At 39.7% G+C, this 72,089-nt stretch overlaps 2 protein-coding genes across 2 annotated transcripts; one reads left to right on the top strand and one right to left on the bottom strand.

The window, feature by feature from the left end:
• Positions 1–21,790: 21,790 nt before the first annotated feature.
• Positions 21,791–31,546, top strand: LOC107810185 (protein pleiotropic regulatory locus 1). The gene is made up of 17 exons (XM_016634932.2): positions 21,791–22,112; positions 22,249–22,273; positions 22,439–22,553; positions 23,205–23,277; positions 23,430–23,492; positions 25,002–25,086; positions 25,814–25,906; positions 27,604–27,667; positions 27,783–27,868; positions 27,954–28,055; positions 28,193–28,276; positions 30,247–30,307; positions 30,406–30,472; positions 30,568–30,645; positions 30,767–30,831; positions 30,978–31,055; positions 31,140–31,546. Exons 1-17 carry the CDS (start codon positions 21,973–21,975, stop codon positions 31,310–31,312), a joined length of 1,452 nt encoding a protein of 483 aa, XP_016490418.1. The 5' UTR covers positions 21,791–21,972; the 3' UTR covers positions 31,313–31,546.
• A 4,210-nt stretch (positions 31,547–35,756) lies between these two features.
• Positions 35,757–36,101, bottom strand: LOC107810179 (uncharacterized). The gene has a single exon (XM_016634923.1). It carries the CDS (start codon positions 36,099–36,101, stop codon positions 35,757–35,759), a length of 345 nt encoding a protein of 114 aa, XP_016490409.1.
• Between the last annotated feature and the right edge of the window lie 35,988 nt (positions 36,102–72,089).

Genomic DNA, 72,089 nt, shown 5'->3' with positions numbered 1-72,089 from the left:
AGGTTCCAGTTGTTGATGCACCAGCTCAGGCACCACCTGTGCCTATTGTGATTCCAGGCCTTCAGGAGGCCCTAGCTTAGATTCTAACAGCGTGTACTGGCCTTGCTTAGGCGGTCTCTATTTCGGCGGCCGCAACCACTTCTCAGGCCAGGGCCGTTGCTCGTACACCCGAGCAGGTTATTCAGGGATTTCAGACACCGGAGGCACCACCAGCCCAGCCGGTTGCTGTTGCTCAGGATTATGTGGTTCCTGCTATACCTAAGGATGATCAGCGTAGGTTGGAGAGGTTTGGGAGACTTCAGCCACCACCTTTCAGTGGCACAGAGAGAGAGAGAGGATGCTCGTGACTTTTTGGACAGGTGTCAAAGGATACTCCGTACTGCTGGTATTCTGGAGACTTCTGGGGTCTCATTTACTACCTTTCAGTTTTTTGGGGCTGCACTAAGATGGTGGGAGACTTACGAGAGGCGTAGGACTCTTGGCACAACACCCCTTACTTGGCAGCAGTTCTCCGTGGTCTTTTTGGAGAAGTTCGTGCCTCGATCCCGTAGAGAGGAGCTGCGCAGACAGTTTGAGCGGCTTTGCCAGGGTGATATGTCTGTGACACAGTATGAGATGCGATTCTCTGAGTTGGCCCATCATGCTATCTGGTTGGTTCCCACAGACAGAGAGAGGATCATAAGGTTTATTGATGGCCTCACTTATCAGCTATAGTTGCTCATGACCAGGGAGCGGTTTTCGGGTGCTACCTTTGATGAGGTTGTTGACATTGCTCGACAGATTGAGATGGTTCGCGGTCAGGAAAGGGTTGACAGGGAGGCCAAGAGGCCTCATGGTCAGGGTGTATTCAGTGGTGCTCCTTTTGGGGGTCAGTTCCAGCACGGTATATGTCGTCATTTCAGGCAAGCTCAGTCAGCTCGGCCATTTCATCGGGGTGCATCATCTGGCCATGGTTCTTATAGTTCTCATCAGGGCCACTCATCACTTAGTGCCCTTCCAGTTCAGAGTTCATCCCGTGCTCCACCTGTTCAGTGCTCTTCCATGCCAGGTTCTTCTACCAGTCATCCTGGTGCTAGGGATTCCCTTCAGTTTCCGCCGCCAGCACCAGGGAGTTGTTTTGAGTGTTGGGAGCTTGGGCATATGTGGATGCAGTGTCCTCGTCGTCATGGAGGTCTATCTCAGCAGAGGAGTCAGCCTCCGACTACAGCACCAGTTACCTCACCACCCGCCCAGTCAGCTCGGGGTGGAGGTCAGTCAGCTAGGGGTCGCCCTAGAGGGGGAGGCAGATCAGGGGCTTGTCAGGTCGGTCCGTTTCTATGCTTTCCCTGCCAGACCAGACGTTGTTGCTTCAGATGCTGTGATTCCAGATATTGTCTCAGTTTGTCACCGAGATGTCTTAGTATTGTTTAACCCTGGTTCCACGTATTCATATATTTCCTCGTATTTCGCCCATTTTCTGGATATGCCCCGTGAGTAATTAGTTTCATCTGTACATGTATCTATTCATGTGGGCGACACTATTATTGTGGACTGCGTATATCGGTCATGTATGGTGACTATTGGGGGTCTGGAGACCCGAGTGGATCTATTGTTGCTCAGTATGGTTGACTTTGATGTGATATTGGATATGGATTGGTTATCTCCATGTCATGTTGTTCTAGATTGTCACACTAAGACGGTGAAGTTGACTATGCCGGGAATTCCGAGGGTTGAGTGGAGCGGTTCTGTAGATTATGTACCAAGTAGGGTAATTTCATATTTGAAGGCACATCGCATGGTTGAGAAGGGTTGCCTATCTTATTTGGCTTGTGTGAGGGATATTAGTGCAGAGACTCCTGCCATTGATTCTGTTCCGGTGGTACGTGATTTTTCGGATGTGTTTCCTGCAGACCTGTCGGACATGCCGCCTGACAAGGATATTGACTTTGGCATTGATTTGGTGTCGGGCACTCAACCTATTTCTATTCCACCGTATCGTATGGCACCGGCGGAGTTGAAGGAATTGAAAGAATAACTTCAGGAACTCCTTGATAAGGGTTTTATTCGGCCTAGTGTGTCACCTTGGGGTGCACCGGTTCTATTTGTGAAAAAGAAGGATGGTTCCATGAGAATGTGTATTGATTACAGGCAGTTAAACACGGTCACAGTCAAGAATAAGTATCCTTTACCTCATATTGATGATTTATTCGACCAGCTTCAGGGAGCGAGGGTGTTCTCTAAGATTGATTTGAGGTCCGATTATTATCACCTGAAGATTCGGGATTCAGATATTCTTAAGATAGCTTTCAGGATCCGATATGGCCATTATGAGTTCTTGGTGATGTCTTTTGTGTTGACCAATGCCCAAGCAACGTTCATGCATTTGATGAATAGTGTATTCCATCCCTATTTGGACTCATTCATCGTTGTATTCATTGATAACATCCTAGTGTACTCTCGTAGCCAGGAGGAGCACGCTCAGCATTTGAGGATTGTATTACAGCGATTGAGGGAGGAGAAGCTTTATACAAAGTTCTCCAAGTGTGAGTTTTGGCCTCAGTTCAGTAGCATTCTTGGGACATGTGGTGTCCAGCGAGGGTATTCAGGTGGATCCGAAGAAGATAGAGGCGGTGCACAGTTGGCCTAGACCGTCCTCAGCCACGGAGATTAGGAGCTTTCTTGGTTTGGCGGGTTTCTACCGTCGCTTTGTGGAGGGATTTTCATCTATTGCATCACCCTTGACCAAATTGACCCAAAAGGGTGCTCCATTCAGATGGTCGGATGAGTGTGAGGAGAGCTTTCAGAAGCTCAAGACTGCTTTGACCACATCTCCAGTGTTAGTTCTACTATCAGCTTCAGGTTCTTACACCATGTATTGTGATGCCTCGAGGATAGGCATTGGTTGTGTTTTGATGCAGGAGGGTAGGGTGATTGCCTATGCCTCGCGCCAATTGAAGACCATTGAGAAGAACTATCATGTCCACGATCTTGAGTTAGCAGCCATTGTTCACTCCTTGAAGATTTGGCGTCATTATTTGTATGGGGTTCATTGTGAGATCTATACAGATCATCGGAGTCTGCAGTATATATTAAAGCAGAAGGATCTTAATTTGCATCAGCGGAGATGGTTGGAGCTTCTTAAGGACTATGATATCACTATTTTGTACCATCCGGGGAAGGCCAATGTGGTGGTCGATGCTTTGAGTCACCGGGCAAAGAGTTTGGGGAGTTTAACATATCTTCCAGCAGCAAAGAGACCTTTTGGCATTAGATGTTCAGACCTTAGCAGGCCAGCTTGTCAGAATGGATATTTCGGAGCGTAGTCGGGTATTGGCTTGTGTGGTCTCCAAGTCTTCTCTTTATGACTGTATCAGGGAGCGTTAGTATGATGACCCCCACTTGCTAGTTCTTCAGGACAGGGTTTGGAGAGGTGATGCCAGGGATGTGACTATTGGTGATGACGGCGTGCTGAGAATGCAGGGCCGGATATGTGTGCCTAATGTAGATGGGCTTCGAGAGTTGATTCTTGAGGAGCCCCACAACTCGCGGTATTCCATTCATCCGGGTGCCGTGAAGATGTACCAGGATTTGAGGCAGCACTATTAGTGGAGGCGGATGAAGAAGGATATAGTTGGGTTTGTGGCTCGGTGTCTCAACTGTCAGCAGGTTAAGTATGAGCATCAGAGACCGGGTGGCTTGCTTCAGAGGTTAGATATCCCAGAGTGGAAGTGGGAGCGGATCACCATGGACTTTGTAGTTGGGCTCCCACGGACTTCAAGGAAGTTTGACGCTATTTGGGTTATTGTGGATCGGCTGACCAAGTCCGCGCACTTCATTCCAGTTGGTACTACTTACTCTTCAGAGCGGTTGGCCGAGATTTACATTCGAGAGATCGTTCGCATGCATGGAGTTTAGTTTCCATCATTTCAGATGGGGGTACTCAGTTCATATCGCAGTTTTGGAGGGCCGTGCAGCAAGAGTTGGGTACTCAGGTTGAGTTGAGCACAAATTTTCACCCTCAGACGAACTGGCAGTCCGAGCGCAATATTCAGATATTGGAGGACATGTTGCGTGCTTGTGTCATTGACTTTGGGGGTTCATGGGACCAGTTTCTGCCACTCGCGGAGTTTGCATATAACAACAGTTATCAGTCGAGTATTCAGATGGCTCCGTACGAGGCTTTATATGGGAGGAGGTATAGATCTCCGGTTGGATAGTTTGAGCTGGGTGAGGCTAGGCTCTTAGGTACAGACTTGGTCCAGGACGCATTAGATAATGTGAAATTGATTCAGGAGCGGCTTCGCATGGCGCAGTCTAGGCAGAAGAGCTACGCGGATAGGAAGTTTCGCGATGTGTCTTTTATGGTTGGGGAGAAGGTTTTGCTGAAGTTATCACCCATGAAGGGTGTTATGAGGTTTTGGGAAGAGGGGCAAGTTGAGCCCCCAGTTCATTGTGCCTTTTGAGGTGCTTCAGAGAATAAGGAGGTGTCTTATAAACTTGCCTTGCCACCCAGCTTGTCGAGTGTGCATCCAGTATTTCATGTTTCCATGATCCGGAAGTATATTGGAGATCCGTCCCATGTTTGGGATTTCAACACGGTTCAGTTGGAGGGTGATATGACGTATGATGTGGAGCCGGTGGTTATTTTGGATCGGCAGGTTCGAAGGTTGAGGTCAAAGGATATAGATTCAGTGAAGGTGGAATGGAGAGGTCAGCCTATGAAGGAGGCCACCTGGTAGACCGAGCGGGAGATGCAGAGCAGATATCCATGCCTATTCGAGACTTCAGGTATGTTTCTAGACCCGTTCGAGGACGAACAAATATTTAAGAGGGGGAGGATGTAACAATCCGGCCAGTCATTTCGAGAGTTATAGCCTCATTTTTCCCTATTTCTACTTCTTTTTGTGTTATTCAGCTATATTATGTTATGTCGGGTTAGTTGGTTCGGGACCGGAGTAGTTTCAGAGTGAATTGAGACACTTAGTCTCTTAAGTAGAAACTTAAGTTGGAAAAGTCAACCAGATGTTGACCTATTGTAAACAATCTCGGATTTGAATTCTGATGGTTCTATTAGCTCCATTAGGTGATTTTGGACTTAGGAGTGCGTCTGAAATGTGATTTGGAAGTCCGTGGTAGAATTAGGCTTGAATTGGCAAAATTGGAAATTTGGCGATTTCGGCCGGCAGTGAAAAATTTGATATCGGGGTCGGAATGGAATTCCGGAAGTTGGAGTAGGTTCGTAGTGTCATTTGTGATGTGTGTGCAAAATTTGAGGTCATTCGGACATGGTTTGGTTGGTTTCGGTATCGGTTGCCGAATTTAGAAATTTAGAAGTTCTTAGGCTTGAATCCGAGGGTAACTTGATGATTAGATGTTGTTTTGAGTGATTCAAAGGTTCGACTAAGTTTGTATGTTGATATATGACTTGTTGGTATTTTTGGTTGAGGTCTCGAGGGCCTCCGGGTTATTCCGGGTGGTTAACGGATTTGTCAAAGTTGGAATTTGCAGCTGGAGCTGCTGCTACTGCTATATTCGCACTTGCGGAAGAAAGTCTCGTAGGTGCGAGGCCGTTGGTGCCTGCGGGGAGTGCGTAGGTGCGGGCAACACTGGGCCAAGGCTGGGAACGCAGGTGCGAAGAATTGGCCGCATCTGCGAGCCCGCAGGTGCGAGGCCTTGAGCGCAGATGCGGAGATGAGAATTTTGGGCTGGTTTCGCAGATGCGCACCAGGGACCGCAGATGCGAGACCGCAGGTGCGGTCGTGCGGGTGCAAGAAAATGGCCGCAGGTGCGAAAAACCTGGGCAGAAGCCATAAATAGAACCCTTCGCGATTTTGGTGCATTCTTCACCATTTCTATTCGGTTTTTGGAGCTTTTGGGAGAGATTTGAAGAGGGAATCAAGGGGGTTTCGTTGAGGTAAGTTACTTGAACCCTAATACTTGTATATATGGTGATTTTTCGTTGTTTAATCATGGTAATTAGTAAAAATGAGGGGTTAGGGCTTGAATTTTTTGAAAGTAATTTAAGGATTTGAAGGACCAAACGATATCAGATTTTGATGAATTTGGTATGGTTAGAATTGTGAGTGAATGAGCTTTCTACTTTTGTAAATTTTGTCGGATTTTGGTCTAATTTTAAAGCTTTTCTTGTGGAATTCATTCCATTAGTATATATTGATGGTATTATACTAATTGTGAATAGATTTGGTGTATTTGGAGGCCGAGTCCAAAGGCAAGAGCATTACGGGGTAGAGATTTGACCGGTTTGAGGTAAGTAACGATTGTAAATCTAGTCCTAAGGGCATGAAACCCCGAATTTTGTATCATTCTACTACTTTTGGTGACACACATACTAGATGACGGGCGTGTGGATGTGCATTGTTGGGGATTTGTGACTTGGTCCGTCCCGTAGCAACTGTAAAGTTGCATACTTTGTTGAAACCATATAATGTTATATGCTTTATTGCTCGTCACTACTGCTCAATCTTTATTTATTGTTGTTACTTACTGAGTTGGCGTACTCACGTTACTAAGTGGGATCCATGTCTCAAATCTCGGAAAAACTTACGAAATTTGAACATTTATTCCGTGACGAGTCCAACCATACAAAAATTATCCAATTCTGATATCAAATGGACCTTCAAATCTAAATTTCTCGTTTTTGGAAGATTTTAGAAAAATCTAAATTTTCTTCCATAAATTCACGGATTCATGATATAAATGAGTATGAAATCATGAAATATAATCAATATAGGATAAGGAACACTTACCCCAATGTTTTTCCGTGAAAAGCGCCCAAAAATCGCCTCTTGAGGTTTTAAGTTTTGAAGATTTGGCAAATGAATCAAAAATCTCATACAAAAGTCATTTTGATCAGTTGCGGATGTCACAATTGCGAGTTTATTTTCGCAATTGCGAATCTCGCAAATGCGAAGGGTTCAGAGTAAATGCCAAAACCTTCACATTTCCGCTGGCTTCGCAAATGCGAAAATTATGTCACATTTGTGACAATTGGCCCTTCGCAATTGCGAAGATAAACTCGCAATTGTGAGAACTACTGGCCTAGGCTTTCTTCGCAGTTGCGATAAAAATCTCGCAATTGCCATACCTGCTTGGTTCGCATTTGCGATGCCCGATCTCGCAATTACGAGATCAGAGGTCTGCAACAGGTTCAGTTATACCAGCAAAATTTTCTAAGTTCAAAATATTCCGTGGCCTATCCGAAACTCACCCGAGCCCCTCGCGACCTAATCCAAATATCCCAACAAGTCCCGTAACATAATACGGACTTACTCGGGGTCTCAAATCACATCAAATAACATCAAAATTGCAATTCATACCTCGATTCGGACATTGAGTTTTAAACTTTTCAATTTACAAATTTTTTGCCAAAATATATTAAATGAATCCGGAATTACTTCAAATTTGGTACACAAGTCATAAAATGACATAACAGAGCTATTCAAATTTTCAGAATCGGATTCCGGATCCGATATCAAAAAGTCAACCTTGTGGTCAAACTTGGAATTTTTAGCCTTTAAATTGCTGGTTCCGTTAAATGGTCATAACTTGAGCTAGGGGACCTCCAAATTAAATTCTAGGCATACGCCCAAGTCCCAAATCACGATACAGAACTGTTGGAACTGTCAAAACATTAATCCAGGTCCATTTGCTAAAAATATTAACTAAAGTCAACTCAGTTGAGTTTTAAAGCTCTATTTCACATTTTAATCCGTTTTTCACATGAAAACTTTTCGGAAAATTTTACGGACTGCGCGTAAGTCGAGGAATGATAAATGGTGTTTTTCGAGGTCTTACAATATAGAATTACTTATTAAATTTAAAGATGACATTTTGGGTCATCACATTCTCCACCTCTAAAACAAATATTCGTCCTCGAACGGAATTAGAAAAAAAATACCTGAGCTGGAGAAAAGGTGTGGATATTTACTCCGCATGTCCGACTCGTACTCCTAGGTAGATGCCTCTACCGGTTGACCTCTCCAATGCACCCAAACTGAAGGATAACTCTTAGACCTCAACTGTCGTACCTGCCGGGCTAGAATAGCCACCAGCTCCTCCTCGTAAGTCAAATCTTTGTCCAATTGGACTGAGTTGAATTCTAACATATGGGACGGATCACCATGATATTTCTGGAGTGTAGACACATGGAACACCGGATAAACCGCTGATAAACTAGGTGGTAATGCAAGCTTATAGGCTACTTCACCCACCCTTTCAAGAATTTCAAAGGGTCCGATATACCTAGGGCTCAACTTGCCCTTCTTTCCGAACCTCATTACATCTTTCATAGGTGAAACCCAGAGCAATATTCTTTCTCCAACCATGAATGCAATATCACGAACTTTACGGTCGGCATAACTGTTTTGCCTAGACTGAGCTGTGCGGAGTCGATCCTGAATAATCTTGACCTTATCCAAGGAATCCTGTACCAAATCGGTACCCAACAACCGAGCCTCTCCCGGTTCAAACCAACCAACTGGCGATCGGCATCGCCTTCCGTATAATGCCTCATATGGAGCCATCTGAATGCTCGACTGGTAGCTATTATTATAAGCAAACTCCGCAAGTGGCAAGAAATGATCCCAAGAACCTCCAAAGTCTATAACACAAGCGCGGAGCATATCTTCCAATATCTGAATAGTGCGCTCTGACTGTCCGTCTGTCTGTGGATGAAATGTTGTACTCAACTCCACCCGCGTGCCTAACTATGCTGTACAACCCTCTAGAAATGTGAGGTAAATTGCGTACCTCGATCTGAAATAATAGACATGGTCACACTGTGAAGGCGGACAATCTCACGAATGTAAATTTCAGTTAACCTCTTTGAAGAATAGGTAACTGCCACTGGAATGAAATGTGCTGACTTGGTCAACCTGTCCACAATGACTCAAACTGCGTCAAATTTTCTCTGAGTCCGTGGAAGCCCAACAACAAAATCCATAGTGATACGCTCCCACTTTTACTCAGGAATTTCTAACTTCTGAAACAAACTACCAGGTCTCTAATGGTCGTACTTAACTTGCTGACAATTTAGACACCGAGCTACATATGCAACTATATCCTTTTTCATTCTCCTCCACCAATAATGTTGCCGTAAATCTTGATACATTTTGGCGGTACCTGGAAGAATAGAATACCTGGAACTGTGTGCTTCTTTAAGAATTAATTCACTAAGCCCATCCACATTAGGCACACAAATACGACCCTGCATTCGCAGAACCCCATCTTCCCCTATAGAAACCTGTTTGGCATCACCATGTCACACCGTGTCCTTAAGGACAAGTAAATGAGGATCATCATACTGGCTCTCTCTGATGCGCTCATATAAAGAAGACCGAGCGACTGTGTAAGCTAGAACCCGACTGGGTTCTAAAACATCTAACCTCACGAAATGATTAGCCAAAGTCTGAACATCTGTAGCTAATGGCCTCTCACCAACCGGAATATACGCAAGACTGCCCGTACTCACAGCCTTTCTACTCAAAGTAGCGGCCACCACATTGGCCTTTTCGGGGTGATACAAAATGATCTGCAGCTAATGGCCTCTCACCAACCGGAATATACGCAAGACTGCACGTACTCACAGCCTTTCTACTCAAAGCAGCGACCACCACATTGGCCTTTCCGGGGTGATACAAAATGATGATATCATAGTCTTTCAACAACTCAAACCATCTTCTCTGCCTCAAATTAAGATCTTTTTGTTTGAACAGATACTGAAGGCTACGATGATCAGTAAATATCTCACACGAGACACCGTAGGGGTAATGCCTCCAAATCTTCAGCGTATGAATAATGGCTGCCAATTCTAAGTCATGAACAGGATAATTCTTCTCGTGAATTTTCAACTGCCGCGATGCATATGCAATTACCTTACCATCTTGCATTAATACTACACCAAGCCCAATGTGAGATGCGTCACAATACACCGTATACGATCCTGAACCTGTGGGTAATACCAACACTGGTGCCGTAGTCAAAACGGTCTTGAGCTTCTGAAAGCTCAACTTACACTCGTCTGACCATCTGAATGGGACACCTTTCTTAGTCAATCTGGTCAATGGGCTTGCTATAGATGAAAACCCTTCCACGAACCGACGATAATAACCTGCTAAACCCAGGAAACTCCGGATCTCTGTAACTGAAGTAGATCTAGGCCAATTCTGAATAGCCTCAATCTTCTTAGGATCCACCTTTATACCTTCTGCCGATATAACATGCCCCAAAAAGGCAACTGAGTCTAAAAAAACTCACATTTTGAAAAATTGGCATATAACTCATTATTCTTCAAGGTGTGAAGCACACTTCGAAGACGCTGCTCATGTTCCTCTCAACTGCTGGAGTAAATCAAGATATCATCAATGAATACAACCACAAAAGAATCCAAATAAGGCTTGAACACCCGATTCATCAAATCCATAAATGCTGCTGGGACATTTGTCAACCCAAATGACATCACTAGGAATTTGTAATGCCCATACCGAGTTCGAAAAGCTATTTTAGGGACATCAGATGCCCTAATCTTCAACTGATGGTAACCAGACCTCAAATCGATCTTCGAAAATAACTTGGCACCCTGAAGATGATCAAATAAGTCATCAATTCTTGGCAGCAGATATTTGTTTTTGATAGTGGCTTTGTTCAACTGCCGATAATCTATACACATCCGTATAGAGCCATCTTTCTACTTTACAAATAATACTAGTGCACCCCAGGGCGGAACACCGGGTCTAATGAATCCCTGATCAAGCAAGTCTTGTAACTGCTCTTTCAACTCTTTTCTCCGGCGGGGACATACGGTATGGTGGAATAGAAATGGGCTGAGTGCCCGGAGCCAAATCAATACATAAGTCAATATCTCTGTCGGGTGGCATCCCCGGCAAATCTGCAGAAAATACTTCTAGAAATTCACGAACAACTGGTACTGAGTCAATAGAAGGAGCATATGCACTGGGATCGCGAATATAAGCCAAATAGGCTAGACACCCTTTCTCTACCATACGCCGAGCTTTCATATAAGAAATAACCCTGCTGGCAGAATGACCAGGAGTTCCTTTCCACTTTAACCGAGGTAACCCCGGCATGGCTAGGGTCACTGTCTTGGCATGACAATCCAATATAGCATGATAAGGGGACAGCCAATCCATACCCAAGATGACATCAAAATATACCATATCAAGAAGTAGAAGATCCACACTAGTCTTAAGATTACCAATAGTAACCACACACGAACGATAGACATGATCTACTACAACAGAGTCTCCCACCGGTGTAGATACAAAAACAGAAGCACTCAGAGAATCACAAGGCAAAACCAAATATGAAGAAAAATAGGAGGACACATAGGAATAAGTTGATCCTGGATCAAATAGAACAGAAGCATCTCTATGGCAAACTGGAATAATACCTGTGATCACAGCATCAGATGACTCGGCCTCAGGCCTAGCTGGAAAAGCATAAAATAGGGGCTGGGCCCACCACTCTGAACTGCGTCCCTGGGATAGCCTCTAACCGACTGGCCTCCACCTCTAACGGCCTGACCTCCACCTCTAATGGCCTTACCTCCACCTCTAGCTGCATGACCCCTACCTCTAGCTGGCTGAGAAGGCGGTGAGCAACCGGTGCCGGTATAATGGCATACAAATCCTACCAAGATCTGTTACTCGCTAATCTAGGGCAATACATCCTGATGTGACCAATGTTTCTACACTCATAACACCCATCCTGATGTCGTGGCTGCTGAAGCTGACCCAAGTGGGCTGGATAACCGTTGTAGTAACTTTGGAGTGGTGATGCACTGATAGGAGCTGAATGTGCACTGAATATTAGCTGCCTAGAGTAATGCATAATAGGACCGTGACTCCTTGAAGCACCGGGAGATACATGAAGTGCTGAATGAAATGGTCTGAGAGGATGACCCCTACCAAAATTACCTCTACCTCCAGACGAGGCGCCACTGAAACCACCGAACTGACGAGGCCTCTTATCAGACCTCTGCCCTCTCTCCTGTGCAAGAACCATCTCGATCCTCCTTGCGACATTAGCAGCCGCCTGAAAAGAAATCTCACTTTCGGTTTCCTTAGCCATCTGAAGTCTGATAGGGTGAGTGAGTCCCTCAATAAACCTCCACACTCTCTCTCCCTCCGTAGGTAGTAAATGGAGAGCATGATGGGCCAAATCCACAAACAGGACTCATACTGAGTAACAGTCATACTGCCCTGCTGTAGACGCTTAAATTGCTTGCGAAACTCCTCTCTCAGTGTGATAGGGAGTAACTTTTCTAGAAATAGCTGAGAGAATTGCTCCCATGTAAGTGCAGGCGATCCGACTGGTCGGGTCAATGTATAATCTTTCCACCACCTCTTGGCGGAACGTGTTATCTGAAATACAGTAAAATCAACCCCATTGGTCTCAACTATACCCATGTTCTGCAGCACCTCATGGCAGCGTTCAAGATAATCCTATGGGTCCTCAGAAGGTATACCACTGAAGTGAACTGGAAAGAGCTTGGTAAACTTATCCAGTCTCAATAAGGCCTCAAAGGACATGGCGGGCCTATCACCGATCTGTGCCGCAACAACTGGCTGAACTATCCCAACTGGCGGGGCTGCTGGAGCATGATTCTGGGGAGCCATCTGCTCCGGAGCAGGAGTAGTGGGAGTTTGTGCTTCTCCCCCAGCCTGTGAGACGGCTGGTGCCACTGAAAATGTACCATTCTGGGCCACGCCCTCCATAAGACTTACCAAATGGACTAGAGCGTCCTGAAGTACTGGAGTGGCTATGAATCTTTCCGGGACCTAAACTGGTCCAACTGGTACATTTTGAACTGGAACCTCCTTCTGAAGGTCCACCTGAGGTTCTCCAACAGGTGCAGTTGCTCGAGCTCTAGACTGAGCTCTACCTCGGCCTCTAGCACGACCTCGACCTCTACCCCTGGCCATAGTTGCCACCGGGGGTTCTGGTCCCCGTCTATCGGTAGAGGTATTACGTGTTCTCACTATCTGCGAGAGAATAAGAGTATAATGGTTCAATCATCGATGATAGAATAAAATCGCATGACAGAATAAGAAATAAGTGATATTGTTCCTAAACTTCATAGCCTCTGAAAGATAAGTACAGACGTCTCTGTACCGGTCCTTCAGACTCTACTAAGCTTGCTCGTGACTCATGAGACCTATGTAACCTAGTGCTTTGATACCAAGTGTCACGACCCGAAATTCCTACCTTCGGACCGTGATGGCGCCTAACATTTTACTTGCTATGCAAGCCAACGTTAGAATAATATTAACCAAATTTTAAACAATCTTTAAATTATTAATAATCAAAGAAACAAATACAGAAGCAAAGTTTGAAATATAGTGAAATAACCCATAAAAATAACGGTGTCTAAATACCATCCCAGAATTGGCGGCACAAGTGCACGAGCTTTTAGAATAAATACAAATAAAGGTCTGAATAAAATAAAGTTGTCTGAAAATAAACACACATCTACAGTAAAATAGACTGGGACTTCAGAACTGCGGACGCCATGCAGTTATACATCAAGTCTCCTCTGGTAGCTGAAATCCGAGCAAGTCTATGGTACACCGCTGGGACCAACTCCAAAATCTGCACAAGAAGTGCAGAGTGTAGTATCAGTACAACCGACCCCATGTACTGGTAAGTGCTGAGCCTAACCTCGACGAAGTAGTGACGAGGCTAAGGCGGTTCACTTACATTAACCTGTACGCAATATTAATGACAACAACAAATAATAAAAATAAAACAGGTAACTCATTTATAATAATTGAAGCTAACTCAGCAGTCATAATCCATTATCATTTCAACCAATTCTGTTGCAGCGTGCAACCCGCTCTCACAATATATTCACATTTAATTCGGTTGCAGCGTATAACTCGCTCTCCCAATATATATATTCCTTTTTAATCAAGTCTGTCATATATTTATTTCAATCAAGTATATATATAGACTTTTAAATAAGTCTGTTGCGGCGTGCAATCCGATCCCCCAATATTGACTTTTAAATAAGTCTATTGCGGCGTGCAATCCGATCCCCCAATATATATATATATACTTTTATATATATATATATATATATACACTTTTATTTCCGTTGCGGCGTGCAACTCGTTCCCCCAATATAATTTTAAATAACTCATAAATATAATAAAACTTACTCCAATAAATACCACGTCCAATGAGAAATTATTAAGCATCAAGGCACATAATAATTATAATTTATTTATGAACCAAACAAGGACAAATAATAATTTATTATAAAAATCATAGAGAAAATAGGTAGTTTAATATTTAATATGCTAAATTTTAAATAACAATTAAAACACATAATTCAAATAGCATGTAACAATTAATGCATGAATTCAAGAATTAATATTTGACAAAGAATAGGAGAAAAACGATTATTATAATAATTAATTTATGATTTAAAACAATTTATGATTTTTCAAGTAAGCATGCAAACAATTAATTTGATGATATACAGACACTCGTTACCTCGCCTATACGGGTTCTATTCCCTCAAGTCAAGGTTAACCACGATACTTACCTCGCTTTGCAAATTCCAATTAATTACTCAACCACAACTTTTCCTTTTAAATTTGTCTCCAAAAGCTTCAAATCTATTCACAAACAATTCAATATACTCAATACGAATCATAGAAATTAATTTCATATGAATTTACTAATTTTTTGGGGATAAAATCCAAAATTTATTAAAATATTTGGCAGTGGGACCCACATCTCAAATATCGGAAAAACTTACGAAATCTGAATACCCATTCCGAGACGAGTCTAACCATACAAAAATTATCCAATTCCGATATCAAATGGACCTTCAAATCTAAATTTTTCGTTTTTGGAAGATTTTAGAAAAATCTGAATTTTCTTCCATAAATTCACGGATTCATGATATAAATGAGTATAAATCATGAAATATAATCAATATAGGATAAGGAACACTTACCCCAATTTTTTCCCATGAAAATCGCCCAAAAATCGCCTCTTGAGATTTTAGGTTTTGAAGATTTGAGAAATGAATCAAAAATCCCGTCCAAAAGTCATTTTGATTAGCTGCGGATGTCGCATTTGCGACCTGAGCTTCGCAATTGCGAAGGGTTCATCGCAAATGCCAGAACCTTCACATTTCCGCTGGCTTCGCAAATGCGAAGATTATGTCGCATTTGCGACAATTGGCTCTTCGCAATTGTGAAGATAAACTCGCAATTGTGAGAACTGCTGGCCTCGCTTTGCAAATTCCAATCAATTACTCAACCACAACTTTTTTCTTTTAAATTTATCTCCGAAAGTTTCAAATCTATTCACAAATAATTCAATATACTCAATACGAATCATAGGAATTAATTCCATATGAATTTACTAATTTTCCGGATAAAATTCGAAATTTATTAAAATATTCGGTAGTGGGACCCACATATCAAATCTCGAAAAAACTTACGAAATCTGAACACCCATTCCGAGACGAGTCTAACCATACAAAAATTATCCAATTCCGATATCAAATGGACCTTCGAATCTAAATTCTCGTTTTTGGAAGATTTTAGAAAAATCTGAATTTTCTTCCATAAATTTATGGATTCATGATATAAATGAGTATGAAATCATGAAATATAATCAATATAGGATAAGGAACACTTACCCCAATGTTTTTTCGTGAAAATCGCCCAAAAATCACCTCTTGAGATTTTAGGTTTTGAAGATTTGGGAAATGAATCAAAAATCCCGTCCAAAAGTCATTTTGATTAGCTGCGTATGTCGCATTTGCGACCTAAGCTTCGCAATTGTGAAGCTCGCAAATGCGAAGGGTTCATCGCAAATGTCAGAACCTTCACATTTCCGCTGGCTTCGCAAATGCGAAGATTATGTCGCATTTGCGACAATTGGCCCTTCGCAATTGCGAAGATAAACTCGCAATTGTGAGAACTGTTGGCCTAGGCTTTCTTCGCAATTGCGATAAAAATCTCGCAATTGCCATACCTGCTTAGTTCACATTTGTGATGCCTGATCTCGCAATTGCGAGATCAGAGGCCTGCAACAGATTCAGTTATACCAGCAAAATCTTCTAAGTTCAAAACATCCCGTAGCCTATCCGAAACTCACCCGAGCCCCTCGGGACCTTATTTAATTATCCCAACAAGTCCCGTAATATTATACGGACTTATTCGGGGTCTCAAATCACATCAAATAATATCGAAATTGCAATTCACACCTCGATTCGGACTTTAAGTTTTAAACTTTTCAATTTACAAATTTTGTGCCAAAACATATTAAATGAATCGAGAATGACTTCAAATTTGGCACACAAGTCATAAATGACATAACGGAGCTATTCAAATTTTCGGAATCGGATTCCGCTCCGATATCAAAAAGTCAACTCCGTGGTCAAACTTGGAATCTTTAGCCGTTAAATTGCTAGTTCCGTTAAATGGTCATAACTTGAGTTAGGGACCTCCAAATTAAATTCTGGGCATACGCCCAAGTCCCAAATCACGATACGGAGCTACCGAAACTGTCAAAATACTGATTCAGGCTCGTTTGCTAAAAATGTTGACCAAAGTCAACTCAGTTGAGTTTTAAAGCTCTATTTTATATTTTAATCTGTTTTCACATAAAAACTTTCCGGAATATTTTACGGACTGTGCACGCAAGTCGAGGAATGATAAATGGTGCTTTTCGAGGTCTTAGAACACAGAATTACTTATTAAAATTTAAAGATGACATTTTGGGTCATCACATTTTCATATTATCTTACTCCATAATATGTTCGTGTGCTTTTAATTCCTTCACGTAGTTCCTAACTAATTTCATCTATTTGTTGATCTCCTGCTAATTCAATTAATTTCATATTTTAATAAATGAAATAAGTTAATTCTAAAGTTATAATACTAAAAAATTTAACATGGAAGGGTTCAAATAAGGAAAGGATACACGTAAGTTGAAATCTTTAACAAATTTTAAGGTCCTAAATTTTAGAACTTTCTGCATAATTCAAATAAAGATCGATTTAATGCTTAAAATTTTAGTTGCTTTTTAACACCTAAATTTTAGGAAAAATTATCAAATTACGGTTTTGTCTAATGTGAAATTTATTTTTAAAGGGTAAAAAATGCGAACGACATTTCGGTAAGGACCTTCGTACTTTTAATATAGTACTAGTCTATATGTTCGTGCGATGCACGAATATATTTAGTTAAACAGTATAATGCGTACCGAAATAATAAATTTTGAATTGTATATATTTTCTAAAATTATGGATATATATAAATTTTAATAACCAGTTCCTTAAAATAAAAAAATAACAAAAGATAACATATAGTGTAAACAAAGTCATTAATAAAGTTTTGACGCAACTAAAAGATAAAATGAAACTAAATTTTTTGAAATCACATTGTTTGAGATTAAAAGTTGTTAAATCACGTTAAGAATGCAACCATACTTAATACTATGTTTTTTTGTGATGCAAGAATTTACTCTAGTTCAGCCTTAACGATTCATGCAACGGAAGTCATTTTTAGATTAAGACTTATTAATTATAATGTTTAAATTGATTAATTATAATAGGTTTTAAATATTAAAATTAGTTTACTATTTAGAAACAAATCTCATGGACAACTACCTAAAAAGAAGCAGTCTATTTCTAGTTACATTAAATTGAATGCGGAAGTAAAAAAATCGGCACTGCAAGAACACGTCCACAATTGCGGTTAGATGATAAATGTCGTCTCTTCGTTTGATTCTTGTTTTTACGAAACAAAATTACTTGTGTTTTTATAACATTTGCTTAAACGGTAGAAAAAGTTAGAGAACATATATATTCTAATGTTTTTTTATTATTATAAAATCACCAAGTTCTCGTTGTTAAAAACCACCAAATTTCAAGGCACTTCTGTTTTTTTAATCCAAAGTTTAAAAAAAAAATTCAAAGCATATGTATATTTGTGATTACGATTTCCTCCGCCCATCAGGCTCCTCAAAATTTAAGTCCAATTATAATGAAATTAATAACTAATAGGACCAAGTAATCCCAAAAGCAAGTTCTTTCTTTTAATTTAATAGTAGTTTATCAGTATTCTAAGGATAATTTTTTATATAACAAGAATAACTTTCTTACTATATAGAAATTCAACAATAGACGAAATTGCATAGTCTATATATAATGAAATTTATGTTTGTTTTTCACTTTTTTTATATTTCTTCTCCGAATCAAGCGAGTGCCAAGTTCTTTGCGCTTCACATTGCCATCTATGATATAATTGGTATTGTTTTATATATTAGACTATTTGAATTCACCATACCATTGTAGTGCATATAGCCTTAGTGGTTTGCAAATTATTAGAAGCAAAGAAAATCATGAATAGTGAAAGCTTAGAATAGATCAGTTTTTTATTAATTGCATTTGAAAATCTATCTAATTCCTTTTTGATAGATGATAGTCCTAACTCTTAATTGAAAGTACATGCTTTATTAGACGTATTTTCAGCTGAAAAAAGAGTACTTAATTTACTTAATTAAGGTATTTCTTTTTAATGAAATTAAACAAATAGTGGCTCCTGAATTTCTAGGCCTAATGTTTCAAGGGAAGAATAACGTGCAATTTGATAAGGACTCTTTACAAACTTTATGTTTTACTCGGATAACTCCCTATTTAGTAGAACTCTTCATTGTAATGACAATTATGGCCTTCACCGGTAGAAATAAATTTCAATGATTCAAGGATATTTTCGTATACCAATATTATTATTCGTGCTCTACCTCTTCGTCAACAAATGTTAAATGCCAACGCAAACCCACTCCTTTGGCGTTCTTATATTTTATTATTGGTCCTCTTCGAATAACCAGTACCTTAATTACCCATTCAACATCATAAAGTTTAAGGTTATTTATTGGGACACATTATTTTTCCAAATCCGATTCCATTACACTGTGTGAAATACCTGCAATATATAAGTAAAAGCTGTAAAATATTATGTAATAGCTGAAAATTAATATTGTTACACTAACATTAGTTGAAATAACACAAATCATTAATCTCTAAATATATACAATTTAAGCATAATACTACGGCAATATAAAAGACTTTGATATCTAAAACTAAAAACTACGCCGAAAAACAAACAAGTACGACAAAAAAAACAATTACAATAAATGTTAAGACGTCATTGTTTTTCTCTCTAATTCATATACGTGACCCTAAAACATTACTTAATTACGAAACACGAGAATAATAGAGAGAACTAATAATACCAATGGAGAAAATTGCTTCGAAAAACAAAGAAGTACGACATAAAAAATAATTACAATAAAAGTTAAGATATCATTATTTTTCTCTCTAATTCATATACATGACCCTAAAGCATTACTCAATTACGAAAAACGTGAACTTACTCAATTACGAAAAACGAAAACAATAGAGAGAACTAATAATACTTTTGGAAAAAATTGCTTCATTCTACACCAAAACCTTTATAGAACAATGATCAATGTGGAACAATGTCATCTTTTATAGGAATAGCTGGCTTATTCTTTTCAGGAGAAGGTTAAATAAGGAAAAATATTATTGTCAAAAAAGGAAAAGGTTACAAAAAAAAAGTTGACGGTGAGTAAGCTGAATTCGATGGGAGAAGATTAAATAAGGAAAAATATTGTTGTAAAAAAAAATGAAAAGGCTACAAAAAAAGTTGCTATGTAGAAACCAAATCGTCCGAAGGAAGAAGTATGCTGCAAAGAAGTATGTAGCATTAATGTATAGTTTAAATGGAAAGAAAAATCGGCCTCCGGTAATTTATAATTATATTCTTAAATTATACGAATAATTAAAGTCATAAAAGTCGATCAATATTTTAAGATTATTTTAGTCATTCAACATTTAGCATAAATTATTCGTGCTTTTATAATAATATATATATATATATATATATATATATATATATATATATATATATATATGTGTGTGTGTGTGTGTGTGTGTGTGTGTGTGTGTGTGTGAGAGAGAGAGAGAGAGAGAGAGATTACATATCTTGAGTAGCATTTTTTGGTTGGTCGAAGTGACGAACATTGCGATAGACCATCAAAATTAATGAAACTCACGTTTCTGCATAAGTAAAGTAAAAAAACATATTTATTGAGATTATATTTTCCATTTTTTTTTAAAATTTCAGCACCATCTAAAATAAGAAAGCGAGAAAAAAAAAAATATCCGAACAAGAGAATCAAATAGAGCTAAAGAAAAGTAAGCTAATAGCAAAAAATAAACTTCCATTAGCGGAAAATTAAATTGAGCAAGAACATCTTAACATTAATTATTATAGCCTAATCACGTGTAAGACAACAAATTTTCCGATAGTTTACATCAATTTAAAAAGCTAATCAATTTTGCAAATTGATTAGAATGTGCCACCAAAACTTAAAGGTAAGTTCTATAAAGTGGTGGTCAGACCGACTATGTTGTATGAGGCGGAGTGTTGGACAGTCAAGAACTCCCATGTTAATAAGATGAAGGTGGCTGAAACGAGGATGTTGAGATGGATGTGCGGGCATACCATGCTAGATAGAATTAGAAATAAAGTTATTCGGGACAAGGTGGGCGTGACTCCTGTGGAATACAAGATACGAGTGAGGTTCGGTAAGGAGGTACGAGAGATTGGTCCTGGAGGGCCTAAGGAGAGGTAGATGCAGGCCGAAGAAGTATTGGGGAGAGGTGATTAGGCAGAATATGGCATTGCTCCAGCTTACCAAGGACATGACCATGGAAAGGAAGGTACGAGGTTGAGAATAAAGGCAAAGGGTTAGGATAGGTAACCGAGCGTGCTGTCTGTGTATTGTCGTATCCCTTGACTTCTGTTATTACTTGTTGTTTCTTTCATTTCGGCTTTCTCATTACAGTACCTGCTGTCAGTTTTGTATTTTTACTTTGGTTTTTCGATTTGTATGCTTGTTGTTGTTGTTTTTCTTTTGTCTTTTTCTGAGCCGAGGGTCTATCGAAAATAGCCTCTGCCTTTTTGAAAGTAGGGATAAGGTATGCGTACACTCTATCCTCTCCATACCGCACTAGTGAAACTACATTGGATTGTTGTTGTTGTAATCAATTTTGCAAATTTAAATCATCATAATGTGCTCCTAATAATTTTTTTGCCCCAAATTCAAGGGAATTATTGAGAAACTCTTTTATTTTACAAAAAGGTAGACATATTAAACAAACACACACAGGAAGAAAAGAAAGAAAGAGAGAAAAGGGCTAGTTTTCTTGATTATGAATTTAACATATTGTTTGGATGTTTGTTATCTATTGTATTATGTCGTATTGTTACTTTAAATACGATGTTTGTTTTGGATGTTACTTAAAATTTATTGTATCGTATCGTTAAATTTGCCGTTAGGTAACGAAGAATTATGCCACTTTATGTAACCGATTTGGTGTGGTTGCGTCGTTATCATATCTTTTTCTCTCATCTTACCCTTCATTATTATTAAATAATTTTATTTTATTATTTACCCTACCTTTTTATATAATAAATTTATCCCGTATCATAATATTACAAATTTATTATTTTTATTGCTGGTGCATGATATCATGAAACAACGACAAACGATACAATCTATTCAAATATTATATTAATCAAACGATATAATATAATACAATACGATACATTACGAAACGATACGTAATAACCATCTAAACAAGCTTTAAAATATACTTGTTTAAGTAATTTTTTGCCCACATTTTTTTGGTATTAGTATATGTTTGTTATTATAGGCAAAGTAGGAGTAGTATTTTGCTCGAGTTATTAGTATTGTGAACCAACATTTAATAAAGTTCCAAGAGGTTTTGGTTCGAGGAAAGAGAGCCCCATATCCCGGCCACCTCCTTCCGGCGGCACAGTACTCGTCCGACGTCGGCAAGAAGAAGTAACAACTCTCCTACACTTCCTGTAAAGAATGCCGGGGCCCACGACAATGGAATCAGAAGTTGCAGTGGAACCACAATCCATCAAGAAGCTCAGCTTCAAATCCCTTAAACGGTCTCTTGACCTCTTTTCCCCTCTCCATGGTCACTTTCCCCCTCCTGATCCTGAAAGGTACGGTACTCCTTCATTAAACCCCACATCCAATTGAAATAACAAAAAGGGGAATTTTTTTATTGCCCTAATTTTTGTTTTCTTGAATATGATTGTGTTATCTAATTGTTTACCTTTTTAAAAATCTTTTGTGCAGCAAGAAAATTCGAACGAGCTATAAGGTCAGTAATGCTGATTCTTTTGAAAAAGGTTATAACATTCCTGCTAAGTAGATAAGAATAGGAACAAGTTTAGTACTAGATTTTACATTTTAGTGCATATGCTTTACATATTGTGGGCAAGTTGGTGCTATTCATCAAAATTGATGTGGATTTTACATGTAACAGCTAAATGTTGAGTACGGAGGGATAAAAAGCACAGCAGCCCAACCGGTTTCTAATGCCAAAGCGGCTGTGCAGAATCAAGCTCAAAATGCTCCTTCTAATGCCCTTGCTCTTCCAGGTACTCAATCTTCTTGTCAACTTAGAACCTTACATTACACTTTATTGCTACAGATTGAATAGGAGGGCCGAACCTAAAATACTAGTGTATTAGATGATGTGAGCAATTCAATCTATAAAACCCTCAATTCATACATTATATATTCATAGTGACCCACTTATCAAGATTTTTTATAGCGACCTATTTTGCACGTTTCATTTCCATCTCCTGAATGGTTTAATGAAATTCTTCTTGTTATGAAGCTACTCGTATGCCTTGTAAGGCACCTTCTCTGAATGGAAAGATGATATCGTTGAGTAAAAGACAAATGAAAATCGTATTGACAAAAGGAGTACAAAAAGAAATGCATAATTATAGCACATATGTGCAGAACCTTGTCAGCAGTATCTTATTGTGAAATTTTTTCATGAATGCACATGGAGCATTGCACTTGTTACTATTATGAATCTGTAGTTGAGTCTAGAACTCTAAAAAGTATGCATTTGGAGTGAGTTAAAGAGAAGGAGAAACATATTATGAGAAATTGCAATAAGTTTTCTAAAAGACAAATATTGCTGGAATTTGGAACCTGCCGTCGTGAATTATATTTCTCATATGTCCTGTTAATATTCTTTCTCTCATTTGTGATATACATTTGGCTTTTCTTGTCAGGTCCTGAAAATACAAGGGACGAGGGAACCGGAAATGAATTGGCTCTTGGTCCATCCATACCAGCGAAGGGCCCGTAAGTACTTTATGTTCCTTCTTTAGACACCCGCATGCAACCCACACAGACACCCACATAAACCTTGGTTTATTTATTTATTTGGAGGATAGGATGTTGGTAGGGCTCGATACTCAAATTTATACTTATAGTATTGTAAAATTATTTTGCAGCGCTGATGTCAGGTTCCCAGGGAAAAGCAATGCTATTGTTCCTTCTCATGGTTTGTCAGAAAGGTTATTATGCATGGCTTTCTTTCCTATTATATTTCACTATATTAGATGAGATGTTGGTAATATTTTTTAAATTGTATCAAGAAATCTTTTTAATCTGTTGGAGTATCTTTATCTACTAAGCCCTTTTTCACCTCGTCTTCATACATAGGACTAGGGATGTTTACAAATTTGGGGAATAAACTCGGTCTGGTTATGATAGCCCTTTTGAGATCTTATTGAGGCTTTGTAACTAGCAGTTGGAAAGTTTTTAGAAACCACTCAACTATTTGTTTGATGTTTTCCATGCTAAAATAAGAGTATCGAGATGAGAGTGATTGTAGTAATCATGATATGAGTTTAGTTATTATTTTGCTCTGTTGACCTTTTCTCGTTCAATGAAGTAGCACTCTTTACCAACTCATTCAAATATGGTGCATTTTAGACCCAATTTTCTGTGTAGTGAATAAAGTTTTGGCATGGGTATTTACAAGGCTTCAAGTTGTAAGCATGGACCCTCCCAAACAAAGACTTCAAAGTTTTAAGCAGTTTGATAGTGTTTGTCCTTAAGCTTGAGGGGTTGGTTCCATGTGATGTCTGGATATCATCGATTGTCAGTGCTCATATTATGAGATCTCATTATAGACACTTAAATTGGCATCCCGTAACTGTCTGGTGTTGTGTTTATAGTATTTCAGGATTGCCATTTTTCCTCAGTATAAGGTGGGTGTGATTTCAGAAATTATTATGTATGAATATATGGTTATACCAGAATAATGTGTTTTTGCCAAATACTAGAGGAAGGGTACTGTACAAAACTAGATGGAGGGCTATGTCAAATCTGTATTTCAGCTTTCATGTTTCTTAACAGATAATTCAACATTGTTATGATGGCCCTTTTTTGTTGTATTTCCTTCTACTGAGAGTTTAATCAAATGACATGAAGAACGTAACGTGTAACTCGGAGTATACAAATATGTATTACTCGTATATGTATGACTAATGCAGTACCTTGACATAAAAATTTCTGCCCAAGACTCATGTTGATACCTGGTCTTGGCATTTAGCATGTCAAGATTTCATCTTTAGTGCAAGAATTTAGATGCTTGAGTTGGTATTTGGAAGTTTCCATTTTAACAGATCCATAATGATGTCTGTTATGTGTGTTTTTTGAATAACGGTGGTGTCCAAGACAACTCAGGTGTACCTCGACAATTCCACCGGGTACATGCTACCTCCCAAAAGCACAAGTAGTGAATAACTCTGCCCACCAAGTCTTGGGCAAATAGGAAGAAATCATCTACTAGTATTTTTTGTTTCTCTTGGGATTTGACTCTAGCTTCCAAGGTTTGCACCCTACTAATTGACCAATAGGCCACACCCTTGGGTGCGTTTCTGTATGTGTTTTTTCTTCTTAACAAAACTGCGACTCTGATCAATCAATCAAGTCAAAACTGCAAAAAAAATTCTTCTTTAAGCCAGGAATCATATCTTGTACTTATGCAATGAATTCTTTATTTTTTTTCCCTTCAGAAATCTGTCAACTGCTGCAATCATGGAAAGAATACCAAGCAAATGGCCTCGCCCGGTATGGCGTGCTCCCTGGAAAAACTACAGGGTAAGATAATTCTGTTGTTGTAGTGGCTGTGTTTCTCTGTTTTGTGTTCTAATATATTTCTTACCTTTCCAAGTTTTCACGTACTGGTTCAGAGTATTCTTTAGCACCTCACTCCAGCTTAATAACCTTCACGCTTGAGAAGAGCAGATTGCCTGAATCAATTTTACCTTCTTACTATTGTCATTTAGTTATTATTTTAGTCCTTAAATTCGGTTGTAACTATATCAATGATCTAGTGGAGGGGGTGAAGCTACACATAATATCTTAAATTTTGCCTCCATCAGATATCACACGTATGGCCTGCTTTTAGGTTACCAAAAAATCATCGCATTTAAGAAGTTCAAATTTTACTTTGCAGCTAAATCTTGAATGTTTAAAACAGTAGAGCCATTTTACCTGATTAAATTATAAACTGATGGAAAATTGACCTCTAAGAAGATTTGACTTCCAAGTTCCTATATTCTGCAGTCTGATCAAAACAGCAAGATAGTGGCCTCATGACAATTATAAAGATTTGTTATTTTGAATCGCAAGAAGTCTTGTTATGTACTAGTCCCATAAAGGATAACTCCTCTATAAATGGGTCTAGTTCATTCAGAAGACTGAAAATAATCCATTTTTATCGTTTTATACTTTACACCTGCACTATTTATGCTGTTGAATAGTCAATGCGGCATGGTATATTATAGATCTAAGCTCTAATGCATGACGTTTCTTAACTGTATAGGTTATCAGTGGCCATTTGGGATGGGTGCGATCAGTCGCGGTGGATCCTAGTAACACATGGTTTTGTACTGGATCGGCAGATCGCACTATCAAGGTAAAATAATTGAGTTTGAAATCCTGACAATTCCAATACCCCACAAGGGAATAAACCTGTTAGTGTGGCTTTTGGAAATGACTTTCTTTGGGAGATGGAAGTGGTCAAGAATCACGGTTTTTCCGAGATGAGACATTTCTCTTTATTTTTTTTTGGTGTCAGTAGAGATGAAACGTTTATCATGTGTACCATAATTTTTAATTTAAAAGCTGCTGTAATATCGGATTTAAGGTGTAAAGGCTCTGGAATGTAACCTCTCTATTTCAGCTTGTACCCTAGACCAGTTCTACTAGCTCCAAACTGTCAGATAAGTGTTGCATCATTCCTCAACAGCCAGTATTATATTGAATAAGCTAGTTACGCTGAAAGAATTGCCGAGATACATACTTTTCACCTTGGACTAAAAAATTGAAATAGCAACGATAAAGAAAGAAATTGAAGTTGTAGTGCTGGTACCAAAATACGTTTCTGAGAGCATGATAACTGAACTGGTTGTTTTTTCCAAGTTCAGGCGAAACTTAATGCACTTTTATGCAGTTTTTATTTGAATGTGGCCTTGATTTTGTTGCTTCGAATCAGTGTTGTAAATAGCGTTCGCCTCAGCGCTAATAGCGTGAGGCGTAGCGATGCGAGCATCCAACGCCTTTTTCCTCGAGCATCCAGCGCGTTGCGTTTTCAAAATAGCGCTCGCCTCTGCCTGTGTAGCGAGAGGCGACTTTAGTGTCGCTTTTTTAAAAGATAAAAGAAAAAGCGCAGGGATTAAAAGAAAAAGACCCACGATTTAGGGCTTTCAGGGATTTCTTTCTTCTTCAAGCTTCAAGCAGTCGAGCAGACCAGCGATTTCTTTCTCCAAGTCGACCCACCCACAGCGATTCTTCTTTCTTCTTCATCTCTTCTGCCATTTTCTTCTTCATCCAAGTCGACCCAGCCAGGTACGCTTCTCTTCTTCTGCCATTTTTTTTCTTTCTTCTTTCTTTGGTCTTCTATCTTCTTTGTCCTTTCTTTCTTTCTTCCTTTTTCTTCTTCTCTTCTTTTTTTTTTTGCTCTGTTTTTTATCGAGCAGCACTCGACAGAGAGCAGCATTCAACTCTGTTTTTGCTCTGTTTTTGACCGAGCAGCACCATCTATTGAGTTCTTAATTTTTGAATTGATATATTTTTTAATATATTATTGCTATTGTCGCTTCAAATTTAATATTTTTTTTTTTTGTATAAATTGTCGCTTCACATCAAAAAGGCGAGCGCTTCGCTTCTCGCCTTTCGCCTCAGTGACGCGGGCCCTCGTCGCTATTTGTCGCCACACGCTATCCAAAACACTGCTTCGAATAAAAAAATAGTATGCATGGCCAGCAATGAGGATGATTTAGTTGTGATAATAATATATCTACCTATAAGTATCACTTCTGAACATGAGTCCTGAAAATCTTGGAGGTTATTTGGAAATATTTTGTGTAACTTGATATAAGCTCTAGAGTAGCTAGACAAAGTTACATCACTCATTCCTAAGTTATCAAATGTGTGCTTGTGGAATAAATGCTAATTGGTGAGGACACCTCTTTGCCTGTGTCTTTGTTAGAGCGGTGGGAATTTGTTACTGGTTTTCATTGTCATATACTGATGGCTACGCATATATTAGGCCTTTCTAATTGGTTTTCCATCAGGAACTAAGTATGTCTTCTTTTTCTGCCATGATACAAGATATGGGATTTAGCAAGTGGAAGATTGAAGCTCACTTTAACAGGGCACATTGAACAAGTTCGGGGTTTGTTCTCTAGACTTTTGTTTGTTCTGAAATTCGATCAAATATTATAACGTGTATGAGGACATTGAGTGCTAACCTAAGATATAGACTGGTGACAATTGGAGTCTCCTTGCAGGCCTTGCTGTTAGCAACAAACACACATACATGTTCTCAGCTGGTGATGATAAGCAAGTTAAGTGCTGGGACCTGGAACAAAATAAGGTAGTTAACAGTGCTGATAGCCATTCATAACTCATGGTTAACGGTTTTTGGTTACATATTTGCTTATATATATATATATTTTCAGGTGATCCGCTCCTATCATGGCCACCTCAGTGGTGTTTATTGCTTGGCTCTTCATCCAACCATTGACATCTTGTTCACTGGGGGTCGTGATTCTGTCTGTCGGGTATCATTACTGAAGCTCTTTATCTTGGGTGATAGCTGATCCTAGTACTGAAGTTTTTAGTAGTTACTACTTCTGTTCTTTCCAAATATAACATTGGTGCAGTTCTGACTTTTATCTTAATTCTATCATGATTTCAGGTTTGGGATATTCGTAGCAAAATGCAAATTCATGCTCTGTCTGGACATGATAACACTGTTTGTTCTGTTTTTACCAGGCCAATGGTAAGCATTCTTTTATAATTGTGTTTAATATTAAATCTCTGTCTTATTTTCTTAAGCATGAGGGCAGGAGACGATACGACAGCCCATGACTTTAGAGTTAGAATAGTGTTGAAATTAAGTCACGATGGCAGCTTCAAAATTCTAGATGCTGGAGCAAATTTGATCCTGATTTGAAATCCTAGTTTGGTAATAGCTGAAATCCTAAATTTCTGGAGCCTTAATCTAGATTGGACTACCAGAGTAACTGATCAAAGAGGAAAATGTTGGACTACCAGAGTAACTGTGGAGAAACAAATGGGACTACTAGAACACTATACTAACGCACTAACAAGTGGATCAGTAGACTGACTAGACTGAGACAATACAAATAACTAAAGAAAGCAGCAAAAATCATGGGAAGAGCGAACTCCATACAACGTTGGAAAATAGTACTCCAGGCTCTACTACTGCAGGACCCAATCATACTCAAATAAGAGCCTGATTCTGGCTTTTTTAGGGTATACTGCACCTGGAGCAGTGCAAATGAACATAATAAAACCTTATACCATGAAATAGTAGTTGCCCGTTATGACTTCCTCTACCTATTTCAAAACCCCAACTATCTTCTACTTTTTCAATTTCCATAGTCTCTTTGTAATTTTCTTATTTACCAGAACTTTTTCATCTTCGTCTGAAATTAGGTGTTCTCTTCACTGTGAGATTATTAGCAAATTCTTTTGTTTATTAAAGCTAATCGTAGTCTACATCCAGATTACTGTCTGTTCGGAGCAAACTTAATTTAGATTTGGTTTGATCCTAGAAATGTCGGTTTCCTTCAATATGTGACGCTTTATACTTCACATAATATGTACTATTATTGTTGTTACTCTATCCGTTTCAATTTTTGTGTCAGTCTTCCTATTTTAGAACATTCAAAAATGTTTGACACCATTATATCTGTACAGCTTTCCAACTTTCAAGAATTTGAATATATTAGACTAGGCTGAATTCCCAAATAGGCACTCGTACTTGCACATATTTCTATTCCCGGCCCCTCGACTTCACGGTGCTCATCCAGACATCTCTAGCTGATCTAATTCTTTTTTAGATTCTCAAATGGGTGAACCTAATACATTAATAACCGACTTCACATCTTTGATGCTACCAAATCTATTTCACATTAACTTTTTATTGAAGAAAAAATAGAAAGATCAAATCTGTACTGGCTAAAAAAGGGGAAAAAAAGAGGGTCGGGGTTGGGGGTGGGGTTGTAATTTGTAATGTTGTAGGGAAGATATAGAAGTTAAAGACATACCTATAAAAAAAAAATGAAGAGAAGTTACAAAAATTAGGCTCTGACCTCTTGTGGAAACGAAAAACATGTCTTGGGTTGTCTTTTGTAACATGTCTTGGGTTGTCTTTTGTGTTTGGTGTTATTTAAAAAGTAACAAAATCGTTTTCTGAACCAAAATGTTGGGTTTGAAAACCAGATGGTGATGGTCTAGCTAGTAATCAGATGGAATCTGCGAAATGTTTCATATAAAGATATTGTGATTTTATGCTATTTATTTTAAGCTAAAATCTCTATGAGCGCATTTGAATGGCCTTCTATGGATACTTTCTGGTTTAAGATGGGATGACTGGATGTTTCTTGATAAGGAGGATTCACATAGTAGAAACACGTTATGGACTGCCCAATAAAACAGATATACCTTCATGAGACAGTTAGTTAAACCTTAGCAACTACTAATGCTTCCACGTATGTATTCTTTTTAGAAGTGATTTCCGTATAATTAGCACAATTAAGGTGCTGTTGCTGGAAATTCTGTTATTTTAAGAAGCAAATTACTCCCGGGAGCTGGCTCTACTAAAAACATTATGCGAGGTGTCTCATTTTGTTGATGTCATGATCATATGCTAATGACTGTTTTATACTTGCTGTATGGCCTACGTATTACAATCAGATTTCATGATGGGAAGTTTCATTTCAGGATCCACAGGTTATAACTGGCTCTCATGACAGTACCATTAAGTTCTGGGACCTTAGATATGGTAACTCAAATTTCCTTACTGGGATTTTATGCTCTGTTTATTTTATAATGGTTTCAGTTTCTGACTTCCTGTGATTACTAATTGTCCTTGTCTGGCAGGTAAGACAATGGCAACCCTCACACATCACAAGAAATCTGTTCGAGCTATGGCTCAGCATCCTACGGAGTATGTTTACATGGCACATGCTGCTATTTTTATGATTCCCTAACTTCTGCTCGGAGTACGACTACTAATTTTTCTTAAAATTTATTCTGCTGCAGGGATTGTTTTGCTTCTGCATCAGCAGACAACATAAAAAAATTCAACCTTCCAAAAGGAGAATTTATGCATAACATGCTGTAAGTTAGATGACGTGCCATAGAATCTTTACCTCTACATCTTTAATATATCTTATATCATTTCAGTATCTTTATTTCTTTAATTAGAATGTAAGATCATATCGACATTTCTTTTTTCCAGCTCCCAACAGAAAACCATTGTCAATGCGATGGCGGTCAATGATGACGGTGTAATGGCCACAGGAGGTGAGAAATAGTTAATGACACTCCCCATCCGCCCATTCCTCTCATTTTTTGTTCTGCCCCTCCAACCCCTGCTTTTCCTCATTTTGGTTCTTAAGCTAGAGGTCAGTGATGTACTCTGCTGATGCATTGTGTATCTCCTTGTGAAGGTGACAATGGAAGCATGTGGTTTTGGGATTGGAGAAGTGGTCACAATTTCCAGCAATCTCAAACTATTGTTCAACCTGGTATGCGTGTTGATAATTTGATGTTTACTTTTATTGTTGGTCAAGAGGAGCAAAAGGTTTATTCTAGTCCTTACCATGTTTCAGGGTCACTGGACAGTGAAGCTGGTATCTACGCTCTCACCTATGATATGACTGGCTCAAGGCTGATCAGTTGTGAAGCTGATAAGACAATCAAGATGTGGAAAGAAGATGAAACTGCCACACCAGAAACTCATCCTCTTCATTTTAAGCCTCCAAAAGACATTAGGCGTTTCTAGTCACTTCAGAAAACGTTTACTGCTATTCCTTGTTGGCTTATTATTCAGGTTGTAGTCGCACTAAGCATAAAAATCAAACATGCTCTTTGGGTCATTCAGAGCAAGACTTACCCAAGAAAGGCACCATGTTCAGATTTGATGAAAGTGTTGATTTACATTTGCCTCTTTGTATCCCATCTTGTTATACATTTATATGCTGTCAAGTAGCTATCTTAAAAGCGCCAGTTGAAAATAGCTTCCGTTAATGTATAAATAGATAAAAGTAAAAGCAGAGAAAATTATTGGGTGTTTGTACAACTGAAGTCATTTTTATGAGTCATTTTCATGTTTGTTATAATAAAATGGTTTTGAGGAAAAACATTTTCCATTTAAAGAGGGAAAGTGATTTCCTTCACTTATGGACGTTATTTTCTTAACAAGTATTTTAACTTTTCACTTCATATATCACTTACTCTAGTTGATACTTAGCCATTAATTCTTTACGCATATTTTCATCAGAACTCTCTACAATGTGCCAACATAACTTTGAATATATATATTTTTGTAAAGTATATTTAACTTACCAACCAACTATTAGAATATATTTTTCACGAAAAATGACTTCCTTAGCAAAAATGTCAGTACGACTGGTAAAACTTATTTTTGAGTCAAAATTAGATCCTTTGACTTGGTCCATATAAGCATTAGCTAACCTTTGAATGTAAGACAAACCTCAATACGTTCTTATTTAGCAGGGAACTAAGGTGAACACTATCAAAGCTAACCTTTGAAACTAATCTGGACAAGGACAAACCGCAGTACATTCTTATTTAGCAGGGAACTAAGGTGAACACTATCAATATGATTACCGTATGGTAAGGATTTGCATTGCTTGGACCCAAGAAACCACCAAAAAAGGAAGGAATGCAAAGGCAAGTATAGTGTTTTTATTTAATGCCACATTTGTAAAGTTTGTATAGAAAAAATTATTTATTGGCATAACCAGCTGTAGTTTAGTAAAAGGCTGGTTTACAAGTACGTATAAACGGTTTGCCCCAGCACTCCAAGTGGGAATATAATTTCGGAACCGACGCCCCTTTGAATGATGGTCACTGTGGTGGCATCATAAGAAGTCTACGACGAGCGCAAAACACAACACGAAATTGATGCTCGCTAATAAAAGATAGTATAGTTTAATTATTATCTTCACAGGGAATGGATTTAAACAATGCTCAAGTAATTTCTAGCTTAACGCTATTCAGGATGATCAAACTTGATTTGGAATGATTATAAACTACGATTAACTACTAAAGTAAAGCAATTGGTGATTGACTGCAACAAACTAGAGATTACCAAAGTCGGTTTCTTATCAATATGAGGAACACAGGTTTGACATGATAGGTGCACGATTGTTATTCTGGATATGGTACTGTTATATTTCACTCTTGAGGTTCTATTGATTCTCACGAATTCAATAGTGATTAGCTTATACTTCCAATTCAAGCTCCTCTCTCGATTAAATCTAAATCTTTCAAATAAACTAATGTGAAGCGCGGTGAAACTTGCAAGAATCTATTGATAAGAATGGTCTAAGAGAAACTTCTCTCGAATATTTCTCAATTTTAATTTAAGAGGTAGATCACAAACTCTTTCGATTACTTTAAAGAAGTACCGAAATAAATTAAGGCATGCGTTGAACCAATATTCAATATTATGCTCCTCTTCTGATTAAACAAGATAATGAATAAAATCATAACTAGAGTTAAAGCTCTTCCAATAAATTCAAGCAATTAAGCAGTAATCAAATCCATAAACTACAACCAAGTCACCAAATCATGTCAAACCCCAAGGTAAACTACTCCATAGATATGCAGAAAGTAATCACAAAAAGAGTTAAAGAATAAGAAAGTATCAATCTAACGTTACAATCAAAACTCCCGTATTGAATTGATGGAAAGATGATGAAATCATGTGTCTTGTAGCCTCCAATGCTCTCCCAAAGCTTTCCCGGTCAAAAGTCCTTTCAAAAATATCTTTTTGGTGTATTTATACCATGTAGGAGTGGGTCCGGGCAAAACTACCTTTTCCAAGTCGAAACAGGAAAGTACTATGAGAAAATCACACAGACGCGCCGCCCCATGCGGGGCGCTAGTGGAAAAGTTCAGAGAGCGGCTTCTGACGGACAGCAGCACAAAAGCACTGCCGCGCCGCCCCATGCGGCGTGGCTGTGCAGTTTTCACAGAGTAAATTATTTTTGTCCATTTTTGATATCCAGACTTGGCTCTCTACCCCCGAACGCGATCCCCGTTTAATCCCTTGGGCTTTTACTCAAACTTCTAAGCTCCAACTTGTTCAATTTAGCTTACGATTATCTTTTCAACTTGGAATCACTTCCTGCAAGGCATAAAACATATAATAAGTGTAATACACTAACATTTAAGTTCAAACACAAGTATAATGCAGTAATTGGAGTGCAAACTATGACTAAAACATGGGATTCTAGCATACCATCAACACCCTACACTTAAACCATTGCTCGTCCTCGAGCAATCAAACTGCACTTCACATAGAGACGACTTTCTTATCAAACAACTTCCCTAACGCATCATGCCAAGAATTTTTAAAATAGACTAAGCACCATATCATAACATCCTAGCCTCAAGACTCGACTCAAAAATATCACGCATTTTTCACAACCTGCTCACTTACTCTAACACAAAGGTCAAAGACTTTACCTTACCTTCGCAAATCATGTTCTCTCACACAAACAATATAGAGTAGTTTCACATAATAAAATTCATGAACAAATAGGAACTCTAGATAGACAGAATTAACTCACTTTCAGAAATAAAATTCGTGTGCCACATAAGACATACCATATGCTTTCTCGTAGGGTAATACTCTACTAATTTAGCTCATTCAGTCAATGATTAAGTAGGACTTTAATTCGTTATAATGTAGGCTACGGGACAGTACAATTTGGATATAGTGACACACCTCCCCGAGCACTTTAATACATACAGTTTCATAATTTAACCCCAGACTTATTTTGAACCAAATCCTAACCTTCACAACATTAAGCCCCCATATCTTTAAGCACAAACAAGACGAGAACTACCACTAGCAAGAGATTAATTTTTCTCTTTTCTACCACATACACACTCTTTTTTTCTTCTTCTTATTTTCAAAGTTCTGATTGATTTTTCTCTTTTTTTTTCCTTCCAATTCCTTACATGTGGATCTCAAAAATTTTCAAACAATGAACCTTTCTCCTTTTTCAATGGTTCAACTAAAAACCCTGACCATACCTCCACTTAGCTTTTACAAGCTCGTAAAAATTCAAGTGCTCACGAAAGGTAATATGTTTAAATAGATAGACAATTCAAACAAAGGGGTCAAGCTTGTAGTGTGGTTGCCAAAGAAATAGGAATACAGGCTCAACGGGGCTAACTAAGATATCCATTAATTAGGTGGGTAAAAACATATAATTGGCTCAACAAAGAAATGCCTAAATCACTTCCTAGACTGAACAAGACTACTATTTAGCTTTGCAAACACACGAGGCAAGTTCTAGATATCAGCTGAATATCAACAACAACCTCGCACACACATGGAACATAACTCACTTAGGACCGGATCTATCCCGACTCTCTAGTCAAAGAAGTTAAGTAGATTCACAATCAAACAATTTAAGGTACCTATCCATGAGTCAAGAACTGAGCTTAGGCGTCACAACTAAGGCACTCACTACTCTCACGGAACAACAACGTCAAGAAAAGTCATCTCCATTTAATAAATAGCACAATACTTCACTATTCCTAATAAAAGAAAGACTAACTACACCCGGTTCAAGCAAAACCCTGGTAAAAGAACCGCGACTTAAAGAAAAACTAAGGAAAAATTGTTACACTACCTAAGAAAAACAAAATATTTTTTCTTTTTTCTTCGACTTTGATCCCTCAAGAAGGCAGTCGAGGAAAATCATCGTCGGAAAAGTCAAACATTTTTTCTCAATCAAAAGAAACTAAAACAAACACACATATACATATTTACATCCCCCACCTCACACTTTAAATTGTGGCATGTTCCCATGATACACAAATAAAAAGCAAGAGGTAAAGAAAACTTCCCCAATTTATCTAGTTGGGGTCTGAAACGAAGTCGGGATCTCCTTTGCACGCCCGACCCAGTGCACACATCCATGCCGAGAACTTCTTTTCAGTTTTATTTGGGTACGTCCCACACTTATTCATTTGACTCTTTCCAAGTTGCTCCTTTAGGCCCCCCTCTCTTTTAATCTTGAAGATCAGCATTTTCCCCCCACTCTGAGCATGAGTTGCCTTTCCTGAATATCCATAATTGCACTGCCCGTAGCCAAGAACGGTTTTCCTAAAATCATTGGGACCTCCATATTTTCCTCCATGTTCACCATAATTAAGTTCACATGGAACACAAATTTGTCCACCTAAACTAGCACATCTTTCGCTATTCCTTTAGGTATGATTGTGGTCTGATTTGCCAGTTGCAATGACACAGGTATCAACCTGTTTTCTCCAATCTCTCCCTCCAATTTCCTGAAAATAGACAAAGGCATAAGATTAATGGAAGCACTTGAATTACACAAAGATTTCTTAAACTTAGTACTTCCTAAAGAGCAAGGTATAGTTAAACTCCCTGGATCTCCATATTTTTTAGGGAGCTTATTTTGCAAAATGGTACTACAATATTCTGTGAGCTTGACCACCGATATCTCTTCCACTTTCCGCTTCTTAGACAATATCTCCTTAAAATATTTAGCATAAGCTGGCATCTGTGAAAGCACCTTTGTGAAAGGTATATTCACATGCACCTGCTTGAGCACTTCTAAAAAGCGCACGAATTATTTGTCCATCTTTTATCTTCTTTGCTTCTGGGGGAAGGGTAGAGCATGCATGTATTTGATCTTCTCAGTCTGCTCATTCATTCTTTGTTTGTCTTTTTTCTTCCTTGTTGGAACTTCAGACTTGTTCTTCTCCTTTAGAGCATCCTCTTGCTCTGCCCTCACTTTATTTTGAACTTGATTTCTCGTCAACTCATTCTTTTCTGCTACCAACGGATCTTGCAATACCTTTCCATTCCTCAACGAAACTGTATTTATTATTTCCTTTGGATTCCTTTTGGTATCCGCAAGGAGGGTTCCTGGAGACCTATCGGACAATAGATTAGCAATTTGCCCCACTTGTCTCTCTAAGTTTTGAATAGCTGCACTATGATATTCAAATCTCTCATCTATTTTAATAATGAAGGCTTTCATTAGATCTTCCATGCTAGACTGATTAGAATGTGGAGGCTGGTATTGCTGCCTCTACTGATTCTGAAATCCTGAAGCTCCTTGTCCCTGGGGTCTCGGATTATTCTGCTACCATGAGTTCAGGCTACCACTTGGTGAACTCCAAGAAAAGCCCGAGTGCCTCTGTCCCATAGAGTTAAAATTATTACCACTCTGGTAGTTGCCTCTATCAAAGCTTCCCACATCATTTACCATTTCATCTGCAGCTAAAGCCTGACATTCATGCGTTGGATGACCCATTCTACAGAAATCACAAACAAATGATGGTTGGCTCTGGACCTTGGCTAAGGTCAACTTTCTTATATCTTTGGCCATGGCACTGATGTGTTAGAATATATCATTACTCTCAGCATGCCATTGGTTAGCATCTTCAGAGAGCTCATTAAGAATTAACATAATCTCCTCAGAAGTCTTCTTCAATAAAGGACCTCCAACTGCAGTGTTCAGAGTTCGTCGTGGGGGAGGTGTCAGTCCATCCCAAAAGTCCTGGAATTGCATCCACAATTCAATCCCATTATGTTGACACTTCCTCACTATCTCCTTGAATATTTCCCAAGCCTCGAAAACTGTTTCAGTGTCCGCCTAGCAGAAGTTGTGAATTTCATTGTTTTATCAGCTGAGAAGTATTTATCAAGAAACGTTTTAGTCATATCTTCCCATGTCCTGATCGACCCCGTTGGTAAGCTATAAAGCAATGCTTCACGTCATCCTTCAGTGAAAAGGGGAATGCACTTAAGTATACTGCATCTTTTGATACTTTGTTGTACTGGAAGGTGTTCATGATTTCCTCAAAATCATCAATTGAGTGTTAGGATCTTCATTCACCTTCCCTCTTAAGACATACTAGTTGTTCTGGAAAGTTTGAAGCAAGTCTTGCTTTAACTCGAAATTATTCACTGCTACTGGTATAGGCCTGACACGTGACAGTCCTTGATTGTAGACTGGTATGGCATAACTACCCTATTCTCTACCAGAACTGGGTACCATATTCTCGAACTGGTCTTCAACCAAGGGTTAATTTAGATTGAATCTTCGACCCCCATCATCTTTAACGGTCTCATCAGTAGCTCTACGGTCTGCCTCAGCTGCTATCCGTGCAACTTCTTCTCTATGCTGTGCTGCCTCTCTTGCAGCTAAATCTACTATGTTGTCACCATTATTAGCCATGTGTTCGGGGGTTGAAGGTTACCCCAAGAACTTTCTGGTGAGTTCTTTCTCTTTCCTCAACTATCGCATACTCTCTTCCACCTCTGGATTGTATGGAATTAATTCCTTTGAAGAAGATCGAGTCATACACTTGAGAAGTCAACCTGTTGCCTGCACACGGAAGAGAAAACCCGTGAAGAGTAAAAATAAAAATAAGTTCCTAACGAGCGCAAAACACAACACAAAATTGATGCTCGATAATCAAAGATAGTATACTTTAATTATCATCTCCACATGTATTGGATTAAACAATGCTCAAGTAATTTCTAGTTTAACGCTATTCAAGATGAACTGTAACGATCCGGCCAGTCATTTTAAGGGTAATAGCCCCGATCCCCTATTTACTGCTTCTCCCATATCTATTTCTTCTATTGTGACTTGCCGGGAGGTTTCGTTTTGGTTTTTGGAGTGTTTTGGGACACTCAGTCCATAAATGGAGGTTTAAGCCTTAACATTTGGACTGTAGTCGGAACTATATGAAGAAGACTCCGAAATAGAATTTCGTTGGTTTAGTTAGCTCCGTTAGGTGATTTTGGAATTAGGGGCATGTCCAGATTGTGTTTTGGAGGTCCGTAGCTTATTAAGGTTTAAAATGGCGAAAGTCGAATTTTTAGAGATTTTGACCGGTAGTGGACTTTTTGATATCGGGGTCGGATTCTTATTCCGGAAGATGGAGTAGGTCCGTAGTATTGAATATGACTTGTGTGCAAAATTTGAGGTTAATCGGACATGGTTTGGTTAGTTTCAGCATCGATTGTAGAATTTGGAAGTTTCAAGTTTATTTAAGTTTGAATTGGAGGGTGATTCGTGATTTTAGCATTATTTGATGTGATTTGAGGGCTGGACTAAGTTCGTATGATGTTTTAGTATTGGTTGGTATGTTTGGTTGAGGTTCCGAGGGCCTCGGGCTTGTTTCGAATGCTCAACGGGCCATTTTTGGACTTAGAGAGTTGGCACATTTTCTAGTGTTATTGGAGACATTTTTCTTCATCGCGTTCGCGAGGGAGATCTCGCGATCGCATAGGTCATCTGAGAGGTCAGCTAAAATTTCTCTTCACGTTCGCGAAGATGAAGACGCGATCGCGTAAGGTTATCAGGCAGTGCACCGCGAACGCGTGGGCTAGGCCGCGTTCGCGAAGAAGAAGTGAGGCAACAATAGAGTTTGAGTGTTACTCTTCGCGGTCGCGTGGGGACAATTGTGATCGCGTAGGTGTGAGCAGCTGGTGCATCGCGTTCGCGTGAGGTGTTACGCATAGAGTAAATTTCTGAGGGAGCGAAGTTGTTTTTCGCGATCGCGAGGCTTTTTCCGCGATCGCGATTAAGGAATCTCTAGGCAGTGCTTAAACATTCCAAAAACGGGGGTTTTGCCATTTTATCAAAAATTTGAGTTGGGAGCTCGGATTTGGACGAGATTTTGAGGGAGATTCAGAGATATCGATTGGGTAATGATTCCACACTCCATTTTGGTTATATTTCACTAATCTATCATTAATTTCCTTTTTAATATCGGATTTTGGGGTTGAAATTGGGAGAAAAATGGAGAACTTCTTCAACAAAGATTTCGAGTTTTGAAAGGAGATTTGTGATCAGATTTGAGTAATTTTTATATGGTTAGACTCATGAGTGAATGGATGTTCGTATTTTGTGACTTTTCGATTCCGAGACGTGGGCCCCACGGGAGATTTTTGAGTTAATTTTGAAATTTTTGTTAAAGTGTTGATTTCATTAATTAGATGAGTTTATTATGGTTGTATTTATGATATGTAATTGCTTTTGGCTAGATTTGGGCCATTCGGAGCCGGATATTCGTGGGAAAGGCATTGTGACCGATTGATTGAGCTTGGTTCGAGGTAAGTGGCTTGCCTAACTTTATGTGGGAGAAACTCCTTAAGATTTGGAACTATTGTGATATATGAGCACCGTGTACGTGAGGTGACGAGTATGTACATGGGCTAGTTGTGGAAAAACCTGATTTTTCTTACTGAGCAGCAACCTGTTTTTCCTTTTATTTTGAGTTATACCATTTTAATGAGTATCAATCTATTTTCATTCTTAATTGAGTTATTCCAATATGTGTAACTATCCTGTTTAGTCTAATACAATATTTCTATGTGTCTTAACTGCTTATGTGAATTCTGTGCAGCATGCTTAGTGAATTTCCTGCTTCTTCCTTGACTGGTACTTAGTCTCAATCGTAAGATTTTGTGATGTAGTTGTATTTCTATTGTTTGTACTATATATTTACTTTGGGACTATGGAACGGTATTCCGGAAGATCCCCATGTACTGTATACTTACTTTGGGTCTACGTACGGTATTCCGGGAGATCCCCCTGTACTGCATATATACTTTGGGACTACAGAATGGTATTCCGGGAGATCCCCTGTACTGCATATTTACTTTGGGACTACGGAACGGTATTCCGGGAGATCCCCATGCCTTGCATATTTACTTTGGGACTACGGAACGGTATTCCGGGAGATCCCCCCGCACATTTACGTTTGGGACTACGAGACGGTATCTCGTGAGATCTCCTGTTGTATTTCTGTGTATTGAGTTGTTACCTTCTATAAATTCTTTCTTGTTAAATTTCAGTCTTTATTTTACTGCGATATTTAATTTTTGCCTTACTTTATTATCATATTCTAGTAGGGCCCGGACCTGACCTCGTCACTACTCTATTGAGGTTAGGCTTGGCACTTACTGGGTGTCGATTATAGTGTACTCATGCTACTCTTTTGCACATGTTTTGTGTGCAGATCCAACTACTTCTTATCATCCCCGCTACTAGCTGAGAGTGCTTGCTACTGTACGGAGATTTCAAGGTATATCTTCCACGTCTGCAGACCTCGGAGTCCCCCTCTATTCCCTCCTATGTCATTTACCTTCCTTAATTCTGTTATTAGACTCTGGTGTATAGAGATACTAGTTTCCTTCTGTAGCTTGTGACTTATGATGTTCCAGGTTTTGGGATTACTGTGTATTTTGAATAGTTTGTTGTTTAATTCATGTTTTTATTTCATTATTCCGCAAATGTTAGGCTTACCTAATCATAGAGACTAGGTGCCGTCACGACGTCATACGGAGGGGAAATTAGGTCGTGACAAGTTGGTATCATAGCTCTAGGTTCATAGGTGTCGTGAGTCATAAGCCGGTTTATTAGAGTCTCGCGGATCGGTACGGAGATGTCTGTATTTATCTTCGGGAGGCTATGGAATTGTTCGGAAAATTTAACTACTTTCATTCCTTGTCGTGCAAAAATTGTTGACTTCAAAAATCCTAAACTTCTGTATTCTATTCTCTCACAGATGGTGATGATACATATAAGCGGATCTGATGACTAGGCACCCGCATCCCCTGCTAAAGCCGCGAGAGGCCGGAGCCGGGGTAGAGGCCGAGGACGTCCACGTGGTGCAGCCAGAGCACCCGCACGAGCTGCTACAGAGGAGCCCCCAGTAGCTCCAGCTGGAGGGCAGACACCCGAGGTACCTGTTTCTGCACCAGCTCTCCAAGAGACTTTAGCCCAGTTATGAGCATGTTCAACACCTTAGCTCAGGCTGGATTAATCCCACTTGCTCCTGCCACATCTCAGGCCGGGGGAGGAGCACAGACTCCCATCGTCGGTACTCCAGAGCAGCGGGTTCAGGTCGAACAGGTTCCAGAGATTGTACCAATGTAGCCGGTAGCTCCAGCTCAGCCCGAGGTTAGGGAATGAGCTTCTGAGGTGGAGCAGCTCAGACTTGAGAGGTACAAGAAGTACCACCCACCTACCTTCAACAGATAGGCTACAAATGATGCTCAGTGTTTTCTGGAAGAGTGTCATCATATTCTCCGTACTATGGGCATAGAGGAGACGAGCATGATTTCTTTTACTATATTCCAGCTTAGAGGAGCAACCTATCAGCGATGATATGCTTATGAGTTGAGTAGGCCGGCTGAGGCAGCTTCACTTACATGGACTCAGTTATCGGACATGTTTTTGAGAGAGTATGTCCCTCAGAGCCTCAGGGACTCATGGCGCGCGGAGTTTGAGCAGCTGCGCCAAGGTGCTATTACTGTGTCAGAGTATGCAGTTCGCTTCAGTGATTTGGCCCGACATGCATCGGCCTTGGTTGCCATAGTTCGAGAGAATGTTCGACGGTTTATTGAGGGACTCCACCCCAACATCCGGATTAGTATGGCCAGGGAGTTGGAGATGGATATTTCTTATCAGCAGGTTATGAGTATCGTCAGGAGATTGGAGGGCATGCTTTGCCCGGGATAGAGAGGAGAAGGAGGCCAAGAGGTCTTTAGAGACTAGTTCTTATTCTAGTGCTCGTGCCCCAACAGCTCGCCATGGTAGGGGTTATTTGAGTCGCCCCGTCCATTCAGCTCTTCCAGCCGCCAGTGGTATTTCGGTCTCTTCTAGGCCCCAGGAGCCTTATTATGCACCGCTAGTATCTAGTGTGCCTTCTGCACGGGTTGTTCCTAGCGGCCAGTCCAGCAGATCTGGCCAGAGCCAGTCACAGCAGCCACACCCTCCCAAAGCTTGTTTTGAGTGTGGCGACACTCGCCATATGGTGAGGGATTGCCCCAGATTTAGGAGGGGTGCACCTCCACAGACTTCTCAGCCATAGCGTGCCCCACCGGGTCCTCAGGCCATGATTACAGCACCAGCTGCCACCCCACCTGCTCAGCCAGCTCGAGGTGGAGGTCAGAGAGGTAGAGGTCACCCTAGAGGGGGAGGCCATGCCAGTTATTATGCCCTTCCTGCTCATATAGAGCCAGTTGCTTCTGATTCTGTCATTACAGGTATCGTTCCAGTCTGTCATAGAGATGTGTCGGTATTATTTGACCCATGCCCTACATATTCCTATGTGTCCTCTTAATTTGCCCCGTATTTGGGCGTATCACGGGATTCTTTGAGTTCCCCTGTTTATGTGTCTACTCCCGTGGGAGATTCTCTTATTGTGGACTGCGTGTATCGGTCGTGTTTGATTGCTCTTAGTGGTTTTAAGACCAGAGCCGACTTATTATTGCTCAGCATGGTAGACTTTGATATTATTTTGGGTATGGACAGGTTGTCGCCCCATTATGCTATTCTTGATTATCACGCCAAAACCGTGACGCTGGCTATGCTAGGATTACCGCGGTTAGAGTGGAGAGGTACCTTAGAGTATACTCCCAGCAGAGTTATTTCATTTCTTAAAGCTCAACGAATGGTTGAGAAGGGGTGTGACGCGTATCTAGCTTATGTGAGAGATGTCAGTATTGATACCCATACAGTTGAGTCAGTTCTAGTAGTGAGGGACTTTCCATATGTGTTTCCAGCTGATCTACCGGGCATGCCGCCCGACAGAGATATTGATTTTGGCATTGATTTGTTGCCGGACACTCAACCCATCTCTATTCCTCCATATCGTATGGCTCCTACTGAATTGAAAGAGTTGGAGGAGCACTTACAGGAATTGCTTGATAAAGGCTTCATTCGGCCCAGTGTGTCACCTTGGGGTGCTCCTATCTTATTTGTGAAGAAGAAGGATGGTTCTATGCGGATATGTATTGATTACCGCTAGTTGAACAAAGTCACAGTGAAGAACATGTATCCACTGCCTCGTATTGATGACTTATTTGATCAGTTACAGGGTCCAAAGTGTTTTCCAATTTTACGTTCCGGCTATGATCAGTTGAAGATTCGGGAGCCAGATATCCCGAAGACTGCCTTCCGGACTCGGTATGGTCACTACGAGTTCCTTGTGATGTCTTTTAGGCTGACCAATTGTAATGACTCGACTTGTCGATTTGAGTTATTACTCTCCTTTATACTATTTGAAGTTTTCATAGCTCCGTTATGTCATTTATGACTTGTGTGAAAAATTTGAGGTCAATCGAACTTGATTTGCTATGTTTTAGCATCGAACCTAGGATATTTAGACATCGATTCTTCAAGAATACGTGGTATCACATTAAGAAAATGAGCTCCAAATTCATTTTTGATTGAATCATTAGATCCTTATTGAAATTTTGGAGCCATAACAAAAAGAATCGTCGAATTCGGACATCGTATGAGATAGTTATGCCCATTTCCATGTCGGGAACGATTTTTCGTTGCCGTCAGCACCCAGGGTAGCGTGGGGCGCTAGCCCTAGCACTAGGATGTTTAAAGGTACTGGAAATAGCGCCACATGCAGCGTCCCATGCCACCTGTGGCGCCCGAAACAGCTGAGACCCTATAAACGGGGGTTTTCTGCTATTTTTGACAAAAATAGAGTTGGAAAGCTTGGTTTGGGCAATTTTCACGGGTAAATATTGGGGTAAGTATTTCTTATCCTATATTGATTATATTTCATGATTCCATACTCATTTACATCATGAATCCGTGAATTTATGGAAGAAAAACCAGATTGTTTTGTAAAATCTTCCAAAAATGTAAAATGAAGATTTGAAGGTCAATCCGATATCGGAATTTGATAAAATTGGTATGGGGGACACGTAATTGAATGGATTGTTGGATTTTGTTATTTTCGTCGGTTTCCGAGACGTGGGCCCCATGGGCAATTTTTGAGTTAAATTTTGGATTTTGGTGGAAAATTAGTATTTTCATATGGAATTAATTCCTACGATTCGTGTTGAGTATATTGAATTATTTGTGACTAGATTTGAAGCTTCCGGACACGAATTTGAGAGGCAAAGGTTTGTTGGAATCTTGAAATTGGTTGCGAAACGAGGTAAGTATCTTGCCTAACCTTGAGTCTTATGTGGAAATTGTGTAATTAAAAACTATGTACGCGAGGTGACGAGTACGTACTTGGTTTATATGTGCAAATTATATCGGTTGAAATTCGTAGATGCCCTTATGTGTTAAATTGAAAAATTGTTGGAACTTAGTAAATCCTTGATTTGTCATGCCTCATTCCTTGTTTGTCGAATCTGTATTTTATATGATAATTTGGTGTTATTGTCACTTGGATTTTTATGTGAATTCCGTGTGTTGTTGATTTGATATTTCTTGAAAACAATCACATTATGGATTTTCATCTGCAAATAAGTTTAAATTGAGGCGTTTATATATTTATCAAAAAGTTGGATTAAAGAAGGCGTTGTCCTGTGATGAGTTATTTTCCCATCCCTGTGGTTGTTTTTGAGATTTTATGTACATTGTGTTGAGCCGTGGACTATCTATTGTGGAATTAATTGACTTTATTGTACCTTTGGAATGGTTGTGGCCTACGAGCAATTTGTAAATACGAGTTGATGATTTTGTGCTATTGTGATAATATTATGTGTGATTTGGATTGCTGTTATGCGGCGTATAAGGATGGCATTCTATTGTTGACATTATGCGGGAATAATGGTGGCATTTCAGTGTTGTTATATGTGTTGGAATATTATCTGGGCGGAGCGATAATGGTGGCTATAGGAGAGATAAGGATGGCTATTGATATTGTCAGGGCAGAGAGATAAGAGAGGCTATTATAGGAGTGATAAGGGTAGCTATATGAGCGATAATGGTGGTTATTGATATTGTCAGGGCAGAGGAATAAGGGAGGCTATTATAGGAGTGATAATGGTGGCTATAGGAGAGATAATGGTGGCTATTGTCAGGGATGAGATGTGATGATGTGGGGTTATTGCGTTGGTAATTTTCATGTGATGTTGTGATTTTTCTTATGTTCATTTTTATACCTTGTACAATTTGTCTTGTATTTGGTAAATTGATAATAGTCAGATCTATGTTGAAATTGGCAGCATGTGGTTATTGCCAGGCGGATTATGAAATAAAATGAGGGCACGAGGTGCCGTGAGTAAATAATGATGATATTGGCATGTGAACTGTCCGTGCAATTGTGATATGAAATGTGGGCACAAGGTACCGTGAATAAATAATGATGATATTGGCACGTGAACTGTCAGTGCAGTTATGATATAAAATGTGGGAACGAGGTGCCTTGAGTAAATAATGATGATATTGACACTTGAATTGTCCGTGCAGTTGTGATATGAAATATGGGCACGAGGTGCCATGGTTAAATGAATGATGACATTTGGCACATGAGTGGTCTGTGCGGTTGTGATAGAGAAATTGGCATGAGGTGCCGTGAAAATATAAAAGTGGGCTGAGACCCGTATTTTATGATTTTGAAATGCTGTGTCACATGGTGACTTTTATTCGAAAGAGATTTAGTTGAAAGAATTTTATTTGAAAAATATTTATTTGTAAGAATTATATTTGAAAGAAATTTATTTGAAAGTATATATATCCTGAAGATTTCTATTTGAAAAATATATAGGCGAAAGATTTATATTGGAAGGACTTGATTAATTGGTTATACTTGTATTAATTATTTGTTGCATAATATTTATGGTGTTCTTATCACCCTGCTATGTATATCACTGGTTGATTATTGTTGCCATCATTGTTATTTGTTTCCTATTATTTTTGTATACTATATTGCATAGGTTATTAGACTGGTGAGTGTCTCGACTGTACCTCGTCACTACTCCATTGAGGTTAGTCTTGATACTTACTGGGTATCGACCGTGGTGTACTCATACTATATTTCTGCACATTTTTGTGCAGATCCAGGTATTGGAGCTATCGGACTTGGACAGAGTTAAAGTGTGATCACAAATATTCAAGGTAGAGCTGGTTGGTCGTCGCAGTCCCTTGAAGTCTTTTCATTTTATTGTACTGTTAATTATTAATTAAACAATATTGAGTATTAATCAGTTAGAGTTCGTGACTCAGTATTACTAGTCTTGGGAGGTTGTTATATTTGTTTCCGTATTTGGTTTCAAAAAACAAAAGGCTCGAAATGTAATTGTAATCGGCTTACCTAGTCTTAGAGACTAAGTGCCATCACGACACCTGTGGTGGGATTTTTGGGTCGTGACAAGTTGGTATCAGAGCTCTAGGTTTATAGGTTCTACGAGTCACGAACGAGTCTTGCGGATCGGTACGGAGACGTCTATACTTATCTTCGAGAGGCTACATAACTGTTAGGATATTTTCACTTTTTCCATTCATGTCGTGCAGAATTTGTTGATTTTGGAATTTGAGCCTTTGTATCTCTATTCTCTCATAGAGGCCGAGTAAGGGCACGTGCCGCGACTAAAGCACATATCAGAACAACAGTTGAGGAGCCGCCGGTAGCTCCAGTTGGGGGACAGGTACCAGAAGCACATGTTGTTATGCCCGGACTTCAGGAGTCTTTAGCACAATTCCTGAGTATGTTTTGTACATTAACTCAGGCAAGATTGATCTCTGTTGCACCAAATATTTCGCAGATTGGGGGAGTAGCTCAAACTCCTACCACGACTCCAGAGGAGCAGGTTCACATTGGTCAGGTTCCGGATGTAGTACCAATATAACATGTTATTCTGGTTCAGCCTAAGGTCAGGCCAGGGGCATTAGAAGAAGAACAAAAGAGACTTGAGAGGTTTAAGAGGTATAGTCCACCTACTTTCAGTGGCACAACTTCAGAGGATGCCCAAAGATTTCTAGAAAAAGTGTCACTGCATTCTCCGCACCATGGGTATTGTGGAAGTGAGCGGAGTTGCCTTTACTACATTTCAGCTGTCAGGCGCAGTGTATCAATGGTGGCAAGTTTATGTAGAAGGTAGACCAACCGATGCAATACCACCAACATGGGCTTAATTTTCGAAAATATTTTTGAAAGAGTTTGTTCCCCAGACTCTCCAAGATGCATGGTGCACAGAGTTTAAATGGTTGCGTCAGGGCACTATGACAGTGTCAGAATATGCTATCAGGTTCAGTGAATTAGCTCGTCATGCACCTATCTTGGTTCCTACAGTTAGAGAGCGAGTCCGCAGATTCATTAAGGGGCTCGATTATGATCTTAAAATGTGCATGGCTCGAGAGTTGTAAACCGATACTCCATTTCAGCAAGTAGTGGAGATTGCGAGGAGGATTGAGGGTATTCTAAGTGAGGAAAGGGAGTCTAAGGAGACCAAAAGGTCTCGAAGCTCTGGAGGGTTCAGTGGATTTTTTACTCTTCAGCTATGACCCATTATGGCGGAGGCTCGAGCAGTCGTCCAGCTCAGTCTGCACATCAGATTACCCGAGGTGCTCCAGTAAGTTCTTATAGTGCACCACCGACACAAAATTCTTACAGTGGTTATTCCAGTTATCCGGCACAGACTCAGTACGAGCAGTTGCGACCTCAGAAGGGTTGTTATGAGTGTGGTGATACTAGGCATATCATGAGAGATTGTCCTAGACTTGGGAGAGGTGGATTTCATCAGAACACTCAGGCTATGGACCCCGATGCAGTTACTACCCCACGTACACAGCCAGTTAGAGGTAGAGGACAGGCGGGTAGAGGGCGCCCTAGAAAGGGAGGCCCAACCCGTTGATATAATTGCTATAGTGTGGCTGAAGCCACTACACCAAATAGTGTCATTACAGGTATGATCCTGATTTGTTATAAAAGAATGTTTTTCCTTAATTTGATTCGGTTCTGAATATTGAGGCGAGTCCTCCTATTATGCTCTGCTTATGGGTGAGCTTCGTAATTTTGTGATCCACTTATATATTGATCCCTGTCGGGAGAGTCGATGATGTTAGCATGTGTCTATTAGTTTTATTTTGTACACTATTGAGGACTATAAGTCTAAAAATGACTTTCTATTACTCTCTACAACGGGCTTTGATGTGATTTCGGAATAATTGATTTCAATTTTATGAATTATATGCCCTATTGGTATGAGGGGCCATTATGTGTTGTGAAAATTATTTACGAAATTTATTGAAAAGAAGAAAGAGAGGAAATTGAAAATTTCGGTTGGCACAATGTGCAAAATACTTGTGATTCGGAGTAGAGGATGAGATCCTTGCATTTTTATATGGTGTGAAATATTTAAACTGGGCTACAAGCCGCGGTGGAAGTTATATAAGGACGAGGTCCTTGTGGTGAAAAATATATGAGTATAAATTCTCCCTTTGTGAAATTTAAATTGTACTATAGTACTTATAAGGAGTCATGCATGTTAGGCTTATTTGAAAATTCTTGTATGAATTTCTCTGTGCATAATTTGCCATATTCGTGTTATAATTATTGAGTTTTAGCCTACGAGGTCAGTGCCCAGGTGGCGTTAAATATGACTTGTTAATTTGGGTAAATAATTATGAGGTCTTCATGCCTCGTGTCTCGTTGTTAGTAAAGTGGAGGTTTGAAACGATATTTTGTTAACATGAGGTTAATTGGCGACGTTGTAATCAATTATGAACAATTATTAAGACCAGAGATGTGGTGATGGACATACATATGAGGTGATTCATGTCCTGATATCATTATGATAATGCAGTGCTTGTAATGCTGAGATTAGTATTATTGATATATACATTGTGGTGCTTTGTTGGGTTGTGGATGTATTGTTAGGAGTTGTTTTGGTGTTACTCTGGCAGGTGGATAGGCCCAATTACAAGGGTGACTCTGCCGAAATTTCTGAAAAAATTGGGAGTTAGTAAAATTTGGGGGATTGAGACGTGCGAAAGAAGAGATAAGTTATGTTATGTGTTTGAGGGCGGACTCTGCTTCTCATTCAAGGGCAAATGATCCTAATTGGGGGGGAATGTAACACCCCGAAAAATTTTTGAAGTACCTCAACACTATCAAGAAAGTTGATGTGTGCGTAGGCACGAGTTGCTATAGCCAGTTGAGACTAATACCGTGCGTTGATGTGAAAATCAGGCCTTTTGAAAATGTTTGGAGTATAAGAAATTTAGTCTTAAAGTTTACAAATATGGATAAAAGGAATAATCTCAATTGAGGTGGTGTTGTCGGGCTTATGTCGAATAGGCACCCCTAGGTATGTGCGCGGTAAGATGGAATAGTGATTTGATGGCGTGGAAAACAACTCTTGGTACGTTCGAGGACGAACGTATGTTTAAGTGGGGGAGAATATAACGACCCGACTTGTCGATTTGAGTTATTACTCTCCTTTCTACTATTTGAAGTATTGAATAGCTTCATATGATGTATCATGACTTGTGTGCAAAATTTGAGGTCAATCGGACTTGATTTGCTATATTTCAACATCGAAACTAGGATATTTCGACATCGATTCTTCAAGAATACATGGTATCACATTAAGAAAATGAGCTTCAAATTCAGTTTTGATTGAACAATTAGATCCGTATTGAAATTTTGGAGCCATAGCAAAAAGAATCGTCGAAATCGAATATCGTATGAGAGAGTTATGCCCATTTCCGTGTCGGGAACGATTTTCCGTCGCCGTAAGCACCCTGGGTAGCGTGGGGCGCTAGCCCTGGCGCTGGGATATTTAAAGGTACAGTAAATAGCACCACAGGCAGCGCCCCACGCCACCTGTGGCTCCCGAAATAGCTGAGACCCTATAAACGGAGGTTTCTGCTATTTTTGACAAAAATAGAGTTGGGGAGCTCGGTTTGGGCGATTTTCACGGGTAAAAATTGGGGTAAGTATTCCTTATCCTATATTGATTATATTTCATGATTCCATACTCAGTTACATCATGAATCCGTGAATTTATGGAAGAAAAATCAGATTGTTTTGTAAAATCTTCCAAAAATGTAAAATGAAGATTTGAAGGTCAATCCGATATCGGAATTTGATAAAATTGGTATGGGTGGACACTTAATTGAATGGATTGTCAGATTTTGTGAGTTTCGTCGGTTTCCGAGATGTGGGCCCCACGAGCGATTTTTGAGTTAAATTTCAAATTTTGCTGGAAAATTAGTATTTTCATATGGAATTAATTCCTATGATTCGTGTTGAGTATATTGAATTGTTTGTGACTAGATTTGAAACTTTTGGACACGAATTTGCGAGGCAAAGATTTATTGGAATCTTGAAATTGGTTGCGAAATGAGGTAAGTATCTTGCCTAACCTTGAGTGGGGGAATTACCCCTTAGGCATTGAGTCGTATGTGGAAATTGTGTAATTGAAAACTATGTACGCGAGGTGACGAGTACGTACTTGGTTTATATGTGCAAATTATATCGGTTGAAATTCGTAGATGCCCTTATGTATTAAATTGGAAAATTGTTGGAACTTAGTAAATCCTTTATTTGTCATGCCTCATTCCTTGTTTGTCGAATCTGTATTTTATATGATAATTTGGTGTTATTGTCACTTGAATTTTTATGTGAATTCCGTGTGTTGTTGATTTGATATTTCTTGGAAATATTCACATTATGGATTTTCATCTACAAATAAGTTTAAATTGAGGCATTTATATATTTATCAAAATATTGGATTAAAGAAGGCGTTATCATGTGATGAGTTATTTTCCCATCCTTGTGGTTGTTTTTGAGATTTTATATACATTGTGTTGAGCCGTGGACTATCTGTTGTGAATGGTTGTGGCCTACGGGCAATTTGTAAATACGAGTTGATGATGTTGTGCTGTTGTGATAATATTATGTGTGAATTATTGTGTGATTTGGGTTACTGTTATGCGGCGTATAAAGGTGGCATTCCATTATTGACATTATGCGGGCATAAGGGTGTCATTTCACTGTTGTTATGTGTGTTGCAATATTATCTGGGCGGAGCGATAAAGGTGTTTATATGAGAGATAAGGTTGGCTATAGGAGCAATAAGGGTGGCTATTGATATTGTTAGGGTGGAGGGATAAGAGAGGCTATTATAGGAGTGATAAAGGTGGCTATAAGAGTGATAAGGGTGGCTATTGATATTGTCAGGGCAGAGGGATAACAAAGGCTATTATAGGAATGATAAGGGTGGCTATAGGAGAGATAAGGGTGACTATTGTCAGGGATGAGATGTGATGATGTAGGGTTATTGCGTTGGTAATTTTCATGTGATGTTGTGATTTTCCTTGTGTTTATTTTTATACCTTGTGCAATTTGTCTTGTTGTTGGTAAATTAATAATAGTCTGATCTATGTTGAAACTGAAAGCCTGTGGTTATTGCTAGGAGAATTGTGAAATAAAATTTGGGCACTAGGTGCCGTGAGTAATTAATGATGATATTGGCACGTGAACTGTCCGTGCAGCTGTGATATGAAATGTGGGCACGAGGTGCCATGAGTAAATAATGAAGATATTGGCACGTGAATTGTCCGTGCAGTTGTGATATGAAATGTGGGTACGAGGTGCCGTGAGTAAATAATGATGATATTGGCACGTGAATTGTCCATGCAATTGTAATATAAAATGCGGGGACGAGGTGCCGTGGTTAAATGAATGATGATATTTGGCACGTGAGTTGTCCGTGCGGTTGTGAGAGAGAAATTGGCACGAGGTGCCGTGGAAATATAAAAGTGGGCCGAGACTCATATTTTATGATTTTGTAATACTATGTCACAGGGTGACTTTTATTCAAATGAGATTTAGTTGAAAGAATTTTATTTGAAAAATATTTATTTGAAGGAATTATATTTGAAAGAGATTGAAAGAGATTTGTTTGAAAACAATTTATTTGAATGTATTATATCCTAAAGATTTCTATTTGAAAAATATATAGGCGAAAGATTTATATCGGAAGGACTTAATGGTTGTACTTGTATTCATTATTTGTTGCACAATATTTATGGTGTTCTTGTCACCCTACTGTGTACATCACTGGTTGATTATTGTTGCCATCATTATTATTTATTTTCTATTATTTTTGTATACTATATTGCATATGTTATTAGACTGGTGAGTGTCTCGACTATACCTCGTCACTACTCCACTGAGATCATTTCATGTATTCAGTTAGAGTTCGTGACTCAGTATTACCAGTCTTGGGAGGTTATTATATTTGTTTCCGCTTTTGGTTTAAAAAAAATGGCTCGAAATGTAATTGTAATCGGCTTACCTAGTCTTAGAGACTAAGTGTCATCACGACGCCTCTGGTGGGATTTTTGGGTCGTGACACCAATGCCCCAATAACTTTTATGCACTTGATGCACAATGTGTTCCGGCCTTATCTTGACTCATTCGTTATTGTGTTTATTGGCGACATTCTGGTATACTCCCGAAGTCGGGAGGATCATGAGCAGCACCTGAGGAATGCACTTCAGACCTTAAGAGAAAAGAAGTTATATGCACAATTTTCAAAGTGTGAGTTTTGGCTAGAGTTAGTGGCATTCTTGGGTCATATAGTATCGAGTGAGGGGATCTAGATAAATCTGATGAAGATTGAAGGAGTGCAGAGTTGGCCCAGACCGTCCTCAGCTACGGAGATCCGGAGTTTTCTTGGTTTGGCAGGGTATTACCGTCGATTTGTAGAGGGTTTCTCATCTATTTCAGCACCTATGACTAGGCTGACCCAGAAGGGTGCTCCGTTCAGGTGGACAGAGGAATGTGAGGGGAGCTTTCAGAAGCTCAAGACAGCTTTGACTACAGCCCTAGTATTGGTATTGCCTATAGGTTCAGGGTCTTATACTGTATATTGTGATGCCTCGCGGATTGGTCTCGGCGCGGTGTTGATGCAGGACGGTAGGGTGATTGTATATGCGTCCAGACAACTGAAGGTGCATGAAAAGAACTATCCTGTCCGCGACCTTGAGTTAGCAGCTATTGTTTATGCCTTGAAGTTTTGGCGGCATTATTTGTACGGTGTTCCTTGTGAGATTTACACCGATCATCGGAGTTTGTAGCATCTGTTCAAGCAAAAAGATATTAACTTGAGTCAGCGGAGGTGGTTGGAGATACTTAAGGACTATGATATCACTATTTTGTACCATCCGGGGAAGGCCAATGTGGTGGCCGATGCTTTGAGTCACCGGGCAGAGAGTTTGGGGAGTTTAGCATATCTACCAGCATCATAGAGGCCATTAGCGTTGGATATTCAGGCCTTAGCCATCCAGTTGGTGAGATTGGATATTTCTAAGCCGAGTCGAGTATTGGCTTGTGTGGTCTATCGGTCTTCTCTTTTTGATCGTATTAGGGAGCGTCAGTATGATGACCCACATCTTCTTGTCCTTAAGGACACGGTCCAACACGGTGATGCTAAAGAGGTCACTATTGGAGATGATGGTGCATTGAGGATGCAGGGCAGGCTATGCGTGCTCAATGTAGATGGTTTGCATGCGTTGATTCTCCAGGAGGCTCACAGTTCGCGGTACTCTATTCATTCGGGTGCCTCAAAGATGTATCAGGACATGAAATAACATTTCTGGTGGAGGAGGATGAAGAAGGACATAGTAGAGTATGTGGCCCGATGTCTAAATTATCAACATATGAAGTATGAGCATCAACGACCAGGTGGGTTGCTTCAGAAGTTGGAGATTCCGGAATGGAAATGGCAGCAGATCACTATGAATTTTGTTGTTGGACTCCCACAGACTCAGCAGAGGTTTGATGCAGTTTGGGTGATTGTGGATAGGCTGAACAAGTCGGCTCATTTCATTCCTGTGATGACTACCTATTCTTCCGAGCAGCTATCTCGAATCTACATCCGTGAGATCGTCAGGCTTCATGGCATACCGGTATCTATCATCTTTGATCGGGGTATGCAATTTACATCACGGTTTTGGAGAGCTGTACGACATGAGTTGGGTACTCGGGTTGAGTTGAGCACAAAATTTTACCCTCAGACGGACAGACAGTCCGAGCGCACTATTCAGATACTGGAGGATATGCTCCGCGCTTGTGTGATAAATTTTTGGGGGTACTTGGGACCAGTTCTTGCCACTTGCAGAGTTTGATTACAACAATAGTTATCAGTCCAGCATTCAGATTGCACCATATAAGGCTCTGTATGGTAGGTGGTGTCGGTCCCCAGTGGGTTGGTTCGAGTCGGGCGAGGCTAGATTATTGGGTACAGACTTGGTTCAGGATGCCTTGGAAAAAATTAAGGTGATTCAGGATAGACTTTGCACAGCCCAGTCCAGACAGAACAGTTACGCGGACGGAAAGTTTCGCGATATTGCATTCATGGTTGGAGAGCAGGTCTTGCTCCGGGTTTCGCCTATGAAGGGCGTTGTGAGATTCGTAAAGAAGGGCAAGCTGAGCCCAAGGTTCATTGGTCCTTTTGAGGTGTTGCAGCGTGTTGGGGAGGTTTCTTATGAGCTTGCTTTACCTCCCAGCCTAGCAGGAGTTCATCCGGTATTTCATGTTTCGATGCTCCGGAAGTATCACGATGATCCGATTCACGTATTGGATTTCAGCTCAGTCCAATTGGACATGGATCTATCTTATGTTGAAGAGCCAGTGGCTATTTTAGACATACAAGTCAGAAAGCTAAGGTCAAAGAACATTGCTTCTGTGAATGTTCAGTGGAGGGGACATTCGGTCAAGGAGGCGGCTTGGGAGACCGAGCAGGATATGTGCAGCCGTTATCCTCATCTTTTCACCACTTCAGGTATGTCTCTATGCTCGTTCGAGGACGAACGATTATTTTAAGAGGGGGAGGATGTAATGACCCGGCCGGTCATTTTTAGAGTAATAGCCCCGATCCCCTATTTACTGCTTCTCCCATATCTATTTCTGCTATTGTGACTTGCCGGGAGGTTTCGTTTTGGTTTTTGGAGTATTTTGGGACACTCAGTCCCTAAATAGATGTTTAAGCCTTAGGATTTGGACTATAGTCGGAACTGTGTGAAGACGACTCCGGAATGGAATTTTGTCAGTTCCGTTAGCTCCGTTAGGTGATTTTGGACTTAGGGGCGTGTCCGGATTGTGTTTTGGAGGTCCATAGCTTATTTAGGCTTGAAATGGCGAAAGTTAAATTTTTGGAGATTTTGACCGGTAGTGGACTTTTTGATATCAGGGTCGGATTCCAATTCCGGAAATTAGAGTAGGTCCGTAGTGTTGAATATGACTTGTGTGCAAAATTTGAGGTCAATCGGACATGGTTTGGTTGGTTTCGGCATCGGTTGTCGAATTTGGAAGTTTCAAGTTTCTTTAAGTTTGAATTGGAGAGTGATTCGTGATTTTAGCGTTATTTGATGTGATTTGAGGGCTCGACTAAGTTAGTATGGTATTTTAGGATTGGTTGTTATGTTTGGTTGAGGTCCCGGGGGCCTCGGGCGTATTTTGGATGCTCAACGGGTCATTTTTGGACTTAGGGAGTTGACAGATTTTCTGGTGTTATTGGAGGCAATTTTCTTCATCGCGTTCACGAGGGAGATCTCGCGATCGCGTAGGTCATCTGAGAGGTCAGCTAAATTTGCTCTTCACGTTCGCGAAGATGAAGACGCGATCGCGTAAGGTTATCAGACAGTGCACCGCGAACGCGTGGGCTAGGCCGCGTTCGCGAAGAAGAAGTGAGGCAGCAATGGAGTTTGAGTGTTACTCTTCGCGGTCGCGTGAGGACAATTGCGATCGCGTAGGTGTGAGTATCTGGTGCATCGCGTTTGCGTGAGGTGTTACGCGTTCGCGTATAGTAAATTTCTGAGGGAGCGAAGTTGTTCTTCGCGATCGCGAGGCTTTTTCCGCGATCGCGATTAAGGAATCACTGGGCAGTGCTTAAACATTCCAAAAATTGGGGTTTTGCCATTTTATCAAAAACTTGAGTTGGGAGCTCGGATTTGGACGAGATTTTGAGGGAGATTCAGAGATATCGATTGGGTAATGCTTCTATACTCTATTTTGGTTATATTCCACTAATCTATCATTAATTTCCTTTTTAATTTCGGATTTTGGGGTTGAAATTGGGAGAACAATGGAAAAAACTTCTTCAACAAAGATTTTGAGTTTTGAAAAGGGACTTTTGGTCGGATTTGGGTAATTTTTATATGGTTAGACTCGTGAGTGAATGGGTGTTCGTATTTTGTGACTTTTACCCGATTCCGAGATGTGGGCCCCACGTGCGATTTTTGAGTTAATTTCAGAATTTTTGTTAAGGTGTTGATTTCATTAATTAGACGAGTCTATTATGGTTGTATTTATGATATGTAGTTGCTTTTGGCTAGATTTGGGCCATTTGGAGCCGGATATTCGTGGAAAAGGTATTGTGACCGATTGATTGAGCTTGGTTCGAGGTAAGTGGCTTGCCTAACTTTATGTGGGAGAAACCCCTTTAAGATTTGGAACTATTGTGATATGTGAGCACCGTGTACGTGAGGTGACGAGTACGTACACGGGCCAGTTGTGAAAAAATCCGATTTTTCTTACTGAGCAGCAACCTGATTTTCCTTTTATCTTGAGTTATACCATTTTAATGAGTATCAATATATTTTCATTCTTAATTGAGTTATTCCAATATGTGTAGCTATCCTGTTTAGTCTAATACAACATGTCTACATGTCTGAACTGCTTATGTGAACTCTGTGCAGCATGCTTAGTGAATTTCCTGCTTCTTCCTTGACTGGTACTTAGTCTCAATCGTAAGATTTCGTGATGTAGTTGTATTTCTATTGTATGCGCTGCATATTTACTTTGGGACTAAAGAACAGTATTCCGGGAGATCCCCCTGTACTGCATATTTATTTTGGGACTACGGAACGGTATTCTGGGAGATCCCCCTGCCTTGCATATTTACTTTGGGACTACGAAACGGTATTTCAGGAGATCCCCCTGCACATTTACGTTTGGGACTACGAGACGGTATCTCGGGAGATCCCCTGTTGTATTTCTGTGTATTGAGCTATTACCTTTTATAAATTCTTTCTTGTTAAATTCCAGTCTTTATTTTACTAAGATATTTTATTTTTGCCTTGCTTTATTATCATATTCCAGTAGGGGCCGGACCTGACCTCGTCACTACTCTACTGAGGTTAGGCTTGGCACTTAGTGGGTACCAATTGTGGTGTACTCATGCTACTCTTCTGCACATGTTTTGTGCAGATCCAGGTACTTCTTATCAGCCCCGCTACTAGCTGAGAGTGCTTGATGCTGTACAGAGACTTCAAGGTATATCTGCCGCGTTCGCAGACCTCGGAGTCCCCCTCTATTCCCTCCTATGTCATTTACCTTCCTTACTTCTTTTATTAGACTCTGGTGTATAGAGATACTAGTTTTCTTCTGTAGCTTGTGACTTATGATGTTCCGAATTTTGGGATTACTGTGTATTTTGAACAGTTAGTTGTTTAATTCATGTTTTCATTTCATTATTCCGCAAATGTTAGGTTTATCTAGTCATAGAGACTAGGTGCCGTCACGACGTCATACGAAGGGGAAATTGGGCCGTGACATGATCAAAACTTGGTTTGGAATAATTATAAACTACGATTAACTACTAAAGTAAAGCAATTGACGATTGACTGCAACAAACTAGAGATTAGCAAAGTCGACTTCTTATCAATGTGAGGAACAAGGGTTTGACATGATAGGTGCACAATTGTTATTCTGGATATGGTACTGTTATATTTTATTTTCAGGTTCTATTGATTCTCACGAATTCAATAGGTGATTAGCTTATACTTTCGATTCAGGCTCCTATCTCGATTAAATATAAATCTTTCAAATAAACTAATATGAAGTGCGGTGAAACTTGCAAGAATCTATAAGTAAGAATGGTCTAAGAGAAACTTCTCTCAAATATTTCTCAATTTTAATTTAAAAGGTAGATCACAAAGCTCTTTCGATTACTTTAAAGAAGTACCAAAATAAATTAAGGCATACATTGCAACAATATTCAATATTATGCTCCTCTTTCAATTAAACAAGATAATAAATAAAATCACAACAAGAGTTAAAGCTCTTCTAATAAATTCAAGCAATTATCTTTTTAACTCGGAATTACTTCCTGCAAGGCATAAAACAAATAATAAGTGCAATACACTAATATATAAGCTCAAATACAAGTAAAATACAGTAATTAGAGTTCAAACTATGACTAAAACACGGAATTTTACTCTACCATCACACGTGTAGGCAGAAATTGGGGCTGTAGCAAGATGAAACCTAATAGGGTCAGCTTGTCACGGGCCCAAATCCTTACATTGGGTAGCGGCACCAGCTCGCCCGTGCGGCCCCCGTGGCTCCCCTCGCCGCGGGTCAGCCTTCTTCCTTTCCCAGGATTCCCAAGCACGATCCTGTGCCTGTTGGTAGGACTCGCCCGTAGGCTCGCCCCAACTTGTGCCGCCCTTAAGATGCCTAGGCCCTTGGCCCTAGACATGTCATGGCGCTTCATCTTAGGATCACAATCCATGCGCGCCCTGGGGGATTGGCTTAGGACATGCCTTGTCCTTAGCCCAAGACTGAGCATCGCTCCCGCGTGCACAACCCAATCCTCAAGCTTGACACTCGCCTAGTGCATCCGCGACTAGATCGTGCCTCGCCCGAGTAAGGCAAACTTTAGCCCTTGGCCATTGTCATGCACCTCTTTCGTGCCATGCCCATACATAGCCCTCTTGGAGCACGCTTCCATTCCGAAGTAGTGCAGTGTCGCCTACACCTGCACCTTTAGGCCAACGGACCCTTGCTTGCATGGTTGAACCAAAGCCATGCTCACAAGTCGACACATGATGCCCCTATGACAGGTGCGTCAAGTATCCAATCGGCACAGAGGTCTCGTTCCAGCATTCGGCAGCCCGCGGGGCTGGCCGTTCCACACATCGAGCCTCCAGCACCACTTTGATGCCCAACGCAGGCCCGAAGGCGTTGCACCGCCCATAGAGTTTCCCTAACTCGTATGGGTGCCTTCGACACTCCTTTTGAGTCATCTAGGCAGGCCCTTGAGGTTGCCCCCAAGGTAGCTCGTTCTATACGGCTCGGTAGCAGCACGCATGGGGGAGGCAGGTTAGAGCTTTCATCACCTATACTCCCTTTATATATGCTTAAAATTAAAAAGCCCAAGTTGCCCGAGTAGACTGCTCTACGTCAGACCATCAGAAGGACCTTTTCTCACCAGTTCTTGGCCGAAATCACAACTCCAAAATGCGAGTTGTGACATCCTCCCACACTCATAATGTCATCGTCCCCGATGACACATCATGGCTTAAGACATCCCGGAGTCTGCCCCCTCAGGTATGCCCATTCAAGCTCCCTTTGTCCTGTGGGTTGGACTTCCTCGAAGTCCTTTCTCAAAAGGAGTCGTGCCCCATGCACTTCTCCCCCAAGTATCTTCCAAGCGTGCATCTGCACTTCACCTCCATTCGGTGTTCACTTGGAAAGTGCCTCCGCACTTGCACCCTCTGGTGTCTAACTTTGTGATTGACCCACACTAGTCAATCACACCATGACCCTCACGGCCTTCATGTCCGCCTGAAGCTTTCCTTCACAGGTTAGCACATCAATGTGCTCTTTTGACGTCGCTCTTGTAGCCTTTCGCTCCCGTAGCCTTAAGATGCCCTCTTTGGCATGGCTCCCGTAGCCTTTCGCTCTCGTAGCATTAAGACGCCCTCTTGGCATAGCTCACGTAGCATTCCGCTCCCGTAGCTTTCTTTTCCCTCACTACCTTAAAGATGTGTTCGCTTCCAGACCCACGACTTCGCCCATATGCCTCTTGCATAGGCGGGATTCTCCCACACTCAATGTGGAGGATACATCTTAGCACTGTCGTCCCACTTGGCTTTCGGCCAGCACTTGGGACGACCTTTGGTGAGTACTACATTCCCAAAGTTATAGCATCGCCGCATTTCCGAACAGAGCTCTTTGTTTTCCAGTTGTCACTTCCTCAGAAAGTAGCCAATGCTCCCGTTAGTACTTCAATACTCGCCCTATAGACAGGCGCCCTCTTGGCCCCGCTAGCACGGCTTCCCGGTTCGGTGTGCCTCGCACTTGGACACTCTCGGTCCCGATCATTCGACATAACCCTTTCCAGAATGATGACACCTTCTAACTTGGAAACCCGCCCCATTTCGAAGCTTCGCTATACCATCGAATTCGTTTCCTCACCTTGGCAATGCCCTGAGGCAACCCAAAGTCTTCTCCCGAAGGAAAGACACTCAACATGATGCGTCGCACGCATCCTTGGCAAGATCTCCGCTATGATCATGCCCAAGTTTATAGTCCATGGCTCCCACTCTTAGCAATATGGTTGCACGACCTGGCAAACATGGATTTCTCTTGGCCATCCGACTCATCGGCATATCACCTCATTCAGTAGCACCTTAGACTCACGAAAGACAATGGAATCACCCATTTCTTTCGTCGACCATCATTATCGGGTTCTCGATCTTTGGTGGCATATGAACATCAATCTCTGCTTTGACGTGATCTCGGCACTGACATCCAAAATGCTCTTGCCATATCCACCCTTTGCCTTGACATTGTGTCATGGCATAGTATGAACTTAATCAGCTCTGATACCAAGTGTCACGGGCCCAAATCCTTACATTGGGTAGCGACACCAGCTCGCCCGTGCGGCGCTTTTCCCAGGATTCCCAAGCACGATCCTGTGCCTGTTGGTGGGACTCGCCCGTAGGCTCGCCCCAACTTGTGCCGCCCGTAAGATGCCTAGGCCCTAGACATGTCGTGGCGCTTCATCTTAGGATCACAATCCATGTGCGCCCTGGGGTATTGGCTTAGGACATGCCTTGTCCTTAGCGCAAGACTGAGCATCGCTCCCGCGTGCACAACCCAATCCTCAAGCTTGACACTCGCCTAGTGCATCCGCGACTAGCTCGTGCCTCACCCGAGTAAGGCAACCTTTAGCCCTTGGCCATTGTCATGCGCCTCTTTCGTGCCATGCCCATACATAGCCCTCTTGGAGCACGCTTCCATTCCGAAGTAGTGCAGTGTCGCCCACACCTGCACCTTTAGGCCAACGGACCCTTGCTTGCATGGTTGAACCAAAGCCATGCTTACAAGTCGACACATGATGCCCCTATGACAGGTGCGTCAAGTATCCAATCGGCACGGAGGTCTCGTTCCAGCATTCGGCAGCCCGCGGGGCTGGCCGTTCCACACATCGAGCCTCCAGCACCACTTTGATGCCCAACACAGGCCCGAAGGCATTGCGCTGCCCATAGAGTTTCCCTAACTCGTATGGGTGCCTTCGACACTCCTTTTGAGTCATCTAGGCAGGCCCTTGAGGTTGCCCCCAAGGTAGCTCGTTCTATACGGCTCGGTGGCAGCACGCATGGGGGAGGCAGGTCAGAGCTTTCATCACCTATACCCCCCTTATATATGCTTAAAATTAAAAAGCCCATGTTGCCCGAGTAGACTGCTCTACGCCAGACCATCAGAAGTACCTTTTCTCACCAGTTCTTGGCCGAAATCACAACTCCAAAATGCGAGTTGTGACACAGCTTCTTCATTCACATTGAGAGTCAAGTCACCATGCTACATGTAGTTCATTAAATATAATTAGCATGTAGTTCATTAAATATAGTTAGTGTAATATTAGAGGATATATGAGGGTGTTTGGGTTGACTTATTTTAAATGTTTATTGGCTTTTAAGCATTTTTTTAGTTTTTGTGATGTTTGACAATGATAAAAAGTGCTTAAAAGTACTTACTTTTAGACATGAAAAGTACAAAAATAAGTCAAAAGACAAAAGTTGGATATTACCAACTTATGATTTTTAACTTTTAACTTATAAGCTACTTTTTAAAAGCCAATCCAAACATCTTCGTACAATTACCCATATTACTAGATTGAAGCAATGCATGCTGCTTACGGTATCAGTAATGGTTATTAACTGATCTCTTTCATCAAATGTGTCGAATGTGGCATACCTCCCATTTCTCTCCACGTAACACGTAACACTAACTGCAATTAGAATAGCATATGGTTCAGCATAATCATAACTCAAAAAAAGAATTATAATTTAAAGTATCTTTGCTGAAGGACTTACTAGGTCGAGCATGGTTGCCAAGTTTAGAAATTATGTTCCAATACATTCTAGCTGGGAGATGAATGGATGTAGGGGACCCAAATTAGCATGTATCATGGGTGGCTCTAGCGTAAGGCCACTAAAGCTTCTGCTTTAGGCCCCCGAGAATCAAAGGCCGTCCAAAAAATTTCTATTATTTGTATTAGTAAGTTCTTTTAAGTTAACAGAACATTAACATTTTGTTTCAATACACTACATTGGTTCTAGTTATAAATATTTTGTTAGTATATATGAATATTTGAATAATTTAACTCAAAATTTTAAAATATTAGACAATGTTATATTATGGAATACTTTAAAAAAAAAACTTAAAACCTTGAAAGAAAATTTGTTAAGACCATACAATTTTTTCTTGATTATCTAAATTAATCGTGTTTATTTGTCTAACCGTTGTCATATTACTAATGCTATTTCCTCACATCTTCAGTTTTGGCTATTCATTGAGCCACCCTTGGCATGTATGTTCAGTTTTTGCGTGGGTTCAACGTGCCGACAAGGAATTTCAGCCATGAGAGTACTGTACTGTGTTGCAAGAGATAATAAAATATATTCTCAATTACAATATTAAAGATAATTAATTACTTTAAAGAAACAAAAATATAATTTACAAAGAAAAAGAAGCAGGTCTTTGGAGACTAGGGACCGACAAATATCCTAAAATCAGCAACTAGTAATAGTTGCCTATTGTAACTCTAACAGATGAGTCCAGAAGGATCTTTAAATCAAAATTACACGCTATACTAGTACTAGTAAGGAAGTGCTCGTGCATTGCACGGGCCCAACCTAAAGAGAATGTCAAAATTTTTTATTTGTTGTCACTCGTATTGACACCGATTATATGAGTACCTTATTTTAGAAGTTAAAATAAATATATATCATATGCTAGAATTTACTTTTCCTTTTTTCTTTTTTATTTGGGTTGTAAAAAATTAAATATTTGTTGCATATTTGTAGTTAGTTTGGAATGGTTTGTTTGAAGGAATTTTAAGAACACAATTGTTGAGCTTGATTGAGAAGACAAAGTGCGTCTATTGATCTTTGAAGTTTTGGATTGAATTTAATAATCGGGAATTATTGTGATAGGTATTAGAAGGTTGGATATTAAATTAAGATTTGGTTTGGACCAACTGGATCAATTTTGAACAAAAAATGTGTTCACAAATTTGTTTGTGCAAGCCGTCTGGATTTGTGAATAATTGATACCGAAGTTGTGACATAATTTGTATTGGAGCTTTAATGATGCGTTGTACTCATGACATGTCTTACTCGTTTGAACATCTTACTATTTGCCAGGACTCGCAGCCAAGTTTTGACCTGTAAGTTCCAAATTCTGTCTGCAAGCTCTTATTTATACAATTCAAAAACTTAAAATAGTGGTACGAAAATCGCCTAATTGTGCAAATCAAAAGATAATGATACTCTAAAAATTTTAAATTTTGCATATTTGTAATTAAAACTTCTCTGTTCCTTTATGTTCATAACTTTTTTACATACTTATCTTAAGGTAAAATCTTTTTAAACTTATTGGTATATTGATAGTTTCTGCAATACTGAATTTAATTTTGTCAAATTTTACCAAAAATTCAAATGCGATATAAACTTCTATTGTTTTAAATTTAGTAATGTATCTTTATACTCTTTAATGTTTGCAACTATTTTTAATATACACTTAAATAATTTAATATAATATCTTATTCAGAATTTCTCTCTAATTCTATGAAATATTAGTTTACAATTGGCTTAAGAAAGTACTCAACAAAAAAAAATTGACTTTTTCTAGAAGTACATTTAAATGTGATATGTTGAAAAGAGCGAAGAGTTGCTTGATTATATTTTTATAAATAAGAATACATGCTTAATTTTTTTTCTTTTTTATATGGTTGATATTAATCACTAATGTATCAAGACCAAATAGATAATGTACTCAGGAAGTGGTGTATAACAAAATGTGACTATGATCCATGTGACTATAACAACATAATTCTCTTCAGTTTTCAAAGAAGGGCAAGTTTTTTCTGCAAATAATAAAAAATTAAGGCCAAATACATACATAGCTTCTTAAACTTGATATCAATTTATATCAATTTTCAAATAAACATTTTAACTAAAATTTATTCCAATTAGACACTCAAACTCCAACAAATATGTGTCTATTAAACACATAGTGATGATGTAGCATATTGTGTGAAGTACACTTTTTGGGGGCGTGAAATGTTAAAAGAATCATATTTTTTTGCTCCATCCGCTTCACGCATCATCAGCCAAAAATCTCACAACCAAAAAAAATCACCATCCACTATTATTTCCATAAAGACACATCACCAGAATATCACCTTCATCTACTTCATTCCTTCATTTCCTTGGTTAGAAAAGCCCAACTAAACTCATTAAAAGATTTGTCAAATCCAATCATGAACGATTTGAAGGTAGTAAGGTGGTTATGGGGCTGTGATTGCAGTGGAGTTGGATGCCAAAAGTGGTGGTCGATTGCGATACACATCATACATGTATATATAAATCATTATCAACAAAAAAGAAAAGAAAATAGATTAAGAAGCACAACTGAAAACTTTTACCTCTCTCATTTGGATAGAATAAAGAACACATCAACTTCGGATAAATTCAAACAAGATTTAACTCACAAATAAAATAGGCCTTTACAAACTTTAAAGCTTTTTTCTTCTTTTCGAGCATCTGAAAATAGTGAGTGCATCTACGGTGGGGAGACGGCGACAGAGGGAGGGGGGCGCTAGGGAAGGAGTAGGGCTTTGCAAACGCTATTTGAATTACTGTTTGGTGTTGGGGATGAGCTATATGAAGAAGAAAGTGGGAGGTATGGGACCCCAAGAAGATGACCGACAGGGGAATGCGGCAGCCGACCAACGAAGGGTGTTCCGCAATTTTAATTTTTGTCCAAATACACACATAGCCCTTAAACCCTTAAACTTTGACACCAATTTCTATATAAATACTTTAACTAAGGTTTATTCCTATTAAACACTCTAACCTTATTTAAACACTCTAAGAGACAGTAGAATTGAAATATCTGGTCAAGAGAAGGTAACACATGGAAAGAGGGCCACGTTTTGGAAATAGTAATACATAGTACAACATGCATGGAAGAATCAATCGTTGAAATGATACGACGACGATGACGATCTAGTAGTTCGGTCTGGGAAGGATAGTGTGTACGCACACCTTACTTTTACCCCGATAGAGTAGAGAGGCTATTTTCGAAAGACCCTCGACTCGAGAAAACAAAAGAAGACAATATCAGTACCACCACAGAGATCATAGGAAAAATAACAACAACATAAAAACTAGAAGATAAATACAAAGCAAAAGCGATATTCAGTAATTAGACCCGGTACTATGAGAAACAATCGTTGAAATGATAACATATTAAATAAATAGTCTGATGGGCCCACGTTAATTTCCAAAGCTATGCATATCTTGAGAGTGATGAATAATGACATAAGCAAAAGGGCAATTTAATCAAGTATATAGTAGCTACACTAAGATTCTTTTTTGATAAATCATATTACTCCATTTTAACCGAAATAATCATATGTCACGATCCAAAATCCAACTAGTCGTGATGGCACCTAACTGAACCCGCTAGGTAAGCCGATTAACAACTATCTAAATTTAATGAGATTTATCAAGAAAAAATGATAAAATAATTGCTTTTATACAAGAATTTTGTCACGATCCAAAATTCTAAGTTGTCGTGATGACGCCTAACGTGGTACTAGGCAAGTCAATTTTCTCGGTAGTATTTCCAACACTTTTAACAAGAATGAATTTAAAGCAGTTTTAGTAGTAAAAATTCTCATAACCGGGATAGAAATCCCAAAATATAATGTGAAATTCCCATCTATCGAGGTGTCACAGAGTACATGAGCATATATACATCACAGGTCTGAAAAACACAGTCTATAATAGTCTGGGACCAAATACAGTAATCAAGAAGATAAGGAAGGAGAGACAAGATCTGCGAAACACCGACAGCTACCTCAGAATCTCCGGATAATCAACTGTGCAAAGAAATCAATACCCACTATATCTGGGAACACCTGAATATGTACAAGAAGTGCAGGGTGTAGTATGAGTACAACCAACTCAGCAAGTAACAATATTAAATAAAGAACCGAAAGTAGTGACGAGCTTCACAGCTGAGTCCAATTACAGTAATTTCCAACATAACAAGGTAGGCATGCTTTCATGTTCAATATTTAATGCCAAAACAATAATTTCATGTCAAGTTCAACTGAAACATAAGATAATATCACTCAGAAATTTTTAAAACAGTGATATAAGACAGTTGAAGTGCAACAATAATGAAATCAAATGCATCATCTCACGACCACATTCACTCAACCATTCCATTCACTCAGCACTCAACACTCGCACTCAGTAGGTACCTACGCTCACTGGGGGTGTATACAGACTCCGGAGGGGCTCCTTCAGCCCAAGCGCTATAATCCGTATGGACAACTCATGTGCTATAGTATCAATATCTGGATCCGCACGGACAACTCACGTACTGCATAGACAACTCACGTGCTATAGTATAATATCTGGATCCGCACGGACAATTCACTTGTTGCACGGACAACTCACATGCTATAGTATAATATCTCACAATCAGGCCCTCAGCCTCACTCAGTCATAAATCTCTCCAGTCTCTTGGGCTCTCAATAATCATGAAAATCAGCCCAACCAACAATGATATGATGCATTAATAATGAACAATAGAGACGGAGATAAAATAAACAAGTAAATTGTGACTGAATACAAAATAATAATTTAGCAGATAATTCAACATGTACACGACCTCTGTGGGTCCCTACAGTACCAACACATAATCTAAACATGATTTGTGGTTCAATTTCTATACTACATAGAGAATGTACAGATAACAACAGATTTTTTAACTACACAGTTTCATGAAATTTGACCAAGTCACAATTCCTACGGTGCACGCCCACACGCCCGTCACCTAGCATGTGCGTCACCTAAAAATAGATCACATAACACATAATCCAGGGTTTCATACCCTCATGACCAAATTTAGAACTGTTACTTACCTCAAACCGTGTAATTCTTTATTCTTCTATGACTTTGCCTTGCGAATCGGTCTCCAAACGCTTCGAATCTAGTCACAAATAATTCGATTTAGTCATTACGAATTATAGGAATTAATTTCATATGAAAATATAATTTTTCCAACAAAATCCAAAATTGCACTCAAAAATCGCTCATGGGGTCCACATATCAGAACCCAACAAAAGTTACAAAATATGAACGCTCATCCAACCACGAGTCCAATCATATAAATTTCACCAAATTCCGACATCAACTCGACCGTCAAATCCTCAATTAAAGTCTTTGAAGATTTCTACCATTTTCAACCCAATCTTTACCCATTTGAACTCAACAATCTTTTCACAAATCTTATTGGTACGTGTATGTATAGATAATACTCTCACACCCAAGAATCATACTCCCAATCATCCATCTTTACCCAAACTCGAAATTGAAGATTAGGGTTAGAACCTTACCTCTTGGGTGAAGATCTTGTGATATTTCTTGTTGGATTTCAAAGCTTGAACAAGATCTTGATGAACAAAGCACTTGGACTTCTTTCTCTCTCTAGAACACTCTCACTTCTCTCTAAAATATCAGATTTTTGCCTTCAAAATGAGCCCCAAAGGCTATTTATCAAAATAGGGTCCGGTTATAAAAACCAAAAAATAAAGCTCCGGGAGAGGATCTGCGGTCGCACATGCGACCGCATAATGCATATGCGGCCCGTGAAATGGGCCCTGGGAACTGGGCACATTCTGCCCGAGTATGCGACCATTCTGCGGTCCGCATATTAATTCTGCGGCCGCATAATGGCTCAAAATTTGCTCGAGTTTCTGCTTTGTTCTGCGGTAAATCCGCAGTCCACATAACGTTTTTGCGGTTGCAAAACAGACCGCAGAATGTCTTTCTTCTGTCAAAATATTTCCTCAACACTTAAGTGCAATCTTCAACCCTACAACCTTTGTACTAATTAATCTATCTCGGCACCACAAAATCTTAATTTCTTTAGCAAAATATTTTTGGGGTCGTTACACATAAGTCAACATCCGGTCAACCTTTCTCAACTTAAGTTCTAAACCTTGGAACTAAGTATTCCAAATCATTCTAAAATCTCACCGGACACGAATCAATTACCCCGCCAAGTCAAATAATAACCGTAAAGTATAATTTGAGCAGTAAATGAGAAGACAGGCTTGTAATACTCGAAACGACCGGTCGGGTCGTTATAAATTTTTCAAGGACTGGTAGTACAAATCACGAGCTTCTAAGATTTAGAGTTTATAAAACTGGTATGAAATAAATACGTCATCTGTTTGAAAAATACATGAACAGATTAAAAATTCTAAAGCTACCAAGGACAAGAGGCAACTGTAATCAGAACACAAGTACATCTTCAAATCCATCTCCCGACATACACAGCAACATCAGCTTCCAACATCTGCACGCAAGGTGCAGAAGTGTAGTATGAGTACAACCGACCCTATGTACTCAACAAGTAACAACCCTAACCTTAGGTTGAAAGTAGTGACGAGTTGGGACAAGGGTTAGAGTCCAACTCCAATAACCAGCGACAGTTCATAACAATATAAATAAGATGGTATAAGAAATAACTCAAAGATATGATGCTCAGCTCGTTCACCATTACTGAAAATATGCATGCTTTTCAAGTATAACAGTAAATCCCAAATCTTTCACCGAAAACACCAAAAATATGAGTAAATTTGAAAACTGTGATTTTTCCCAAAAACTTCCAATAACATGTTATCAAATGGCACGAGAAAAGTACATCTCTATGCCTACATGTCAATGTATGCATGCCAACTGTAATACGATGCACTGATGAAACCATATGCATACTCTCGGTTAATCAATGCACTCAGTCCTCCCAATCACTTATATTCTCATAGTCACTCAGTCCTCACAGTCACTCAATCCTCACAGTCACTCGGCACTCGCACTCGGCACTCGCACTCAGTAGGTACCTGCGCTCACTAGGGGTGTGTATAGACTCCATAGGGGCTCTTTTAGCCCTAGCGCTATAATAAGCCAATCATGGCGTAAATCAATAACATCTGCTGCGGCGTGCAGCTCGCTACCATCATAAATCAATAATACTTATTGCGGCGTGCAACTCGATCCTATAAATATCCTCACAATCAGGCCCTCGGCCTCGCTTAGTCATCAATCGCTCCAGTCTCTCGGGCTCACAATGTCATGATCAACCCAAAAATAATGATGTGATGTATTAATAAATGGTAACAGAGACTGAAATATGATATGCATATGAATGCGTACGACTGAGTATGTAATTGCAATGTAAGCAAATAACTCAACAACAAAAAGACCTCAGTGGGTCCCAACAGAATAAGTATGTAGCCTAGACATGGTTTCTAACATGGATCACAGCTCAATGGCTCTAGTACGTATATATCACTACTAAAAAATAACTGTTTACTGACGCAGATTACCGAGGGACGTCCCTCGGTAACAAGGCTTTACCAAGGGAAGTCCGTCGGAAAGTGGCACGTAGGTAAATCGCTCATTGGTAAAAGTAACCGACAGAATCCCTCGGTAATTACCGATGGACCCCGTCGGACAGCCTTCGGTAGCTTTCTGACACAATTTGGTCAAATAATTTTACTTACCGACGGATATCTCTCGGTAAATTAAAAATAATAATTTAACATTACCGACGGACACCATCAGTACATTTAAATTTTAATTTAGTAAATTTAAAAAATTTAAATATGAATTAATTCATATTCCGACGGATATCCGTCGGTATGTTCAACAAAATTTAAAAATTTATTTTTAGTATACCGACAGACTCCCTTGGTAAATAGGATCTCTGGATTGACAAATAAATATTTTTCTGACGGAGTCTGTCGATAAGTCCCTCGGTAAATCTGATATATTTTTGACAAGCAGTGCTTATTTTTTGCTGCACCATCTGCCAGCCAGAATATTCAATAGAAAGAGAAATGCAACCACAATAAAACACAAATTAACAACAATAAAACTTTATAAACTATCCAAAACATCCAAATTATCCCATCAAACATCAAAATTATCCAACCAAACTTCAAAATCATCCAATCAAAACTACACAAAATGCAACCATATTTCAAAATGTAGTACTGTCAACATCCAACCAAACTTAAATCACTCCTCATCTTCGGATTCCCCCTCATCTTCTTGATTATTTATATTGTTTCCATCACTTTCATCCTCTTCATAAATGTGACTTTTTGGCGGAGAGCGGATCAAGCTGATTAAGTGGTTCACTTGAGCCTTGAAGGACTCGATGTCATTCCTAAGTGCGGTCCTAATCTTCTCTTCCTGAATTCTTTTTTCACGTTCATTCGCATAGTTCCTAGAAAGTTGTTGAATCATTCGCCGCATCTCCTCAAGCTCCTCACTTTGCACGATTGCGGATGTCCCAATACCTTGTAATCCACAAAAGATAAGTGAAAAAAATACATAAAGAGTTAGAACCTGTAATATGATATGTTAATTTACATTCAACAAATGTATTATTGCATCTGATTGAGTATTTGCATACGGTGCTCTAAAATAGTTGTCTTATTCATTTCTGATATTTCTCAACATACGAACCTTTTCTTAATGAGTAAAGACACCATTATCTAGGAATGTTATTTTAAGATCCATAGCTACATCATGATATATGGTCACAGAACTACAGAGTCTTCAGTGATATAGCTTAATTTTGCACCGTCCAATTTATAATTCCTTAGACAACAAAAGGAGAGCTCCAGCAGCAAAAACATACAGACAAACTAAGAAAGTATGGACGACGTATATTATGCTAGTATTTCTGACCCCAATATAATCAATCATGTGATGTCCATCATTGCCACCTTACTATTTTCTTGGACTATAATCGTCACTTGGAAAAAATTTCTTAAGTATAATAATTAGCATGCAAGATTCTGTCCTGACGCATAGCTTCTGCTTCTGCAACTTCCTATAGAGCCACTCCTTATGCTGACAACTCTGTACTTCTACCTTTGAGAACTCCCTGTTGGCAAAATTTGGTTTTTCAGTCTGTTTATTTGAGGAAAGCATTATTTAATTGAAATGGGATGAGATGCTTCTTTACATATCATGGCGGTGGAAATGAAAATTACCGAAACTTAAGCAAAGTTTAATGCCTATTCTCCCAAACAATGGTAAATTTTTCCCTTTCTTTGATTTGGTTGCCTATTCTGTTTATTGCTTCTAGAATTACGTATTATAAAACATAGTTGTCGTGTGTCTAAAGTATGACATTCTGAAAATTTTGACCAGCGAATTTATGGAGAAAGCTCAAAAGCTTTATAAGTATCATAACTACAGAAATTTTGTCTAGCACGAAGTGTACAAATATACTTGCCATGACCTTTAGTTCTGCAGCATCTTTGGAACTTTAAAGATGTACTTTTTATACAATGACGGATCTGTGCACCAAATATTTTAACTATTATTTACAACGAAAAATTGGTAATTTATACA

This window comes from Nicotiana tabacum, chromosome 19, assembly GCF_000715075.1.
Source record: "Nicotiana tabacum cultivar K326 chromosome 19, ASM71507v2, whole genome shotgun sequence".
NCBI lineage: Eukaryota > Viridiplantae > Streptophyta > Magnoliopsida > Solanales > Solanaceae > Nicotiana > Nicotiana tabacum.
This window is presented reverse-complemented; position numbering and strand designations above follow the sequence as displayed.

Coding starts and splice junctions, on each gene's coding strand:
- LOC107810185 (XM_016634932.2), top strand. CDS start 21,973: ATGCCGGGGCCCACGACAATGGAATCAGAAGTTGCAGTGGAACCACAA. Junction 25,907..27,603: donor CGGCAGATCGCACTATCAAG/GTAAAATAATTG, acceptor CCATGATACAAG/ATATGGGATTTAGCAAGTGG. Junction 27,668..27,782: donor GCACATTGAACAAGTTCGGG/GTTTGTTCTCTA, acceptor GTCTCCTTGCAG/GCCTTGCTGTTAGCAACAAA.
- LOC107810179 (XM_016634923.1), bottom strand. CDS start 36,101: ATGCCAGCTTATGCTAAATATTTTAAGGAGATATTGTCTAAGAAGCGG.